At 44.2% G+C, this 61,905-nt stretch overlaps 1 protein-coding gene across 1 annotated transcript; it reads left to right on the plus strand.

The window, feature by feature from the left end:
* The first annotated feature begins 5,840 nt into the window (after positions 1-5,840).
* LOC123375788 (calcium-activated chloride channel regulator 1-like) lies at positions 5,841-35,489 on the plus strand. Its single transcript, XM_045027044.1, has 14 exons — positions 5,841-5,990; positions 7,205-7,345; positions 7,797-7,947; positions 9,588-9,705; positions 12,001-12,178; positions 17,716-17,943; positions 21,746-21,967; positions 22,999-23,176; positions 23,785-23,891; positions 27,741-27,971; positions 28,482-28,752; positions 30,460-30,624; positions 32,431-32,667; positions 35,059-35,489. The coding sequence occupies exons 1-14, from the start codon at positions 5,841-5,843 to the stop codon at positions 35,487-35,489; spliced, it is 2,808 nt and encodes a 935-aa protein (XP_044882979.1).
* The last annotated feature ends 26,416 nt before the right edge of the window (positions 35,490-61,905 follow it).

Below are 61,905 nucleotides of genomic sequence, written 5' to 3' on the forward strand. Positions count from 1 at the left end.
TATTCAGCGGCAATTCGGTGGAGGGTCCCTCACTCCCATTCGGAGCGAAGGACCTCCCGCTGAATTGCCGCAGATCGTGATCGCGGCTTTTTTTTTTTTCCTCTGCTTGGGGCGGCAAAACCCCTGGAGCCGGCCCTGCCAGCAGGGGTTCTCCTCTAGGCTCTAGCTTTTAGTAGGGACACTGGCTGAGATGCCTGCTGCTGCTGCCTGCATAAGAACAGTTTAAACTCAGCTGTTCCCTGCGCAGTTCAGCCCCCAGGGTTAGGAGCCGTTTCTGGCATCCTTGTTAATTTCAGTCCCAGTTGTTGTTGTTGTTGGGGGGGGGTGACCATGGCAGGGGCAGTTCTTTTCTGCCCCCATGATGAAGGGATCTCCTATACACAAAAAACACAATCAAAATCAGGAACCATTTCCAAGTTCAAATCTATCCAATTCCCTCCCCAGCAGAGGATCATGATTGTGATGTCCAAACTGCTTGCAGATCCTCTTTGAAATGTTACTGAACCGTGCAGGGAACAGCTGAGTTTAAACTGTTATGCAGGAGGCAGGCTTCTCCCTCCCTCGGCCAGTCTCCCTGCTGCAAGCTAGAGGGAAGCCCCTGCAGCTGCTGCTCAGTGCCAGGCAGGGAGAAGGCACGGAGCCTAGTGTCAGCAGCCTGGCTGGAGGAGGGAAGACACGCAAAAAAATGTGACAGTGAGTTTTCACTTTTTCAGGTTTATTCCAATAGTAAAGTTTTATTACAGACAGTACTGGTAGTAGTAATAGTAGCTTTATTTTCTCTATCTATGTCATGCAATGGTAGAGATCCTTGAAGTATTTAGGAGAGGTGGGTTGCTTGCGATTGGACCATATGGGTAAGAAATGTAAATTACTTTCACCCCTGCCCAAACCCCAGGGCTCCCAGCCGCCTCTGCAGCTGGTAGCTCTGGCGGGTGATTTAAAGGGCCCGGCTTCTAGCTTCAGCTGAATCCCTGAGCCCTTTAAATCCTGATTTAAAAGCCCCAGGGTTTAAAGGCCCCACCTCTTCCGATAGAGGCCATGCCTCTTCTCGTTGAGGCCCCTCCCCCGCCGCAGGACTCTGGAGTACTAGTAAGTCCTTTAAGTTACTTTCACCCCTGCCAGAAGATGGGATCCAGAGGAAAGAAGAGAAAGATACAAGATCACAGAACCGATATAAGGGAGGAGGTCGAAACACTTAAGGGGGAGGTGGGGTGAAAGAATGGAAGATGAAAAGTGGGGAATGGAAAGGAAAGCCACACCATTTTAAGCTTAGGAATCTTTTTTTTTACCGTATTTGCTAATGCTATTGTTGTCAGATGCTACCGATGTGGTGCTCTGCTCTGTTCAATGTTGATATCAATCGGCTGCGTGCATGTGTTCCCTCTGTGTGCTGCCCCAGCTCTGCGCAGATCGCTGACACAGCAGACCCGACGAGAACCCCCAATAACCACAGACTCTAGTAAGGTACGAAGGCACTTCGGACAGGTTTATTGTCAAACGAAGCACAATGATAGTTCCCTCTAGACTTTACTCTACAGGAAATACTACGAATATGTGCCCCGTGGCAATGGACTCAGCTCAGTCAGTGGCAGGAATTTCCACTGCCCCCTAGGCCAGACAAAGACACCGCCCCAAGGATGCATTCTTATCCACAGGTACAAACAAGTTACACATCACTCCTGATGTATTGAGGTGCAACCCCTCTACGTAGCAAGGTGCCGCCTCTCACCTTGTACATGTTGATTCGAACAAAACAGCTCTATCCATCATATTACCCTTTTGGCCCTGTCATTGGGATGGGTCAGCCTGTTCCTTGTTATCTGTGTGGAGTGTACAAGTATGTGAATGTTCTGATATCTGGTGCCCAGTACCTTTTAGGTATGTCTCTTTGTGCAGCATCAGCCCTTTCTTTGGCAGCTTCTGTGAGCAGGACCTGCCTCTGGCTCACAGCTTAACTTTGCTTTATGTTAGCAAAGTCTTGACCATTACCTTAGTTCAGGCCTTTAGGCCTCAAACCAGGCCTCTGATACCAAGGTTTATATCTCAGGGCCTCCTCTTACAACAGCCAGTTGCATGCTTATGGTTGGCCATTTATCTGTCTTGACTTTGTCTGTAAAATGGCTTTGTAAAAGTATTTTCATTCTTTCTAAAGTGCAGTTACATTAGCTATAAGATGTAGCTGAATCTGTTTTTATAAGAACAATATAAGCCTTTTTTGCAGGAGTCCACAACTGAATTCTCTGCAGCCTCATACTTCCTTCTACCACTGTAGTGGAAAATGGAACTCACCAGGTTTTGTACAGTTGGCTTTGTGTGCTGTGCTGCAATAAAATTACTTTCTACCTAGGACTAGATGAGGTTCTTAAGTTTAGGGTGGTGCTTCGGAGGGGGGTGGCACGCCCATTACTGGAATGCTACTTGGTGAACTGTATTACTGTAAAAAGGGCCAGATACTTCCCTCTGCAGTGGAGAGGGAAGTAGGACTGTGGAAATCGGTAGGTGAGGCTGTGCAGCAGGTCAAAGAGAGCTACATGGCAATCTCCCCATGACATTGCCGCTTCTTCAGATAGGTCCATGGCTCAGAAGCAGTGATGGTCTCTGTTACAAGACTGACCATCCCAGAACACCCCTTCAAGACCCAGCACTGCAGCACTCTTCCTCAGTTTCCCCACAGTGATCTTCAGCCTGCTCCAGCCATAGAGGTAACTTGGCCTTCAGGCCAAACTACTTCAAAGCATCCATCCTCTTCCCGGGTAACAGACTCCCTTAATCCAGTCCAATATAACATCAACACAACAGTGCCTTCAGTCCACTCGCCTCCACCTTCAACCCCCTTCCTTACAGGCAGGTTCCCAGCAGCAACAGCCCTCTCACCATCTAACCACCAGCTGCTGGGCTCTGGTCAACACATGTACCCAGGTCAGGTCTGCCCTCCTACCAACGGCCTCTGGCAGGCTCCAGCCCTCAGCCAATTTCTAGCTCAAGGCCAGTTTCTTGCCTCACATCAGAACAGCCTGTTCACTCTCCTCCCATCCAGCCCTTAGCTGCTGGGCTTTCATTCTCAACCACCGAGTTCTGATCCAGTCCATGAGGTGCTGGTTCCTGTTGGGCTCTGTCTTCACACACTACCCCAGCTTTGGCATTCAAACCTCCAGACCAGCTTTTTGACCTCCCCACTCTCCTCCCAAGCCAGCCCTCAACTGCTGAGTTTTCCTCCTTTTCAGCTCCACACTCTGCACAGATGTAGCCCGGTGGGGATAATTGAACAGGGCTGCCCAAGACCTGTTGTTCCTTAAAGAGGCAGGCTACCTTGCTATACAATCTCACTTTTGAACGACCTCCTTCCTGGCCATTGACTGTGACTGTTCAGCTCAAAGACTTGCAGGAGTGAGTGACAAAGTACTCAAAAGTTTCTGCTCCTTCCTTATATACCATTGCCTGAGGGTAGAGATAGGGAACATGTGCCTATTCTTTGCCCATCACACTAGGCCTCAGAGTTCATCATCAGAAAGGGCATTTCTCCAGGGCTTCCAAGGATTTGCTGATCACTGGAGAAGAATCATCAATCTTGATGTAGAGTGGTCTGGAAAGGTCCGTGATGCCAGACTCTTTAGAAACTCAGGCCTATTTTCTACAATAAAAAAAGGAAATTTTCCTTCCAGGCCCACTATGGGTATCAATGGCGTTCTGATTCCCACTGTCATTCTGGGAGACCCAACTTCCCCTTTGCTTCCCTGGCATATGAAGCCTTTTACTGGACACTCGGATGGGAGAAAGGAGCTGGTTACCTGTACCCTGAGCAATCACAGGACGTCAGAGGAGTATGTATGTGAAGGCTGAAAGGGAGATGGAGATGGCTCGATGATAAAGTTTGAGGCTGCTGAGCAATATCTGCCACGTGCGATAACTGCTCACTGTATTTTGCACCACATCTGTGAGCGCAAGGGATAAAGTCTTACTGATGGCGCTCAGGCAGAGGTGCAGAGACTTTCAGAATGTTATGAACAGCCAGAAAGGCTGCCTCAACAGACTGCAGCAAATCATCGGGGCCCCCAGGGATGCCTTATGCTCCTAGTTTGAACTTACGAGCTAAAATGCTGAAATGAAATTGTATTATGCATGGTGTAAGGATTTCATTAGTCTGTGTGGAAGAGTTTCATGAAATGAATTTTCTTTATGCTTTTATGCTTTATGCTTTGTGCAACAATTTTATGAAAGGGCATTTCTTATATTTTCTGGCATATGGCACTTTCATAAATCTGTCAATAATAACCTTAAGTGATTCACCCTCGTGGTTACTCAGAATGATTGTTTTACCCTTCAGGGATTTCGTGACAGTTAAAACAAGGGACACACAGACTTTACAGAAGCACTTTTAAACAATCACAAGAGAGATACAGATCTATGGAAAAATAATAAACAGCTGCACACAAGACTCTGCTCAGTTTCCTGGCGCAGCTGGCTCAGGGAGTGCCTGAGCTGCTCAGGGGCCCCTGGGTCAAATCACACTGGCCGCTGCAGAAATCACGGAGGTCCCTGAAACCCATGGAATCTGTTACTTCTGTGACAAACTCACAGCCTTAATTATAAGGCCAGTTAGTCTAACATCGTTCCCCGGCAAATTAATGGGAAATCTTATGTGAGATTCAATCAATAAAGAATTAAATGTTGGGAATATAATGAATGTAAATTGCTGTGATTTCATGGAAAATGGGCCTTGTCAAACAAACTAGATTTCATTTTTTGATGATTCCAAGTTTGGTAGATAAAGGCAACTGTGTAGATGTAATATACTTACATTTTGTATGGTGTTTGCATGACACTCTGATTAAATATGAGCACTATACATTATCAATAGAGCACACATTAAATAGATTAAGACATCTTACTGCTAGCTCTAGTGTGAGTGATAAATCATGGGAACAAACTGCCAAGGGAAGTGGTGGATTCTCCATCAGGCAAAGTCTTCAGATCGGGACTGGGCCTTTCTGGAACACATGTTTTAGTCATAAAATCCCATCGCCTGTACTATACAGAAGGTCAGACTAGATGATCTGATAGTCCCTTGTGGCTTTAAAATTGATGCCTCTGTGAATTGTGACTGCAGTTATATGCACTGTTGAAGTAAAACAGCTAAGCCGAGTGGAAGTGTTCTCTCTACAAAGCAATTTAAATTACACATATTAGAATGTAAAGTTACATACAGTACATACCAATTGTCCCTATTTTATTTATTTATATAGTATCATTTCTGACCTTCCATTAACCTTTATCTTTCTAATTAATTGAATTAATAGATTTCAAATATTGGGCAGGTATGACAAATTTCTACAGTACTTTTTAAAGCATCTAATGAAAACTAATAGGTCCTCTGATACATTCCATATAGAATTTCTCTCTCAAATCACATAGATTAGCACTAATCTGTGTTTGCCACTCAATCTGCATTTGTCCCATTCAGTAGTACATAGCTGTTGTACTGATCAGAGTTTTCTCATACAAGTCCCGAAGTGCCGTGTTTACCAGTTGACTATTTGCGATACTGTATTTTACATGCTTTACCAAATATTTATAATATATTCATGACAACATGAATGGGTCACTTCAAGATGCATCAATTGGATAAGGAAATACAGTTCAGATTATTACAGTTGTCAAGAATTTCCACATATTAATATGTTACCTGACACCATCAGATTGACCACAGTTATGCAATCTGAATTTACACAACGGATCTGTATATACTTGCCATAAAATGTACAGATACTTTTGTGTAAATAAGCAATTGTATAAATAGCTGTGCCACCATGTTTATAACAAAAATTGTGGAGAAAGGGACAATGAGGGTGTTCAAGAGCTTGGCTCTTTTATTTCTGCTACTTGTAGTGAGAGGTTCTATGGTACAGCTGAAAAATGGTGGCTATGAGGATATTGTTATTGCAATTAACCCTGAGCTACCAGAAGATGACAATATCATAAGAAACATACAGGTAAGAACTTTGGTATATGTAATGTCCTTCAGTGACATTCAGACTTCTTGGTTATTTCTACCTCTAGATTAGCAGTAATCTTAAAAGACCAGTTCCAGCCCCGATTAATGTCAATGCAAGGTTTTTCCTTTTGATTTTCATGGGAGTTAGATCAAATCCATTATTACCAAATTTGTTCTTAGCTTGAATTTTTCTTCTTAAGTGCTGGTGTTAATGAAATGACTGTACTAATCTCTTGAAGTTTAACAGGACTACTATGGCTCAGGGCCAGGCTGATTCTGTGTATCACCTTCTTTCCAAAACATGAGTATTTTAGACTAGAGAATCTCCGGAACATGGCTATTTAATTACCCTTTACTGTACCTCCATTACAATGTTTGCCATCTGCTTTTATCCCTCCTTTCCCCTGTCCTTGCAGATATTCACTGTGTTCTTAAAACCCTTGGTGTATATAGTGATAGTTTTGGTTTTAGTTATCCTTTCATTTCTCAGTGTCACCGTGTAAATCTTTGCTCCATGTTCACATGATTTGGTCATTGAGCATTCAGTTGCTGTAAAGAGAACAATAAACTGAAGCAGGCATAGCCATTAACTAGTGACCCCGAAACTACTCAGGAGAGGAGGGGAAGGAGCAAGGAGGAGGGGAACAGAAAAATAGTGACAAAGTAGTGCCAACTGTAGAGGCAGGGAAAAGGTACAATCCTATAGAAGTGGAGCAAAGAAAGGAGGAATCCCAGGGAGAAGAAAAAGGAAACCACAGGTTATTACTTACTATTTATCATTTTATTTGATTCATCAAGCACCACAGTGCACTTTAGCGATCGATGAAAAAGACTGATGCAGGCCCCAACCATCCTTCATCTCAGGCCCATGTAAATTTTTTGAGGAAATGCCATGTCTGGAAGGTTCTCTGTCAGGTTTTATTTTCAGGGATAGATTGTGGTTTTTATCATAAGCCCTGAGCAAGGGGTGGTTATATTTCTACTCCCCTAGGAGCAATCCAGAGTCTCTCAGAGTTACAATTTGGTCTCTCCTTGCTCCATGAGGGAAATAATCTGTCCCAGCCTTTCCCTTGGCCAAGGTTGGTTTCTTTCTATGTCTTCACATATTTAATGTTACTTTATGTACCCTTGTTTCCCGGCAAGGCTAAACTACTCATTGCCTCTACCGTTCAATTCTTAATTCATAAGGCATTTCTTTTCTTTCCCTACCAGGACACGGTCAAAGAGGCTTCTACTTACTTGTTCACTGCTACAAAACAGAGATTTTTTTTCAAGGCTGTAAAAATTATAATTCCTCTGCATTGGCTGCCAAAACCTGAGTATTTAAGTGTAAAAACAGAGTCATACGATAAGGTAAGATTTAGAGCACCTTTACAAACCAAAAGTATTTGTTGTGTTCATAAGTGTAAGATATAGAGTTTTGTCTACAGGGTGGAGTAATGCACCTATAGAGGTATAATTTCTAAAACACATTAACGTGTTGCTCATTAATTGGTCCTTGTAGACCCTGCTGGTGTGCACTAAGTGTTCCCTGGTGCACTTTAACATAATGCTGCACTTTAGAAATCACCCCCATATAGTGCATGTTACCGCACCGTGTAGACAAGCCCTAATTTTTTTCAGTAATATAGAAATATAAATTGCTCTTTTTAGAATTTGCATTGCCCTCTAGTGCCCAGTCCTGCAGTCCTTATCTGGAGGAACAATCACTGGGAGTGAAAGCTGCAGCTGAGCCCATTCATCAGAATCATCTGTCACCCTCCATTTCCTGATGCTCTTTAAACAAGGACCATTTTATTTCTAGGCAGATGTTATCGTGGCTAATCCTTACTTGAAGTACGGAGACGATCCCTACACGCTGCAATATGGAGGATGTGGGGAAAAGGGACGATACATTCATTTCACTCCCAACTTCCTGTTAAATGACAATTTGTATAACATCTATGGATCACGAGGTAGCACCACCTACTGGACCTTAATTTTCTGCTTTTGTTGTTATAAATATGCAATGGGCCAGATTTTCCAAAGTGACTAGTGATTTGAGATGCCTCAGTTTTTGGTTGCCCAACCTGCGACATTTTAAAAGAGCCTGTTTTTTCACACAGTGTTGAACATCAGGCTCCCTTGAGGAGTCTTAAGTTGGACACTCAGAAATGGGGGCACCTAAAATGACCACTCTCTTTTGAAAATTTTGGCTCATATTTTTACAGTAAATGAAGGTTGTTTTTCCTCTTAAATCATTGCCTGGACTTGGAAATACCATATATCCTAACATTACAGTGCAGCAAGCTAGTCTGAGAGTTGAGGTGGGTGTAACCTGGGGAACATGAAGGTAAAACCAGTCCCAGAGGATTCTAGAATAGACCAAACTCTCATGAGCGGATCCTGCTCTGAGGATACAAAGGTTTTTCTTGGAACGTCTGAAAGCCACATTTGCCCAACTACCCTTCTGTAAGTGCACATTCACAAGGAATTAACAATATTCCCATTTTGATTTCATCAGCATATTTTTTTGACTGCATGGGCATTGCCTATGTGAGGCCATTAATAAGCAAATAAAAAAGCCCCAGTAGAGACCCCTGAGTTTTGTGCAGTGTAACCTGCTGTTATTAACAACGACTTTCTTCTATGCCCATTAACCAATATATTGTACAATTTATTTATCTCTGTTCCATACCCAATTAGAATCAATTATTTATGTGAGCTAGATCAAAACCAGCCCCTCAAATCTGAACCCTGGTAAAGGTGCAAGGTTATTTGGATTCAAATCGAAGATGAACCTGCATTAGATTGGATCAAAAATGTATAGGTATTTGGCCTAAAATGGTGGAAATCTCACCAGAACAGTCTTTCTCATCAGATTTCTGGCATTTAGGGACAAAAATCTTAGAACAATTCGCTGGACTCCAGTAAAGTCAAATACAAACCCAAATTCTAGCCTGGGGAAGCACTGAACTCAAACCTTGAATTCTGGCTTAAACTTAATCTGACCTGAGCGCTGCTTCCTTGGCCTAGCTCTAATTGAAAGCTTTAGGTAGACAACATTATGTACATTCACCATGTCAATGGCTTTACCAACACCTGCAAGAAAGAGGTTAGATTGTTCTGGTGAGATAGTTTGGTTTTCTGGAAAAGTATTTTGGTTGTCTAACCTTTTACACTTTATCTGCCTGCAACAATCTAAGTAATCCTTAGTTTTATCCTGAGCTGAACTTAAACTAACTTCTCTATGGTTTTCTAATATACACCTTTTCCTTTGTGTTATATAAGAGCCAAGAATTATTATTTTAAAAGACATGGGTAACATGAGGCACCTTGCTTGATACCAGGAATAGACAGAAGCTACTGTCTGCAAACAGAGGTGTCAGATCTTTACCCAGGTCTGTTAATACTCTGGAAGGGTTAATCTGAACACAGTGATCTGTTTGGGTTTAAAGTCGGATCCCGCAGTGAGTGCTGTGTGGGTGCAGGGGTCCATCCAAGCAGAGCTCATTGCAGGATTGTGCCCTAAATTTGTTTAAATGACCTACAGGAATTTAAAGTAAACTTTAAAGTGTTGTATTTAGAATTTACACATGCTCCTGCTCTTCCACAGCCAAAGTTTTTGTCCATGAATGGGCCCATCTTCGTTGGGGGGTGTTTGATGAATACAATAATGATGCACCTTTCTATGTGTCTGTAGACTCTGGAAAAGCAAGTGTTGAAGCAACAAGGTACCAGTGCTTTTTATATTTTGTCTTCAGTTGATGACATTTTAAATAGTTCAATGACATTTGGCACATAATGGTCTTCTGTTTTCTTTCTGTACTTTGAGCCCATGCAAAGAGTCTTGGCGAGTTGTTCAGAGGATTAAAAAAGAAGTTTATACAATAATGTTTAACTAACAATATTGTTCCCCACAGATCAGTCTCATTGAATTGCAGTCACTATAATCCATCACACTTTCTATACAAATAGTATAAAAAGTATGAGCTTTTAATTTAAATGCAATTACAGATTTGAGTTCCTGTTCTCTACATTTTGATTTACTATGGCTTTATCCAATAGCAGTTAGCATGTAGTAAATGAGATTTTTTTCTCAAGTTCCTTGGGGGAGTGATCCTTGAAGTTCCAGAACATTCTTACTAGTTCATGTTTAGTTTTATTTTAAATATTTAAAAGGGACATGGTCAAGGCACACACCCCATTATTACCCCCACTTCAAAGCTGTTACTATCTTATGATAATGTTCTTCAGATTCTGCGTATCTAAGGTTTTTATTTTTTTAAATGTACAGCTCTGTCAATGAGAAACAAAAAGCAGAGTGAGACTGGATATCTCAGAGGGTTGGAAATGGGATACAAAACTTTTCACTTCTCAGGCACTGGTCTGAACTGGAACCAGTTTGGTCATGCCTAAAACTCATTACCATCTGCCAATCACTTGTTGGCCATTGTGAAAGGAATTGGTATTTTCTGTCCAATTCCTAATGGACAAGTATCAATATCACCAATCTCCTCTATTGCAATTGGTACTCTAAGTGGCAGTCACCACTGAAGGAGACTGTGACAGGGCTCCCTACTCCGCCCTTCAACCACCACAAACCAGCTGGACACTTTCCAGGTTTATAAGCATCAGTGTGTTATTTATGAGGTCCCCTCCACCAATTCCTCAGTACAGCCTTGGGCAGCAACATACCAGTGTACGTAAACTTCCCCATAACCCACTCTCTGGGGTGGCAGAGGGAAAGATCTCCTCATCATGTGCCCCTGTATCTCCTGGCATCCCCCCTCTTGCACTTCCTTCCTGCCTCTTAACTGCTCCCAGCTGCTGGGTTTATTTTCATAGATTCATTGACTCTAGGACTGGAAGGGACCTTGAGAGGTCATTGAGTCCAGTTCCCTGCCCTCATGGCAGGACCAAATACTGTCTAGATCATCCGTGATAGACATTTATCTAACCTGCTCTTAAATATCTCCAGAGATGGAGATTCCACAACCTCCCTAGGCAGTTTATTCCATTTTTATTCCAATTTATTCCAAGTTTATTGATTGCTGTCATTAGCACATCAGCCCCATGCCTACACCACAGGTCTACATTACAGCCTAAGTCAAGAAAGCTTCCCCCCCGAAGCGATGCAAGCTTCACGCTGTCCACTCTGGTGCTATGTTGACGGGAGATGCTCTCCTGCTCACATACCTTCCACTTCTTGCCGAGATGGAGTAATTATGCTGATGGGAAAGCGTTCTCCCTCTGCATAGCACGACTTCATCAGATGTGCTGCAGCCGCGCAGCTACTCCCATATAGTGCTGTAGTGTAGACTTGTCTTCAGTCAAGTACATTCCAGGAGGGGAATAACTAGTAACTTAGTGACCACCTCTAGGCTTCTAAATCTGTGTCACAAAGACAGTGAATGAATGGGCATGGAGAATGTAATACCAGTTCACCTCTGGAGAATATCTTTCATGTCTGGATTGAAGCATATTGATGGAATAGTAGAGGCACTTCCATAGTTATTGCTTACACAGATGGTGTTTGATGCACAACCTATACATAATTTCTTGAAGATGCCTCTGGAAAAAAAAGTCTACCAGTATTTTATTATTCTGACCACTTGTAAATTATATTGTAAACTTTTTGGGGCAGGGCCGGCGTAACCCATTAGGCGACCTAGGCAGTCGCCTAGGGCACTAACATTTGGGGGGCGGCGACCGTGGTGGCCAGACCTTCCACCGCCTCTGTCGGGGGTGGCATTTCAGGGGCAGGACCTTCCGCTGCCTCTGTCGGGGGCGGAATTTTGGGGGTGGGACCTTCCGCCACCTAGGGAGGCAAAAAAGCTGGCAAAGCTCCTGCTTTGGGGGCAGAGATAGTGTCTAAATTTGTGTTTGTGCAATGTCTAATACAATCCCAGTGCTGACTGGAGACTTTGGGCCTTTCATGATTCAAATAATAAATAACAGATCATTATTATTTGTTGATTATATGCAGCTTGTTAGCTAAGCCTCTTTCTATCTTACCTCCCCTTTAGGTGTTCAACTAGTGTCACTGGGAAATACATAGTTCAAAGCTGCACGGGAAACAGCTGCACGACAAGAGAATGCAAATATGATAAACAGACAAAGCTGTATGAAGCTGAATGTAAATTTGTACCAGATAAAACACAAAATGCCCCAGCATCTATAATGTATATGCAGAGCCTCCCTTCTGTAAGTACTGTTACCACTTTTTGACCCAAGTGGATAGCCAGTGTCTTGTAGGTTGTTTCCATTAGGAGAAATTGATGATAGAGTAAAGTATTTCTTTGATGCAATCCTGTTTGTTTACAAAGAATATACACAAAGTCCTGTTACTCTAAAGATACCAGGAATCAAACAACAGGGGGTATTTTCTTTATTCACAGTTCCAAGCCTCTTTCTACCCATCACTTGGCCCAAAAAACTTCCCCTCTGCTTTCAAGGCCAACATTTCCAGTCCTTCCCTCCCAATGGCTGATATTTGCTGAAGGTACCATGAGGTGGGGCCAACTGGATAGACAGGCTCTCATCAACCTTCTCATTACCAGCATGGGGCCTCGTTGCTTATCACCCCACCCAGGATCTTACTTAGGGCACTGCTCTTTCCTGCCAGCTCCCCTCTACTGAGAGAAAAAGTCTGTATTTCAGTGAGCAACCCAGTTCTATGCTGGACACAGAAGGAGAAGATCTGGAGAGACAGATATCACCATATGAGTTGGGGGTTGATGCCCTTCATGGCATGGAGTCATCGTAGAGGTGCATGATCCATGACCAGGGTGAATTAGTTGCCAAGAAGGTAATATTGGAGTGCCTCCATGGCCTATTTCACAGCTAAGTCCTCTTTTTCTATAATGGAGTAGGCCTCTCTTGGGAACAACTTGTAACTCAGGATGGGATATTCCTCACCATCAGCTATCTGAGACAAGACAGCCCCCAGTCCAGCTTCAGAAGCATCAGTGTGTAGGAGGAATTCCTCAGTGAAATCCAGTCTGTATAAAATGGGCTCCCTACAGATGTTACCCTTTAGTAGCTGAAAGACCTTCTCACAGGCTTCCATCCAATGAATCTTTCTTAGGTTGCTGTTCTTGAGAAGATTTCTGAGAAAGGCCTCTATAGATAAGAACCCTGGTACAAACTGGTAGTAGTATCCTGTCAGCCCCCAAAACTGGTGCATTTGCTTTTTTTGGCTGGAGTGGACAGTCCCTCAAGGTCTGGACCTTGTCTACCAGAGATTGTACCTGGCCCTTCCTCATGGTGTACCACAGGTAAGTAGTTTTGTCTTTGACTGTACAGCACTTTGCAGAGTTCACCATTAGTCTGTCCACTCTGAGGGACCAGATTACAGCAACCACGTGCTTCAGGAAGTCTTTCCAGCTATAGACCATGACATTATTGAGGGAGAACACAGCATAACCACTGTGGGACTAGGGGGACTGGTCCATTAGCTGTTGAAACATTGCTGGAGCCCCATGTAGGCTAAATAACAGAACCTGGAACTGATATAGGGCATAAGAGTTGACAAAGGCTGTTTTTTCTCAGCACTCCAGACTGAGTGGGATTTGCCAGTATACCTTTGTGAGATCCAAGGGGTAATATATTTGGCCACACCCAACCAATCTAGTAGCTTGTCAATGTGTGGCTTGGAATATGCATCAAACTTTGAGGTGCATAGACTTTTCTAAATATCAGTGCAAAATTTTGTGGTCCATAGGGTTTAAGAACCAACATGCTTGGACTTATCCAGTCTATGGGTCTCTTCTGTCACCCTCCTCCCCCAAGGTCCAGCATGTACTGGAGTTTCTGCTTCATGATCTCCCTCATCTTCTATGCAAGAGGCTGCGTGATGTCCTGAAACCTTGTGCAGCCTTAGTTTGGATGTGGTAGGAAGTGTAATAGTTTTTACTCAGTTGGTCAGAAAACACGGTATGGAGAGTACCAGTTGTTGGGCTTAGACCTTTTGTTCCAGCGTTTGACTGTCCATGGTACAGACCATCCCAAGGACCAACATGTTGGCTGTCTGTGGCCCTAACTCTGGTTTGGAAGTGTAGCTGGTGTAAGCTGGGATCTGAATGAACTCTACCCTGCCATTTGGTGATGAACTGGGGGAAAAGACTTCAGGAGCCATGTTTATTTGCATAGACACACCTACTCTGCCATGGCATTCAGCAGACAGAGCTGCTTTGCCAAAGTAATCAGTCTTGTCTGCTTTGGGTTAAAATTCACTTTGTTTTCCTTATTGTATGAATAAAGGGCAGCATGCCCTGTTTGAGGAGATCACTGTAAAATCAATCTCACTCTCTATGCAGGGGGTATGGATGCCAAATTTAAGTGAAGAAGGGACGAGTAGGGACAGGTATTGTTACTTGATGGTGTGGACTATGTTTAAAGCGTCTTTATGACCATTTAATCCTCCCCTCTCCTGTGTTTAAAGACTCAGTTGAAAGATCTTTTTTCTGTTCATACCTTAAGGCAACAGAGGCAAAAGACACTGCCCAGTGTACTGTGGGGTGGGTGTTTACTCATGGCTTACATGCTTTTACATGTTGCAGTCTTTTCCCGAGGTAATGCTGTGTTCCCTCTCCTTTTTAATAAGTTTTCTTTAGTTATACACAGACTCAGTGCTTGTGCATGGGGAAGTCGTGCTTCTTCGAGACACCAGGGATGGTGTTTGGTTTTCCCAGATTAGTTGATGGGGGCTTGAGATAGTTGTTTTGAAATGTGAAGATGAACCCCTAGATTTTCACCTGGCCATTGTTGCTGTCAGGCAGAAAGGTCACGTGGCTTTAAGAGATTGAGATTGTGGCAGGGCAACATCCTACTCCTGACTTCTGCTCTCTCTACACTACCTAAGAGGCTGTCAAATGTCAAACACCCCAGTGAGGTTTATTTACATTTGTTTTTCCCAGCAACTTACTCATCCAGACGCCATAATTATATATGGTTCCAGTTTCTCATTTCTGTCAGTAAAAGGAGAGGGAAGAGATCTCTCTACCCAGAGATCCTTCCCGATTCAGGCTCTGCTAGCCTGCTGCTTTCTTCCCTGTACCGCCTTCCTGTGCTGCCTTCTACCACCTGTGTTAATGGGTCAATTTGCTCATTAGTCCTTCCCTAGCCCATTCTCATTCACTAATTAGGCCCCATCAGGTCCACTCTGGGGGGAATTAATTAGTGTTTAAGCATCCAGAGCACTGGCTCAGCTGTTCATTCCCAGCATTGTCACTGACACCAAAATTTTGTTTTGTTTTTCTTTTGTCAGGCTGTCTCATTTCATAATTTACATGGGGAATATTTTTGTAAGGGCCCTGCTGATGGGCCCAAGGTTTTGACTCTCTGAACTCAGGAGCAATAAGAGCCCGCAACCCCCAAATTTGAATACTTGGAGATGGGCCCATTTGTTGTAGGCAGTCTCTTGGGCACTCGGCATTCCGGAGATTCTCCTTTACAAAGGTGCCTAAAGCTTCTAGGCTCTCGCGAAGAGCAAGGACGTACTGCACAATGTTTGCAGCTCAGGGACCCTGCTCCTCCCACATTTCTCATACTAAGTCCAGTAAATTGTTCAAGGGAAACCATTTCAACCACTTGAACCCTGTCCTTGTCTCAGGTTTTAGCCACCACCAACACAAGTCCTGTAGTTTCTGTGCCACCATGCAGGGCCAGGCCCTCAGATAGATCCAATGAGTCTAAAATGGCCACTTTGCCTCAGGCATAAACCTTGCTATCGGAGCATAATCTCATGCTATCGCTGGGTTTAGCCCACAATAGGCAGTCTGTGGTTCTGTCCTGGTCAAGTAGGTGACGGGTAAGACTGCTCAGTGCTCTGATGGCCACCATGCTCCACAGCCACCCACTGAAAAATTTCAAGAAAAGTCACTGGATCATCTTCAGTCCCCATCTTCATGAATCTGACCGGCACCAGGGCGACGGCCAGGTCCGTGTCCACCAGACCCATGGTGGAAGTCCGGCCAATGTGAGAGGCTGCAGTGAGGTCACGCCTTGTTGCATCAGCTGTTGTTGTTGTTGCTGCTGCTGAGCAGCTAAGTCTCAAGTCAGTTGCGGCTGCTATTGGTGGATGTGATGCTCCACCATTTATTTCAGTAGTTGCTCCAGGTCCATACTGCTGGGAAGTCTCTTCTTTAAGTCCTGACCTCTTCCCTTCCCCCAGTGCTAGACGTGTGCCTGCATTCTCCCCCAAGTTTGTTCTTCAACGGCTGCCTCCATAGTACCCCTTTGTCGCCCCTCAGGGCATGACTCACCTAGCTGCTGGTCTCCGCTGGTATGGTGCTGTGTTTATGAGGTCCAAGGTAGCATTGATTTTGTCCTCCTGCAAAGGCACAGCTCAGTCCTACCCCTTCCAAAGGAATCAGGAACAACAACAATAACAAAAATACAACTCAAAACAGGGTTGTCCAATGAACTTTGCGTGGGACCGAACGCTTCTATTCAAGGCTTGGCTCCAAACAGTCCATGCTTCTGCTGATCCCCCAGCATCTGGTTGTCCCTTCTAGCAGGAGCTTGTCAGGCCAGCAAGCTGGCTCAACCTCTGGTCTGCAACCAGGCTTCTCTCTGGAGAAGCGGAGTTCTGCTCTTCTTCCTGGGAAGCCCTGAGTTTAGCTAAGTTTCCGTTTAGCTCCTCTCTCTGTGCCTGACATTTGCTGCTGGTGTAGTGGGATGGGGCCAACTGTGTCCACAGGCTCTCACTAACCCTTTCATTGACAGTGTGGGGCCTATCTGTCCCATCACAGGTGTACGGAAATGTAGCCTGACATTGTGGCTAATTTTGCTCCCTTTTGGATCAGGTAAAAATAAAGTTACCTGACAGGAGGCATTTTTGGTTGCAACACTGAGTGGGCTTACCCTTTTGTGACAGGCCTAATCCTGCTAAGTTGTAAGCATCTTCAACTCCCACTAAAATGAATGAAAATTGAGCATGCTCAGCCACTTGCTAGAGGTGCTCCACACCTTACTTCTGGAGCTCCGAAAATATTCTGTGGGCTAAATTCTGCCCTGCTGGGAGTAGCAAGTGGGGACAGACACAGCGAGCTATTCATCCTCTTTAAAAGGATTCCTGCCAGCCAGGAGGATGAGAGAGGGCTTTTGTTTTGCAAACTTTTCTCTTCTTGCGTGATTTTGCACTGGCAGAGTGTGTTGTATCCCAGGTGAGTTGGGATCCTTATATATAAAAGTTCTGGGATTCCATAGTAACTACATGACTGAACTGTATTGATGATGTCTGCACTGCTTGGGCATCCTCACACTGTGTGTCTACAGTGCAATCCGAAATATGATTGAAGTTCAGGTAGGCATCTCCATGCTAGCTTTAATCTAGCTAGTGTGGCTAAAAATAGCAGCAACAACATGATGGCATGGACGCTGGTGCAGACTAGCAATGTGAATATATATCCAGGGTTCTGGGTGAGCTTGTACAGCCCATGCTGCCAAGTCTTCGGTGCTATCTGTAGCCACACTAGCTGGACTAAAGCTAATGTGGGTATGGCCACTTGAGCTGCAGTGCTATGCTCAGTGTAAACCCTGAGACAGATTTTTTGACTTTGTCCAGGGCACAGGACATAGACAGATTATATTCTCTGTAGCCTTTAGAGCAGGCGAAGAATTTCTGTATTTGTGGTTGCCATGAGCAATAGAACAATAGTAGACTGGGATTTGCTACTACATGTGTATGCTTGCTTTTTCAGTAATTTTTCTTCTCTTTCAATTGGCTTTTTTTTAAGGTGGTTGAGTTCTGTGATCAAAGTACTCATAATGAAAAGGCTACAAATCTGCAGAACAAAATGTGTAACTACCGCAGCACCTGGGAAATAATTATGAACTCTTCTGACTTCAGTAACACCTCTCCAATAAATAGCACAAGTCCTCCATTTGAGACCTCCTTCTCATTGCTGCAGGCCAAAGATCGAGTAGTCTGTCTAGTACTTGATGTTTCTAGTAGCATGGCTGGGGTAAGAATAAACATACATTCTTTTTTTTTAGCAGAAATGCTTAGAAATGGTTAGGCAGTTATAAAACAATGTGGTGTGCAGATATTACAATATTTTCTTCAGTCAATATTTCAGCAATCATGTTTATTATTTTAGAAAAATTGATGCCACTATTTCTCCCATTATACATATTTAGGGATTGATAAAAGGAAACTCATCAAATTGCTAAAAATGATATGACAGACTTGGTCTCTCTTTCCTTACAAAATATAACTACTGCTCTTTCTTTAGCTTCTGCTCCAGAATGTCAGAATCACTGTACTTCCCCAAAACAGAAAATATATCATACATGCACGTTTCTTGCTATGTGACTGCGAAGTTATTTTCAAAATAAATATGAGAGTCACTGTGTATAGCAAAATAAAAATGAAATACTTTCCCTCATAATCATTCATCCTAATGAGTCAAGAATTTGGGTTGTCATAAAGTGATGCTGGATTAACCAGAGGCATTTTTTAAAATTAAAACTTGTACTAAATTTAGCACAATTTTCATCTTGCAGAGGCCCCTGTAGGGAACATGAGCCCTTAGAGAGACTCTCAATCTGTTTTGGGCTTCAACTTTATCAATCTTACAGTAAATCCAATATAACTTCCCTGAATAAGCTGTGTGTTCATATGTATAAATATCATAACATGTAGAAGTGATAGCCATGTGATAAGTTGGTCACATTTTTGCGGTTTATTTATCCTGTACCTTTACAATCTTCAGCTGCATTCTTCCTATAAATCCATCTACCCAGGTTTTAGTCTTACATTCCAAACCACTACCCAGCTTCCAAGAGCTATTTTTATATCAATATATGTTGTATTCTTCCCCAATATACAGAATTTCTTCATCCTTTATTTTTGTTTCAAACATTCAATCCTGAGCCAGTGACAACGTCTGTTCTCAAAAAATGTTACAACATTTAAGTTTGATATTTCACAGATCTTCAAGGCTAGAAATAGGAACTTCCCACCAGTATTTCTCTGGGAGGACAAGATATTTTATGTCTGAAAAAAAATGTATGTAATTTTTAGAAATCTTTGTAAGCCCTGTATGGATTGAATAATGATAAAAAAGGCACCTGGCTTTAAAGATAGAAGGATAAAAAATAGTCCCAATATAAAAAGAATTGAAACATCTCTTAAAACTTTCAAGAATACTTTTTTTTCTGTCATACTGACTATATATTGGTGTGGTTTTATCACCCTTTCTTTTGAATGGCCTGCCTAATCACTCAAAATTTCACCATCAAGCAACAACATTAGTATCCCCAACTCATGCTAGTTAAAACTGTACCATACTATCATGTATTCCATATACACAGTAGAACCTCGGAGTTACAACAAGTTACTGCTCAGCCAACCACATGCATCATTTAAAACTGGAAGTACACAATCAGGCAGCAGCAGAGACAGAAAAAGCAAATACAGTACAGTACTATATTAAATGTAAACTACTAGAAAATAAAGGGAAAGAAGCATTTTTCTTCTGCATAGTAAAGTTTCAAAGTTGTATTAAGACATTGTTCAGTAGTAAACTTTTGAAAGAATAACCATAACGTTTTGTTCAGAGTTACGAACTTTTCAGAGTTATGAACCTCCATACCCAAAGTGTTAGTAACTCTGAGGTTCTACTATATTATTATATAGTATAAAGTGTATTAATGTAGCTTTCTTTAAAAAATAAACATTTTGGGTCTTCAGTTCAACCATCAACACAACTCCACTGAGGAGCCAAAGGATGATGTTTTGATAAAGGCTGTTGGAAAAATCCTTGGTATATGGTATGGAATTTTCCAAGGATGGTGCATGGGATTTATCTTCTCTTTCACAAAGACATCTATGAGGCTAAAGCAGGTTGAGCAGATGTCTTAAAATATTTGATAAAGATCCACAATAATGAATTTGATCAAAATGTACAGGAGGGTGCTTAAAATGGCATATGGCTATTTCTTTGGCCTACAGCAGTGGTCCCCAAACTGTGGAGTGTGTCCCCACTGCGGGGACACAGAGGAATGTCCGGGGTGGGGGCTGGGCCAGCTCCCCTGAGGGGACATGGAGGGAAAGCCACTCAGCCCTGCTTTGTCCCCGGGTCCTGGGCTCCTGTTTGGTGGCCGTGGCTCCGCTCGTGGCCCGAGGGGACATAGACATATTCTATTACTGGTAAGGGAAGAGTGCGAGAGAAAAGTTAGGGGACCACTGACCTATAGGGGTCTATATAATGTTTTATATGAGTTCAGTTTTGTAGTTCAGTATTTGTCAATATCAAATACTAACTTCATTGATTTTCTGACAAAGAAAGACTTACCTTGGGCGGCTCCCGATCAGCAGTGCAGTGGGGGGTGCTAAGGCAGTCTTCCTGGCTGTCCTGGCACCGCAGACTGTGCTGCGCCCTGGAATCAGCCAGTCGCAGGTCCAGCTCCTAGGTGGAGGTGCACAAGTGGCTCTGCGCAGCTCTCGCCCTCAGGCACACACCCACCCCAGCTCCCATTGGCCGGTTCCCAGCTAATGGGATTGCGGAGGCAGTGCTTGGGGCAGAGGCAGTGTGCAGAGCCCCATAGCCTCCCCGCCTAGGAGCCAGACTTGCTGCTGGCTGCTTCTGGGGCGCAGTGCAGTGTCAGAACAGGTAGGGACTAGCCTGCCTTAGGCAGGTAGCAACGCCCACGGGACTTTTAATGGCCCAGTCAGCAGTGCTGACCAGAGCTGCCATGACCCAGTGCCTTACATTCCTCTGCCTCATTTGCCCAAATTATCTAGTGAAGTTATGACAGGATCTATGTCTATCATATGTGACATATGCTATGAAATCACCCAACTGGGAACTGAGAGGCACAGGATGTAAATGCACCAATCTTTTCCCTCTAGAGATAATACTTCAGATTCTGGATCACAAGTGAAAGTGGTACTCTCTAATGATAATCTGTCCCCATCACACAACCAAATCTTTTGACACAGCTGGCATTCCTTCCTCTGGAGATGTTTCAGATTGGAATAGCAGATGTGGAGGTTCAGTGAAAGAGCAGTCTGGAAAAGCTTATGTAGATTATTACTTGAGTATTTTACTCTCTTTAGTATCAAATTCACCCCACAGCCATTAAAAGGCAAACAAGTAGTTAACTAAGGTCTGCACCTAGATTTCCAGAGATAAAAAGATAGAAATGGGCCCAACCCCTAATCTTAAAAAGATCAAGAATGACAACAGCTGGTTTGATAGAGAAGAGAAAATTTACCCTGGGAAGTTTTTCTATCTGGTTTTCAGCAATCTGTTCAAAGATTTACATTTAAAATACGTTCTCTCATGAAAATTAACAAATTTTCAAAGTGCCAGTAATATGTAAAATACAGGGGCTATCCTAATGCATAGGTAGGTTGATCAGGTAAAGTGGCTGAAGATTCAGAACTGTGAACAAATTATGTGACAATCTTATTTGTGAGCATGAGATCACATTATTAGAATGCTGTTTGGCTCATACTGTTATATATCTCCTGGCGGTTTCAGTATGCAGATACATTTTCATGATAGCCAAACATGGCACACATCTCCAGTAGTCTGGAAAGAATATGGCTGCGGGTAACGTGGGGTAGTTTGGAGTACTCGGGTATTGGAAAAGTTAAACTACCCATATACTTCCTCCAAATCTCTCATCTACTCTATGGCAGGTACATTTCCGTTTTTTGGTACAAAATGAACATTAGTAATTGCTGTATTCTTGCTTTTTGCTGTCTCTCCTGTAAAGCCTTGACTGTTCTAAGTACGTCCCTTTCTTCACCTGCAGAATAACCGCATTAAACGTCTTAAACAAGCTGCAGAGATATTCCTGCTACAGATTATAGAAATGGGTTCCTGGGTTGGAATTGTCACATTCCATTCTACAGCACAAATTGAAATGTATCTACAACAAATCGATGAGAATGTACGCCAGGATCTTACCCAATACCTGCCTACATCAGCTGGTGGAGGAACTAAAATCTGCGAAGGAGTACACAAAGGATTTGAGGTGAAGGAGAACATTGTGGGGAATGTGTCCTGGAATGCAGTGACACTGAAATGGAATTAGGGATCATGGTGGATATCCAGTTGAACATGAGCTCTGAGTACAGTGATATAGCTAAGAGAGCTAATGTGATCCTTGGATGTATAAGGAGGAGAATAATGAGTAGAAGTAGGGAGGTGATTTCACCTCCGTGTACAGCAGTACTGAGGACCATTACTGGAATCCGGGGACTGGTTCTGGTGTCTACACTTCAGGGAGGATGTTGGGGAAACTGGAAGGGGTTCAGAATAGAGCTACAAGAACGATTCAAGGTTTGGAAAATGTGCTTTATAGTGAGAGACTTAGGAAGCTCAATCTATTTGGTTCAATAGAAGCAGGTGCAGGGCCTAAGAAATGTACAAGGCCCTGTGATGTTTATACTAGAAAAAAAAATTAAGATTGCATTGAGACAATCTTACAAGAATGCTTTGCAGGAATCTCAAGGCATCTTGCAGAAGATCAAAATCATATAAAGTCTTATAAAAAAATGCAAATTTTGTTTATTTTAACATTGGTTTAACCATGGTTTCATTCTGAAACGTGGTTATGTAAAAATGGCACCATGGTAGGCTGTGATTTCTCAAGCCACTACCCAGAACAGAACTGTGTTCACGGTAGCTTTCCATAGCCTTAAGGGACATGTTCAGGCTTCCAGAAGATGCCCTGTGCATATGCTGTCATTGGCAGCAGGACCTGGAGTGAGGGCACACATTACAGCTTCTTGGAAGAAATGTAAGGAATATGCGACCCTTAGACACTTCTCCCCTGAACCATCCTGCTCTGTACAGGCAGGATAATTCAGACACCTTCAATTCAGCCATTGCCACATAATACAACTTCCACTGCCCGCACAATTCACACTTGTAAGGAAAGGATTTTGCCTTACACTTGCACACATATACATCAAGGAAAATTGTTGTGCTACCTGTGCTAGGGCAGCTAACATTTACAATAAAGTCCTATTGCTAATACCTGAAATTCTCTTATCAATTTAGGTCATTAAACAAAAATACTCTAATCTTTATGGTTCTGAACTTGTACTGCTGACAGATGGAGAGGATGGGAGTATGAGCAGTTGCCTTACGGAGGTGAAAAACAGTGGATCGATCATTCACACCATTGCCTTGGGGCCAAATGCTGCTCCAGAACTAGAACAATTTTCAAATATGACAGGTGAGTAACTTTCTAAACTAATCCGGCTTTTGGCTCACTGTCTGAAACAAATGCCAGATTTCCAAAGACACTGAGCAGCAGAAATTCCCATTGGAGTTATGAGTGCTCAGCACATATGAAAGTGGCCCAAACATTATACTGGTAAATGAAGCAGATTTGATCTGAGTCATTGAGAAGCAATAATCATGGAATGCTACAATGTTATTTTGACAGAGGTGTCTTTCAAAATGGAATTGCACTTTACAGGTAGTGCATGGCTGGAAGTCCAGATTTACCAAGAACAGCCTGTAAGTGAATCAGCACAGTGTGCTGGATGAAATGCTAGATGTGACCAAGCTAGTGGAGTTAAAATGTGAACAGATGGGATCATTTCCCAGGTCAGACTAGCTTTTTGCAGGAACTCCTTTAGGTGTTTGTATTAATTGATTTCCCCAGCACCAGTGGTTCCCTCCTCTCCCATGAACAAAGGATAGTTAAGGAACAAGATTTAATTTATCAAATTAACACTGTGCTTTATAGCAACAGCCAAACTAGAATAAGGCACATAAGAAAAACCTACTGTTCTACAGTAAATGACTATTCTGATTATTTTAACAATCACATTTCAGGAGGCTTAAGGTTTTATGCCACAGACACAGTTGACTCCAATGGCCTTATTGATGCATTCAGTGGAATTTCATCAGGAAGTGGAAATATTTCTGAACAGTCTATTCAGGTCTGAGTTTCATTTTTTTTCCACATTATTAATCAGTGACTGCTCTATAGTAGTAATTTTAGTAGTCAGTAATCATAACTATTGCACTGCCAGTGGCTAATCTTAAAATTGAAGTATAAAGTGATATTTGGAAATGGCCGTGGGAATTTTTGTGGTCTGTTATATTAGCAATGCAATGAAATAGCCAGTGAAACAAAGAATTAAAAATTTTCACAATTAGCTATTCAAAAGGGACTTATAGCCAGAGGTAGGCAGAAATACTACAGAATGTTCAGCCACTCCTGTATGGAATGTTGTAAACAAGTCATCTTGTCTTCCAGAGCATCTTAATGGTATTAAGTATCAATAAAGATGAAAATACCCTGACTGCTTCTCTTCTAAACAATTGATAACATTTTGATTCCCAGCTTTCCTAACACTTCTCATGATCTACCTCAACTGAGCAACGATTTCTTCAAAATAATTGACGCTAGTAGTAGAGTTTTCCCCTCCTCCTATTTCTATCACAGCTCTTGGGTTGTGCTCTCTATAACTTAACAACTCATCCCTCACTTTGTTAAATCTCTGCTGTGGACCCAGTTTTGCACTTTATCTGAATCATGCACAGCAACTAACATAGCGTTGTCCATGGACTACTTAGCTTCTCTACAAATGTATACAGGTCTTGTTAAAAACATAAGAATAGCCATTCTGGGTCAGACCAATGATCCATCTAGCCCAGTATCCTGTCTTCCAAGAGTGGCCAGCACCAGATGCTTCAGAGGGAATAAATAGTGTGACAGGTTGGATCACAGAAACCCCCTTGGGAACTGCCAGCTGATGTGGCAAGACTACTTCTGCCCCTGCTTTCCTGCCCTGGCAGCTTAGGACTCCAGCACCTCGTCTTGCTGAGCCAGACACGCCCGTCCACTCCAACACAGACCCAGGGTCTGACCCACTACGCCTAACAGCTGTAGGTTTAACCAAAAGCAGCTTACAGAAGTGTTCCTGTCTTTAACACTCAGATGCCCAACTCCCAATGGGGTCTAAAATCCAAATTAATCAGTTTTACCCTGTGTAAAGCTTGTACAGGATAAACTCATAAATGTTCACCCTCTATGACACTGATAGAGAGATATGCACAGCTGTTTGCCCCCTCCCCTCACGTATTAATAGATACTCTGGGTTAATTAATAAGTAAAAAGTGATTTTATTAAATACAGAAAGTAGGATTTCAGTGGTTTCAAGTAGTAACAGACGGAACAAAGTGAATTACCAAGTAAAATAAAATAGAACACACAAGTCTATGTGTAAGAAACTGAATACAAATAAAACCTCACCAGTTCCAGTAAGCTTCCTTTTACAGACTAGTCTCCTGCTAGTCTGGGTATAGCAATTACTCACACCCCTTGTAGTTACTGTCCTTTGTTCCAGTTTCTTTCAGGTATCCTTGGGGGTGGAGAGGCTATCTCTTTAGCCAGCTGAAGACAAAATAGAGGGGTCTCCCAGAGGTTTAAGTAGACTTTCTGTTGTGGGTGGAGACCCCCTCCTCTCTCCTATGCAAAGTCCAGGTCCAAGATGGAGTTTTGGAGTCACATGGGCAAGTCACATGTCCATGCATGACTCAGTTTTTACCAGCCAAGCCAAATTCCTAGGAAAGCTTAGATGTGGATTGGCATCTTCAAGTTCATTGTTGGCTTAAGTGGTTCTTTATTGGGCATTTAATTTGCACATTTCTTTCTCAATAGAAATCAAGCAAGTATACAGCCAATATTCCTAACTTCAAGTACCAAAATGATTCATGCATACAAATAGGAGGAATGTATTCAGTAGATCATAACCTTTACATCGATATGTTACATAGCATATGTAGCATAAAACACATTCTAGTTATGTCATATATACATTCATAAATGTAACCCTTCTGCCCGTCAGACTTGGCAGCAACAAGGGCCGGGTTCAGTATCTAGGGGTTCCGTTTCACTACTACAATGCAAAACCGGCTCGAGTCCCCAGCCAGTGATCTGGGACAATTATATACCACCCCCCTGGGCACCTCTAAGAGGCAATACTTCCCCTCTCGCAAGCACGGAGTCTTAGTGTAGCAAAAGCCTTTTAATAAAGGAGGAAACAATGCGACATTATGTTTGGGAAACACCACAAACAGGATTCATAACACAAACCATGAGCAAAAGACCAACCCCCAAGTAAGTTTGTCAGTGTCCTTTTCCCCTCAGGGTCTTAAGTCCAACAACCCAACAGTCACCCCACCCACAGTTTCTGACCTTGGTCAGTGCAGCCCCCAGAGTTCAGAAGATCCTCTGCAGAGCTTACCTCCCAGCCTGGGTGGAAGCGGGGGGAGATATGGGGGCATCTTACATACTCTGCTGCTTGGGTTGATGGCCGATTGCCACGCCTCTCCATGGGGTTCTGCTGCAGTCTTCACCGCCAGCTGTGTCTCTCCGCCAGCCGCCTTGCTATCCGCTCTGCTCACCACGCCTCTTCGCTAGCCGCTCCTCTCCACTAGCCATCCTGCTACTCGCTCACCAACTTGTCTTCAGGCCCCTCCCCTACTTAATGCAGCTCTCAGTGATCTCAGCTCTTTAGTGACTTCAGCTCTCAGTGATTTTAGCTGGTAGTAGGGGAGCCTTGGTGCTAGTGCACCACTAGCCCAAAGCAGATCTGACGCTTAGACCTTGGTATCAGTGATTTCAGCTCTGTAGCATGTAACAAGACTCCCAATGGAGTCAAAATTAGCTCTGTTATTGCACAATGGAGAGAGGAGATGACATGTTCACAGCCCATCTGGAGATAGTTGAAATCCTGAATTATTATTAGGTTTTCTGTTTTAGTAGCTCCACTGTCAAATCAGGAGAAAGAAAACAAAATGTTTCTTTATTTTCTGGGATAGTAACATCAGCTATTAAAAGAGAATTTATCACACTTCCTAAGCATTTATACCAATCTCATTACTATAGTACAATCTGAGCACCTGACTCTCAAATGTCTACCCAGGTGATCTTTGAAATTGCCGTCCAGTATCTAATCTCCAATTTTTATCCTAAACAGAAAGATATTTTATTAAAAGGTACTTTTCTATCTTTAGTTTTTGTAATCCGTAAAACAGGAATGAGCAAATCTACTTGCAGCCTGATAGTCCAGTGGGACACTATAAAACTCCTGTTGGTAGTTCATCTGTAAATTCTGGTGGCCCACATGTGCAATACCAAGGTTTCTCTCCTTTCTGTGTGTCTCCCTGTTGTTTATGTTATTTCTGTTTGTGTCTCTCATTACTCTCTGTTGTCCCTACCTGTGGTTGTATGGCTCTCTCATTGTGCTGTCCTTCTAGAAGGAGGCTGACAGCTGCAGAGGAAATGTAGCACTAATCTCCTGCACAGAAGTGATTTGATAGCTAGGTGGATAGACCACAAAGAACAATGGAAGGAGACCCTTGGTTACTATATTTTCACATACTTAAGCAATTGTACTCTGGAAATGGGCATTACCAAAAATGTGCTCTGGGATTCATTATTCCACTCCCTTCAATCGCTAGCCCAAGTGGCCCTCGCCCTCCGGCTAGTTCCCCATGTGTGGCGACACAGTGGCAGGAGGCTCCTGCCTCCTTTGCACAACCCTGAGCTCTGCACAGAACAGCAGAGACCTGCTCAGGGTGGTGGCAGCATTAATCCTCCTCTGTCCCCTCTTCCAGACGTGGGCCAGTTGTCCACCAGCCAGTCAAGATGCCCTCTGAATATGCAAAATATTGATTTGTTTGGCCCTTTAAGAGGAAAATGAACCGCTCTGAAATTACTGGTATTTTAAGTGTTTATCTCCTAACTAGCCATAAAACATATTTTATTTGTCTAATAGCTTGAAAGTACAGCTCAGAGTGTCGCCGTCAAGCAGTGGATGAATGGTACAGTGACTGTAGATAGCACTGTGGGAAATGACACCTTCTTTGTAGTTACATGGGATCGAAGCACATCTCCACCAGACATTTTACTGCGGGACCCAAAAGGAAAAGAATATAGAACGTCAAACTTCACAGTTAGTAATCTAAACCTCCGAACAGCTCGACTGAGTATAGCCGGCACTGCAGAGGTAAAGACTAAACTCTTATTATCCAAACATGTTAACATTTTCGTAATCTAAAATGCACCATCTCTTTTTAGAAGTTATAAATATATATTCCTAATGAACCAATTTTCTCCTTGGTGTAACTCCACTGACTTGCAATGGTTGTCTAACTGTCATTTGTGCTCCTCCTAATTTTTTATTATGCACTATACACATCCCAAGTATACAAGACTCCCAGACAAAACACTAAGTTAAGGTTGAGAGTGCAAAATGTGATAATTTTCAAACATCAACCACCAAAACTGAGCAAATTCAGACATAAGGTTAAATTTAAAAGAAACCAAACATTTGAGAGCAGGAAGATTCATGAATAAGGTACCCAAATTACCTTAGCTGTGGTCCCCTAATTGCCCTTTGTGCCCTGGAAAAACTCCCGTAAACTAAGATAATAATTAACTAAGGGAAACACAAAGCTGCTTTTAGACTAATGGAGTCTTAAATTATATTTTTATACTCCATATATTTGATTTGCAGGTGGGGGATTGGTATTATTGGATTCAAAATAACCACACAGATTCTCAAGTTATATCAATGATAGTAACCTCTCGAGCAGCATCTTTGGCTGTGCCTCCAGTGACTGTGAAAGCCCTCATGAATAAGGATACAAACAACTTCCCTAATCCAATGGTGATTTATGCAGAAGTTAGTCAAGGATTTTTGCCTGTTCTTGGTGCAACCGTGATGGCCACTGTTGAACCACAGACTGGATCTGCAGTGGAGCTCAAACTCCTTGATGATGGTTCAGGTAATCTTATTACAGGTGTCTGTACCAGGGATTTGGAGGTTGGAATACTTGACTTTCTGCCCCCTGCTTCTGTGGTTGACGTGCCTCAGTCTTTAAGGCAGGAGTTTAGGGAGACCCGGGCCCTCGCACTCCATTGGATCCCAGCCCAGGGTCCTGTGTAAATCAATCTCTGAGTAGGGGACCTCTCAGCACAGAGTCTATGTTCCACAGCCCTGGGCTACTTCCCACTGCTGTCCCTTCGGTTTGCGGTGTGACCCCTACAGTCCAAGTTCCTGTGGTGGCTTGTCTCTAGTAGCACCCTCTTGTGGACCCTGGGTGGCAACCTGCTGCAGTTGCAGATTCCTCCAGACAGGGCAGTAGTAAGTTTAGCAGGGTCAGAACCCCCCACAAGGTGTCTGAGATTTGTTCCCCTGGGCTTCTCTTAGGCCCCGTGCTCCTAGACCTCTTTCTCCAGCTCCTTTGGCCAGGAAGAGAATATTTGGTTTCTGGTGGCTGCCTCAGCTGGCAGCCTAGTGAGCCTTCCCTCAGGTAGGGAGGCAGCGAGCTCCTGTCTCTTCACTAGTCAGCCCCAAACTGAGCCAGGCTCCCTCCTTTTCTCTCCCTTCCAGGCCTGACATTGGCTGCAGGTATAACAGGGCGGGGCTAGCTGGGCCCAAAGGCTCTCTTTAACCCCTTCCATGCTGCTGAGTGGTTTCTCTTCACAACAGATTCCTTACATTTTGTCTAGAAATTTGTACAATCCCCATTTTGTGGTATGTGTTTTAGAATCAGCCTCTGCATGATACTTCCAAGCTTATCACTAAGGGTTCAGTCATGCCTATTCCATAAGCACAGACTTAGGGGCAGCAAGTGAGGGGAGACTGTGACTCTGGTCTCCCCACTGCTTCAGGATGGGAATAAACTGCACTGGGTCTAAAGTGGTGCAGCATGTGTGCCCTGACATGCTGGCACAGCTACACTGTGTGTTAGGAAGGAGGAGATTGAAACTGCACCAAGAAGAAGGGTGTGTAGTGGCTGTGCGAGCCTTCTTCCTCTCCTGTGCGGTTACCCGTGATGCAAACAGCCAGCACAGGGACCGAAGGGGGTCTTGTGGGCCGTATATTTTACAGAGGGGATGCAGGAGGCAGAACAAGAGAGTGAGAGTCTGTTTCTAAAGCTTGTCATATGCTATAGGCAGTATAGCTATGTTAAAAACATCTCCTTCATAAGGATGATTTACATAGGTTATTATTCTCCTTTTTTAAATCTACTGTGCCTACAGAGGTGATGTGATCATTCTCCAACTTCTCTGTTCTCTGAACCATGTAGTACAGACTGCAGGCTCTCTCCTCCCCCAACCCTACATTCCACCATTGCTTCAATCTCAAAGAGTTTTAGTCTGCATATCACCAAGAAGGGCTCCACAGACCACAGAGAATTACTAAGTAGTTTAGAAATAGCAAACTAGTGGTTATTATTTAAAATAACAGTAAATACACAGCTGCATTTTTCAATGCTACATTGTTATCTCCCATTAAATGTTATGAGCTTATGTCACCACAATGGGATCGATCCTGTTTTCACCTAGGTCCATATCAAAACTCTTATTGATTTCAGTAGAAGCAGGAGTAGGCCTGATGTATGTTTATGAACTGAACAGCAAGAAAAGATCTTTCTTAACAAAGGTATCTTGTTTGGATGATTAATTATTAACATTTGTATGTCTAGGTGCTGATATTACCAAGAATGATGGAATCTATTCAAAGTTCTTTACATCTTTCAAAGGAAATGGTAGATACAACTTAAAAGTGCGTGTCCAAGGGAACGATAAGACTGTCAGACGCCGCCGTAGGCAGAGTCGAGCCTTGTATGTTCCAGGCTACATAGAAAATGGTAAGGAACATTTATGAAGTAGAAAACACTTTGTGTGAGTGTGTGTGTTATATTTTTCCTCTTTCCCTTATTTTTGCATTTCTGTTTTGACTAAAAGCCCCAGGGAAATTAAGTGCAAAAAATACAACTAATTCACCATTCAAATATAGCTTTATTCTGAAGTGACTTTGTTAAAATAGGATTGTCGAATTCTACACTGTTATGTCTCAGTCGCTCCAGAACAAATTTGGCTAGTTAGAGGTTAGCAACACGGCTGTTCTAACTCCTAGCCCTGCAGATGCTGAGGTTTTGAATATCAAGTTGTGTTCTTTCTGGTTGTGAATGATCTTCATAATCTGCAGGCCAAACGCCATGCTCACCTACATCTATACAACACTATGGCCATCGATGGAATTGTACAGGTGTAACTGGGGACATACTTTGAAGAGAACAGTTGAACCAGTTGGCCCTGCAGATGGAACTTGGTTAACAACTCTGGGGAAAAATAGTAACTTACTTTTTGTCATTTAATCTGATTCTGGGTAGACCAGAGTTTCTCAAACAGGGGTCGCTGCTTCTGTAGGGAAAGCCTGTGGTGGGCCGGGCCGGTGTGTTTACCTGCCCCATCCGCAGGTCTGGCAGATTGCGGTTTCCGCTGATGGCGGATCGCTGCCCAGGGCCAATGGGAGCTGCTGGAAGCAGCACGGGCCAAGAGACTTACTGGCCAGAGCTTCCAGCAACTCCCATTGGCCCGGACCTGCGGACGGGGCAGGTAAACACACTGGCCCAGCCCGCCAGGAGATTTCCTTACAGAAGCAGTGACCCCTGTTTGAGAAACCCTGGGCTATACTGAATTTTAAAAGTCTACATAAAAACATGTTCAACTTAAACCTGCAAAGCAAGGAAATGCCGACAAGGTTGTAATTCTTCCGCTGCCTGCAATACCGAGGAAGAGTGTGGTGGAAGCTACCTTATCATAACCACTTCTCACTGATACCTGCTCAATACCTTAAATACCCTAATGGATAATAGGCACTTGTAGCAGGGTGGCCCCTGCTCCTGCCCTGAGGGGTTTAAAAGTGGCCTGGCAGGGCTTGAGAGCGGCTGCTCTCAAGGCTGGGCTGATGAGGGAAGTGGCTGCAGCTGGAGCCACGCCCCAAACTGAGCGACAGCTGGCCCCTATAAAAGCCCAGGGGTAGGCCAAGGCAGCAGGTCCAAACCCCTTTGCCTGTGATGAGTAGGCTGATACTGCAGTCTGCCCCAGAGTGTGGGGCTAGACAATGACTGGCAGTAGCCATATACTGAGGCAAGGGGGGGATAGAGGGTGAGGGTTCCCTGAGGAGGGGAAACCCTGAGAGAAAGGGGTTACTGCCAGGGGGCAGCACCCCAGGGAAAACCCAGAGAGAAAGGGGTTACTGCCAGGGGGCAGCACCCCATGTAAAAGGGCACCGGGTCCAGGGAGGGACACGGCGGCCTGAGGACAGGCAGATCACCAGCCTGCAGAGGGCGCTCCAGCGCTGGAACAGAGCTAATTCCTGGAGTCACCAGCAGGAGGCGCCGCAGGGGTGAGTCCCACCTGTCTACAGCACTGTTGCTACTTTCAACTACTTTTAGGGTCTGCCTTAGTTTTGTGCAAGGATGCAGGTCTTGAAATTCACTTTGTTTTCTGTCTGAGCCTCACTAATTTTTGCACTACGTTTGAATAAGCTAAAGAAAAAAATAGATTAAAGCGAGAAGGAATGCTAGATAAAAAAGAAAGTGTGCTATGATTTAGACTTTTGTAATGGTCAAATATTATGAGCAATTTTTTGATCTTTTTTGGGACAGGTGAAATTAAAATGAATGCACCGAGACCTGAAGTTACTGATGATGAAATTCAAGCAAAGCTAGGAAGTTTCAATAGAGTTACCTCAGGAGGTTCTTTTGTAATGGAAAATGTACCTTCAGGAGGAACTACTGATGTGTTCCCACCCTGTAAAATTATTGACCTTGAGGCTCAGTCTGAAGAAGATAAAATTCACTTGTCTTGGACAGCTCCTGGGAATGACTTTGATGTGGGACAAGGTAAGTTGGAAGTTTTGTTTTAGTCAGCTGGAAGTGATGCAGTATTGTCAGTTATCTGAAATTACATACGATGAGCCAGCCAAGCAGATGACAAAAGTCCCATCTGCAAAAATGTGACCATCACTATGGCCTGGCCTCTGCTAGATTTTCTCTCTAAAATTTCCTAGTGTAGATCAGGCCTTGGCATAACCAGTAAATTCCCTGTTCAATATGATATTAATGTTAGTCCCTCTTAATCTTTCAAAAAAATGTTTGAGAAACATGAAATATTCCCAAACCCTGACACTTTTATGGCAGAAATGCAAAACTTTTATACCAACCAGCCAATACTAGCTTAAAAAGACAAACAAATTAAATAAAAAACATACTCATCAGTACGTTTGGCGTCGCCAGTGCCTCTTCCAAGGCTTAGCCCCTGTCTACATTGCAACTATACGTAAGTCAGGGGACACAGTTACACCATGGACAGTCCAAGGCTTTAATCCATTTATGGGGACACACCTAGGTCTCCTCTATAATACACATTTTAAGTATGTTGTAGCCAGGTCCCATGACTCAATTGTGTTACAGTGTGTACATCAGCACAAGCCAGAGAGGGGTTAAGATAGAAGTCCTACAGTCACACAGAGAGCAGCCTCAGGTTAAAATCTTTACATACCCCTACAGCTCTTGTCAACCAGCTCACCAGAGAATAAACCAACTCCATTAAATCCCCAAAGCACTGGTCTAGGTTCTGATATGTGGCAACTTTGCGCTACTCCTCCTGGTCATAACAACCATATAGCTAGAGTAGCCAGAAATGGAAGAATAACCTCACTTGGGAGGATCCTCTGATGGTGTAGAGCTGGAATAGCACTCTTTTGTTACCCCCTCCCCCAGCTCTGCAGGGATAGAAAAGCAGATGCAGGGCAAGAGGTAGAGCTCAACTCAAACAAAGACCTGGAAAACCCACCAGCAGAACAGAACCAAACAGCCTTGAAATGACAACTGTGGAAGCCAGGCACATTTGCAGCAACATGCCTGATACTCTAACTATGCTGGCAAATGGAGCAGGCATTTTCCTATCTCTCAGTCTGTGCTTTTAGAGAGGGAATGCTGAGCAGGATGCAGGGACATATCCCTGGACTGCTGTGTTTTTTAAATGTACTGTTTGATCTTATACTTGACCTGCATACTCACTAGAGACAATTGAAGGGACTTGTGTAAATGGGTATGGGAGGGATAGGGGGAGCTAGTAGGGAGGGGAGGCGTGGATGTGGGCAGGGCCGGCTCCAGGCACCAGCAAAACAAGCAGGTGCTTGGGGCGGCACATTTCTAGGGGCGGCATTCTGGCGCCGGCCATCATAGGTGCCGACTCAGGGGAATGGGGAAAAAGTGCCCCCGCCACCCCAGCTCACCTACACTCCACCTCCGCCTGCTCCCCTGAGCGCACCACCACTGCTCTGCTTCTCCCCCCTCCCTCCCAGTCTTGCTGCACATGAAACAGCTGTTTCGCGCAGCAAGTCTGGGAGAGAGGAGAAGCCAAGTGGCGGGGAGCTCGGGGGAGGTGGTGGTGGTGGAGCAGAGGTGAGCTGGAGTGGGGAGTGGTTCCTCTACCCCCCGTTACTTCCTGTGCCCCCCCACTGTAGCTCACCTCCGCTCCACCTGCACCCCTGAACGCACTGCTGCTCCGCTTCTCCCCCCTCCCTCGCCTGAGAGGGAGGGGGGAGAAGTGGAGCGGCGGCGCACCCGAGGGAGCAGGCGGAGTGGATGTGAGCTAGGGCAGGAGGTCGTGGGGAGCCCCCAGGAAGCTATGGGGGGGAATGCGGCACGCCCGGGGGAGGAGGCAGGGCTGGGGATTTGGGGAAGGGGTTTGGAAGAGATGGAGTTGGGGCAGGGCCAGGGGCAGAGGGGCACGAAAAAAAGGGGGGGCGGCCAAAATTTTTCTTGCTTGGGGTGGCAAAAATCCTAGAGCTGGCCCTGGATGTGGGGCAGCTTAGTGGCAGTTTTCTGCACTGCCATGTGGAAGACTCATCTTGAATTCTTGGGTTTGGTCTCCTGCTGCTCAGCCCAGCAGGAGCTAAGAGTGCTGATAATATAATGCACTTAATGCTCATGAAGGGAGGGAATGCCCCACATCAGTTAACAGGAGACTATTGACCCAATTAAACTGTGAAACAGACAAGTTCTAACAGGATTCCTGTCCAGAGCTCTTCAGAGAAAGGATGGGAATCAATTAAGCAGGCCCATCAATAGTGAAAGTGAGGGAAAAGTTAGGAATGGTAATGGAGTATCATTGGAGTTCTGATAAAGATACAAAATAGTTCTACAAATCCTGTACTATGCTTGCAGTTACAGATAATATAATAAGTATACTAACACACTCTTCCTTGTATTCCTCTCTTTTTCCAGCTGACAGATACATAATAAAAATGAGTGAAAGTCTTCTGGACCTAAGAAACACCTTTGGTAATGCTACTTCCGTGAATACCTCTAGTCTGGTACCTAAACCTGCCGGCACCAAAGAATCATTTCAGTTTAAATCAGAAAATGTCACAATAGAAAATGGCACCATAATCTACTTTGCAATACGTGCCATTGATAATGCCTTCCTGACCTCAGAAGTGTCTAATATAGCACAAGCAGCTTTGTTTGTCCCTCCAAAGGAATCCTCGCCTGATGGTGCTCCTAATGATGACGTTATCAATGAAGGTATTAATGTTTTAACAATAGTGTTAATAGTAGCTGGGTCTGTAATAGCTGTATCAATAGCTGTAAGTATAACTGTTTGCATTTTACACAAGAAAAATAGAAGGGGAGGCCCTGAGCTCAGCATGTACTAAAACTAATTGTAAGATGAAAGTTCAGTAGGAATCTATCTTGATTTGTTCTGTTTGTGATTTTTAAAATACATAAGGGGAGACTTATATAATTTTGTAATACATTTGAAAATTAAGTCAATTGACTTTAAAATAGATGTACCGGTACATTTATATGTATTTCTGTTCTGCTTTCAATGACTTTGCTATGTTACAGTACATGTACATAGACTAAATACTGAATTTAAAAGCATGTACTCAGTAGAGTAAGACACGAATATAAATAACAATCTAGATGTGGAATTTAATTCTAATCTTTCAAGTATTTTGCAACATTATTGTGCTTTATTTTTTAAAAAGTAGCAAAAACTATGTCTTTCTATTTTTGTTTTCCAGTTGCTTAGCTGTCAGGAAAGGTGAGATTTAATAAGAAATTAGATAGATCTGTAATCTGTCATTTTCATATATACCTTCACATCCTCTCAGTTATGTTCAGTGAGTAGGAAACAAAGTTTATACCTCTGATGGCCCAGAGCTTGCAAATGCTTAAGTACATGCACAACTCTACTTATGGGAGGAGAGTTATGCAGGTGTTTAATTATTATCACGATCAGGGCCATACAGTATCCACAAATGAGCATATGGAAAACACTTTCTTCCTGATATAATCACCAATCACATGTGCAACATTTCAACTCTAAACTATTAACAAAAGAACAAAAGCAAAATAGTAGAAGAGAAGACAATACATGCCAAATTAGCAGGAATGCCACCTATCACAGAATATGATAGAAGCAACTGCATGTGGCATCAAGGAGGAAAAACTATTTAAAAACTGGCTTTTCACTCATCTTTCCCATATCCTGCAAGCCCAGCTTGCAACATCATCGTGTGTGGATGTGACACTGCAGAAATGGGAAAGGATCATCCATTCTATGGGTAATGAAAATATCCATAGTTACGTTAGATGGGGTGAAATTATTTTACAAGGGACATAAACCCTCATGCTTCAGGTCATCAGCTCATTACTAACAGGGGCTAAGGAGGAACTTTTCCATGGGTTAATTATTCCATAATTGTCCATGTTACACACCGTTTTCCTTTTTATTCACCACTTTTACAAAACTATGATAAATCTTGTACAAACTATGCCTTGTGAGGTATCATCTGAAAACTCAAAGTCGCTGATCATTATTGTTCTGGTAAAATATATGTGGCAACTTTGTATGTAAAGTCATAAGATTCTATGTATGATGTTACTAAGGGATATTCCAGGTCTGGGAAAGCAGCCCAGACCAGTTCATCTGAGACAAAAGGCAAACTGAAGCCTCAGCCAGGTGTCAACACAATCAAATGGACTAGCAACGGTAAGTGGCCATTCTTTGGCAGGAAGAAGGGTGTGAATAAGAACTTTACATCTTGGTAATGGCACAGCTGGGGGTTCCCATGTAAACAGACTGGCTTCACCTGAACCCCAGCTGAAGATGATTCTCAAAGAGGAGGAAAAGATATAAACATTAGCAACAGAGGCCCTAAATCACCTCTCTCCCCTCATGGCATCAACAAGAGTTGAAAGACAAAAGAAGCATCACTGAATTGAGGGAGTGGTCCTGGCTGCAGGAATCCAGCCAGACTGCTGAAAGCATATAGTGAGAGAAACATTTTGCGTTAAATTCATTTAGTTTAAGTTAGGTATTAGTTTGCATTTTACCTTTTATTTCTTTGTAATGAATTCTGACTTTTCTGCCTCATTATTTGTAATAACTTAAAATCTATCTTTCTGTAGTTAATAAACTTGTTTTATCTAAAACAGTGTATGTTTCTGGATTGCAGTGTTTGAGAGACTTAATTTGAGATAGCAGGGCTTGTGCACATCATTTTCTATTTATGAAATGATGAACTTTCTATAAGCTTGTATAGTACAGAAGGAAAGAGCTGGGCAGTACAAGATGTACATTTCTGGGGACAAGTCTGGGACTGGGAATTCACTGGTGTCACTCTGCAATACAATTTGGGAGTGGCTGGCTAGAAGCACTCATATAATTCAGATGGGAGTGATTTTGCAGGTTAGAGGCTGTGTATAAACAGGCCAGGGTAGTTGTTCATGCAGTGAAGCAGTGCAAAAGGCACCCCAATTGGAGAGTTTAGGGGACACAGCTACTCAACCATCCAGATTGTGCCCTGGGCAATGTCACCGTCCATTTGGGGGATTCTTACTGCTTCCACTGAAGTATATTTAGCAATATAGACGTATTGGCTAACATGGGTATGCTACACTCAAATTTTGTATATGTTAATTAACTGACAGCTCAAGGTAGTTACCACATTTGGACTATGCCTGCAACAAACATTTGGGGAATGTCCATGCTAGCTTTTACCAACATATTAACTACAAATCACTAGTGAAAACAATCCCTGTCTGAGAGAGGTATCTGGGATCAGATGGACCATGGATCTGATTGGTTAGTGCAATTTCTATGTTTCCCACATGATTTTTTTTATAACATGAAACGAAAGTCAGAAATTGAATGTAACAGTTGCTCTTCTACATGTAAAGGCAATGTTATTTCCCAGTTTTGTTTTGTCTGGTGTATTTTGTGGATAGTCTTCACTTTTTGTGGGTGTCGATGAGTAGGACACAAGGAGGTGATTAGTAGAGTATCTGCACCTCCAAGCCTTCTGTTTATTACACAATGTGTTATGCATAAAGACCAATGAAACAGAACAGACCATGGGACTGGAGGATTGTGTTTTACTTTTTATTTTTCAATTAACCTCTAGCCCTGGTGAGAAACGTTCCATGAACAGAGGATTTTTCATCTGATGACCTGCCTAATTATATATTTCTGAGCTGTTTCCTGATAGAAAAAGTGGCCTGAGAGTAGGGTGACCAGACAGCAAACGTGAAAAATTGGGATGGGGGTGGGGGGTAATAGGAGCCTATATAAGAAAAAGGCCCAAAAATTGGGACATCTGGTCACCCTACCTGAGAGCCTTGGTAATCAAACTGTCATCAGTATATGGCGATCTGTGTTTAGGGCTGGTCCTTCATTCCTGATGGCAAAAGCTAGGAGCACTGTAAAGAGACAATGCCCTCAACCTAGGGAGGGAGCACCTTGTAGCACTTTGCAACAATCTCACTGGCAGATTCAAGAGCAGGTCTGATGGTTCCTAGAGGGAGTGTGGGCCACTTCTCCCTGTCTGGAAGAATAGTCATCACATTCTGGTGAAAAGCTAAGAAGACTCCTTTTGGGGGAGAAATGAAGAGAAAAATTACAACCATAAAGCAACATTGACAGGTATTAACCCCCTCAAGTGCCCCTAGTTTTACCTGCATTCCACCTGTTCAGTAGCACTTCATTTTGCCCGCTCATCCTACCTCTAAACTGGAGGGTACTACCAGCTCATCATTCTCAGAAGTATTTACATTCTTACTCCACAGAAGCTGTCAGTAGGAACAGCATCACAGAGTTAGAGTAATCAGTTGTGATATTGTTCCTGGAAATATTTAAGAGTAATATAAAAATGTAGCAGTCCTCATATGTCCATGGAGTAAGGTAAACTATAAATATTGTTCTACAGACATCCCAGTCCTAGTTCTCCTGTTCGTAGAGTTGTTGTCTATTAGGCCTGGTCTACACTAAGGGCGGGGGTCGAACTAGGGTACGCAAGTTCAGCTACATGAATAGCGTAGCTGAACTTGAAGTACCCTAGCTCGAACTACTTACCCGTCCAGACGCCGCGGGATCGAAGTCCGCGGCTCCAAGGTCGACTCCGCCACCGCCGTTTGCAGTGGTGGAGTTCCGGAGTCGACCGGAGCGCGCGGGGAGTTCAAACTATCGCGTCTAGATTAGACGCGATAGTTCGAACTCCGAGAAGTCGAACTCACCGCGTCGACCCGCGCGGTAAGTGTAGACATACCCTAAGTCTGATGCTTTTGGTTATGCTGACACCTAGTGGATCTTCAAAATACACATACAAAATGCTTCCAATTAGGTTTCCAAAATCAAACATTTACCCAATAGACCAAACAGCTCCTTCAAGGATGCTCTGATCAACAGTCAAAGATAGATCCACATTTTTATCTACCAGTTCTGATTGCTTTTCTTTTTCTTCTTTATATTGCACAAGTGCCTCAAGGACCGAACTGCAATTGGGGCTTCTTCACTGTGGCCACTGTTCTCACACATTGTAAGTGTCAATCTTACCCCAAGGAGCTCACTGGCCATGTAGTGTGGTGAGTCACTTTAGGGTTGCCAGGATGTACTCCTGGAGGTTTCATCTAATGGCATGATCTTTAATTAATCTTTAATTCCTGGAGACTCCAGGATAATCCTGGAGGGTTGGCAACGCTCATTACCTCCAACACATCTATAAAGAAGGCATCCATAACTTGGCTGCTTATGTTTCCTGAGTGCAAGAGGAGAGGTTGTTAACAGTGGGCCTGATCCACTGACTTCAATGAGCTTTGATTCAGGCTCAGTGTTGGCAGTGCTGTACGTTCCAAAGGACATGTTGGGTGAGGCCATTGTCACAACCCAATGGCCCCCTCCCCTTAGGGAGTCCCCTGGGAGGGCAGATCAGCATGTATATTGCTAACCCTGTTGCAAGCATCGCAAAGCATTTTGGGGAGGGTTAAAGATGTGTAAGTGAAGAGTGGAAGGTTTTTTTGTGGGTCACAAAAGGCCAGAAAGGAGGGGGAGAAAAGAGCAGAGAACGGGTTAACTCAACACTGCAATTAACAAGATTAGTCTGAAGATAAGATAACTCCAAGAGACAGAAGGGGGGAATGTCCAACCCTCCCGACCAGCTGTGAAAAAAGAACTAAGTGAGACAGAGCTGCAAAAACAACAACAAGACCAGTGAAGGCCAAGACAAAAAACCAACCAACCAACCAACCAACCCACAGTCTTTGGAGCCGGGATGTTTTGAAAAAGGAAAAGAGACCATAGCAAGCCTGTTTGGACTGGTACAAAGAGCACCTGGAACAGACGGCCCTGGACAAAACCACCCCCAAAGAAGCCCAGGACTTAAAACCCTCTTGAGAGCTGGGGCAACTTGGAGAGCACAGCAGATTCTTGGACGCCCTGGGGCCCAGGACAGCACTCCCATCCACCTTTCCCCGTCTCTTCCTCTGACGTTACTCCCAGACTTGGCCAGTCGGGGTAGCGTGGGTGTGAGTATGAAAGCGGGTTAGTTCCTGGGGGCACTAACGCTTTCTTTCTTCCCCTGAGTGAAGTGGGAACAGTCCCAGCACACTCTGCTGTTATTTCATTATTTTATCAATAAAGCTTTAAAATCTAGACACTTGATACATTTTGTCATCTCCTCCCCAAACAATCCTGTGGCATCAGCCTGAACAACTGACGCTCCAGGCAGATTGGTAACGAAAATCTCTCACACGATGACTACCCACCAGTACTGCCACACACCAGTTAGCAGTGGTTAGCTACACGGGCAGCTCAGGGTGGAGTGAAAGATACACATTTTATATAGAAGTGGAAAGTGCTCCTAAGCATGGTCCCTGCACACCCTTGTAATAATAATAATTAATTAATTCTCAGGTCTCATATAATGTATTTCATCGGTAGATCTCAAAGCACTGTTTGAGGCCTCACAGTCCTACCACACCCTGCCCCAGGTAAGGGAACAGTAGAGGAAGGTCCTCCAGGCTATCTAGAGAGGCTGCAGGGAAGCAGCCAATAATAGTCCAGCAGGCTCCTATAAAAAGGAGGTGCTAGCCAGAGCAGACCAGTTACTGGTTACAGCTAGAAGAGCAAGGATGGTGCTCCTGGCTAGCTGCAGAGCTGGACAGGTCAATGCTGTCTGGAGCCTGAAAAGCAAGGAAGGTACCTGGGCTAGAAATAAGAGGCCTCTGGAAACATAGCAAGTAGTTAAAGGGAAGCAGTAGGCTGGTGCTACTTATAGGTTCCCCCACCAGCCACTATGGAAGTGGCTTAAGCCCTGAGTAAGGGAGTAGCCCAGAGAGGGAGCTGAAGAGCTGGAAGAGAGTCAGTAATTGCTGAACTTTGTTACCCACAGAAGCAGGGTCGTGAGTTGTATGGACCTGTGGTGCCCGGGCTCCAGCAAATTCAGGGCCCAGGGGGCCCGGCTCCACCAATATTCTGGGCTGGGTCTCTTCCCCTGGCCCTGCCTGCCACGCCCGCACACCTGCCCTGGGCAGCTGCCCCCTGCAGCTCTACGCTGCGCTCTGCTGCTGGCTACAAGGGAGCGGCACTGGGGACAGGCAGAGGCGGCTACTGCGCTTGCAGGGGGAAGAGGCACAGGGCAGCCCACCCTGCCTAGCAGGCGACTCAGAGTCAACTCCGAGGGCAGAGCTTATCCTGGCTGGACCTCCTGAGCAGCAGCCTGGGGCGGGTTGCGTGAGTGTTGTGCTGGGGAGGGGGTCCTCCTCCTCCCCTCCCCCAGAGCTCTCTGCTGCTGGTGGGGAGAGGGCTGGGGGGGGGGAGTCCTGCTCTCTAGAGCCCCAGAGCAGCCTGGCTGCTGCACCCCAAATTCCTCATCCCTGGCCCATCCCCCACTCCCCTCCTGCACCCAAACTCCCTCCCAGAGCCTGCACCACAAACCCCCTCCTGCACCCCAATTCCCTGCCCCAGCCCAGAGCCTGCACCCAGCACCCAAACTCCCTCCCAGAGCCTGCACCCCAAACTCCCTCCCAGAGCCTTAGGCACGTGGGGTGGGGGCGGGACAGGACTTGGGACCCTTTCTGGGCACCACCAAAAATTATACAAACCTGCCGCCCCTGTCCAGAAGGGGTGGAACTGAACTGTAAAGAGGGACTCAGCTGGAGAGCTGGGGCAACTGGTGGAGAATCTGCAGGGAAGGCAGCCTAGGGGCACTGCTCCATATCAGAGCAGAGACAATACTTGAGTGAGGCCAGTGGGATACTGTGACAGGCCCTGTTGGACAGACTGAGAACTGAACCCAGGACAGGGCTGCAGGCTAACATCAAAAAGGTACTGTGATAGGTCCTATGAGACTAGAATTGAGGCCAGAGACAGGGTTGCAACTAAAGAGATTAATGGAGGGTACTATGGTAGGCTCTGCTGGACAATTTACCCCAGAAGGGGTCTTTTTTGTGTGTTTGTTTCACATGTGAACTATGTGTGCCTTAGATGAAAACCTGCCTGAGAAAGTTAACTGCCAACAGGGGTCACCACAAGCAGCGTAACACAACGAGAGTGCCGGCACAGACACAGCCAACGGGCAAGGGCACTCGCAAGAGGCAAGTGAGCCTCACTGTAGGAGGTCATTATCAGTTTTTCCTTTTTTACAGGGGGAAGACTGAGGAACAGAGAGGTGAAGTGACTTCCCCAAGAGGCCAGGAGCAGAGCCAGGAATAGATCCCAGGTCTCCTGAGGCCCAGTCCAATGTTCTAACCACTGGAACACATGCCAAGCATTATGAACAAAGCCTTATGCCTCAGTGCAGGGGTTCTCACCCTTTTCTTTCTGAGGCCCCCTGTCAACATGCTATAAAAACTCCATGGACCGGGGGTGCCACCACAACTGTTCTTCTGCATATAAAAGCCAGGGCCCATGTTAGGGGGTAGCAAGGAGGGCAGTTGCCTGGCACCCCACACCATAGAGAGCAACACGAAGGTAAGTTGCTTAGGCTTCGGCTTCAGCCCCAGGTGGTGGGGCTCAGGACCCCCGGCAGCAGTCCTGCCTGGTGGAACTTCAGCTTTCTGCCCTGAGCCCTAGTGACTCTAATGCCAGCCATGCTTGATGGAGCCCCTGAAACCTGGTTGTGGCCCCCCAGGGGGCCCCAGGCCCCTGGTTGAGAACCACTGCCTCAATGCATATCCCTTGGTGCTCTACCAGCACTCAACCGTCCATCACGTTACTCCTGGGGGAATTCTGCGCATCTGCAGCCATGCGGAATTCCTCTGACTGCGTAATTCTGTATTTTCCCGCATAAAAAACACTTCGCCTAAGAAGTGCTGCAGTTCTCCCTTTTCCCCACCAGAGGCCGCTGTGACCGGCTAGTTCATGCCGGCTATTCTGGCACCACAGTGCCCTCTGGTGGGCACAAGGAAGAACTGAGGCACTTATTAGGCAAATGTATTTTATGCGGGAAAATACAAAATTCTATGCTCAGGGCTGCAGAATCCCCCCAGGAGTAGAAGTTAATCACAGCACCCTGCCCAGGAAGCCAGGTTAGGAGAGAGGGGGGCACACAGGGCTGCTGGGGGGGGTCACAGATGGGTTCAGAATTGCTGGGAGGGGGGCAGACTGGGGCATGGACTCAGGAACTAGTGGGGTGACAGTGTCAGGGCCGCCCGGGGGGGGGGCAAGAGGGGCAATTTGTCCCAGGCCCCAAGCCCCACAGGGGCCCCCACGAGAGTTTTTTGGGGCCCCTGGAGCGGGGTCCCTCACTGGCTCCGGGGGGCCCGGAAAACTCTTGCGGGGCTGGGCGCAGGAGCTTCTTCGCTCCCGGTCTTCGCCGGCGGGGGGTCCTTCCGCTCCGGGGCGGAAGGACCCCCCCGCTGGCGAATTACCGCTGAAGATGGAGCGGGACCCGCCGCCGAAGTGCAGCCCGGTCTTCGGCGGTAATTCGGCGGCGGGGGGCCCTTCCGTTCCGGGACCCGCCGCCGAAGTGCCCCGAAGATCCGCGGCGGCCCCCCCCCCCCGCCACCGAATTACCGCCGAAGACCGGGCTGCGCTTCGGCGGCGGGTCCCGCTTCGGCGGTAATTCGGCGGCGGGGGGGGGCCCGCCATGGGTCTTCGGGGCACTTCGGCGGCGGGTCCCGGAACGGAAGGGCCCCCCGCCGCCGAAGACCCTGGGCCCCCGGAATCCTCTGGGCGGCCCTGGACAGTGTTGGGACTGGGGAGGGGGGAAGAGGGCTGCAGAGATCCCTGGGGGTGGGGTGGGGGGTGCGGCAACAGGGGCAGATGATCCTGACCAAATGGGAGAGGCTTGGGGTCAGCCAGTGTCTGCATCGGGGAGGCTTCCCAACTCACTAGCAATCCCACTCCCCATTCCCTCCCACCCCCCAATAAAACCTTCTCCCACACACACCCAACACCCTTCAGGTTCACTCCTAGATCCTTCCTTCTCCCTCAGTCCTCCATTACCCCTGACTCCCCTATGCCTTTACACTGCTCCTGACAGGTGCAGGAAATACCATTATGTATTGTAATTTAAATGAATTAGACAAAGGTCTGTATTAATATGCCTAGTGAGGAATCTATTTGGCAAAAGAAAATTACCAGAATCGTTTGTTTGGTCTGTATTGTTACAGACATATTTGCTGACAGATATTTTGAAATAAATTACCAACATAATTTCAAACTGGCATGATTATCTTGTGTTATTTTGAAAAATAAAATATGCAGAATGTTGCAGAATTTTCAAATATGATGTGCAGAATTTTTAAATGTTTGGTTCAGAATTCCACCAGGAGTAGCATATACACTTCTCCGCTGGCTTTCAAACACCAAAATGTAGCCCTTAAAGTAGGTAACACTTTCAGTTTGCCAACCATGACACTTTAAATCCACTAAATCTGTTTCTAGAAGTGTCAGATTTTTAATCTAGTCCTTTGTGTTTTTCAGACAAACTTTAAACAAATGTCAACACTTTAAGATTATAAAAGTCTCAGAATGTTTCCCCTAATACTGTACAGTTATGCTGGGAATCATTTTACTTTATACTAATATGCATAATAATCTTATGTAATTTGTTCTTCTCTGAATCTTTGTATTGCTGATAAGCCTGCTCCTGCATTGAGCTCTGTGCAGGTGGACCCCATTCAGAGCACCGCTGATTTCAACAGGGCTTCATACATGCGCAGAGGTCCATTTATATGGAGCTCCTTGTAGAATCCAGGCCTATACTAACATACTATGTTAACATAGAGTTTGATTTTGTGTCAATCAATTGATCTCTTCTCTTTACTGTATCATGGATGAGTTTTCATTTGCATGCTGTATTATAATATAATAGAAATGTGAGATGGAAAAGACCTATTTGATCATTGCCATCATCACTGTTATTTTCAAGTATCCTGCACAGCGCTAGGTGCCCCAGACACAAAGGCATAGTCCTGGCCCAGAGTGCTTACAGCCTAAATTTGACATGCCAACAAGTGACTGTCATAGAAGGACATAAAAGGAAGATGGGGAGTGGAAGGACAGGAGTTCTAACAACAACAGTGCGTGTTCATCCAGTCCATCTGTCTGTGAAGTCAGGTTTGCTGCCTACGGTACATTTCTCAATCCCTCCACACAGCTCCCCTGTTCCTCCTCCTTCTACCAGTACACTCCTGATGGAGTACCGTAGGTGGCACACTTGCAACTATTGTAGGGTCCAGTAGAAGCTTATCCTGCAAGAAGTATCATTAGTTCCTACTCAGATATCCATGGTTTCAGGATGGAAGCACGCTGTGGGGAACTGCTGCTGCCTGGCTCTCTCCTCTCCCGTCCTCAAATATCCATGGAGCCCTAACTGCACAGAGCTCATACAATGGAGCATGGGAAGGGGAAATATGTAATGGAGCTGGCCCTACACCTTTTATGGCCTCTCACCCTGTTATCTCCAGGTCAGAGCCACATCTGTTCCTTTTGGCAGAGGGGAGAATATAGCCCTGTGCGTTTTTATATATCTACAGAAACAAATGGCCTGACCTGTGTGACTAATAACTTTTATCATTATAACACAAAGAATTTTAAATATCCATTTTTATTTTCCACTGTTTAGTTTTTGCATTTCTCTCAGTGGAGAAAAGCCCATAACAAGGAAACAAGAGAGGAAGCTATCTGGAACAGTCGGGTAGATAACATAGCCTGGCAACCCAGTATAACAGTTGTAACTAGAAGCCAAACTAAAGGCATCCTTACTGAGGCCCCTGAACCAACAGATGATGCCGTAAGTCCCCGAACTCCAGGAAAGGAGGAGAGGCAAGAACTGATTACTGTAGCCCATCAGTTCATGCATGAGGGAATAAAAGGAACCTTGAACAGGGTGAAAAGTTGCACAATGGAAAACCATGGAGGATGATGTTAGAACATGTGTAAGGAATTACATTCGGTGTACGTAGGATAAAGCATGGCCTCCTCACTGGCAACCCATGATGCACGAACGGAGGCTCGGGCCCTGGCATAGGGTCCAGATTGATTTTATTGACAAGTTGCCTAGAAGTAAAGAAGGATTTCAATACCTGTTGGTAATAATTGATTCTTTTTCAGGATGGCATTTCCTACCAAAACCAATAGCAGCAAGGTGGTGGCTAAAAAGTTTTTAAATGAGGTGGTGTGTAGATATGGCACCCCTGAGATAATAGATTCCGATAATGGGGGGCCCTTTGTGGGAGATATTTTTACATTAATGTTGCAAGCTTTAGGAATCAAACAGAAGTTTCATATCTCATACCGGCCCCGCTCTTCAGGTCAGGTAGAACGTATGAAACGTACCATTAAGGAAGCGCTGCGGAAGGTAGTAAACCACACCAGAAAAGATTTGCCAGACAAGCTGCCTCTAATTCTAGCAGCTATCTGCAGCAGAAACAGATTAAAAACCAAAATCCAGCCATTCCAAATTGTTTGGGCGCTCTATACACCTAATAATTGACCCTAGCCACTTGACACAAGACGGGGGGGACGGACCCCTAATGTGACACAGTCTGAACATTTGTAGTGGCTTAAGCAGCTGCAAGAAGACAAGACCACTCTTCAATGTAGGGTCAATCAAGCTATTGAACAAACGGATAAGAAAATTCATGTACTGAAGCAGCCCTGTGGGAAATAGAGGATCAAGTTATGTACATTAAATTGGGAAAAAGGGGCCAGTCCCTGAAATCGAAATGGATGGGACCCTATTTCATAGTGGACTGCCTCAGCCCATTGGTATACCAGATGGAAAGTTGAAATGGGTACATGCCTCACAAATTAAACCCCCCTGATAACAAATACCTCCACGTTAGCCAATCAATCGTTGATCCCCATCCAGGAACAAGGAATTCTCTTAGAATGGTATGATAAAAAAACTAATTGAATTCTGAGGCTGATAGGGAATACTGATATCTATGTCTGGGAAGGGGAAGTGGGACTCAGGGTTCACCTTACAAACATCACAGGAATACCAAACCACTGGGAAATAGGGATTAAAATAGAGGGTCCCTATGGGGACACCACCTGGAGTGCCAGTTATCCATGATTACCATATCAGTGGGATGAGCCTGTTAAGACAGGAACAATACTAACTGTCATAGTAGGATATTGTCTAATACTTAATGGAGATTCAAACCTTTGGTTCCCAGACACGTGTACTAAGATTTGGACCAAAGATATCACGTTTAAAAGAAGCACTCCGATCAGGATGAAGAAGCGAAAGTTGTTTATAACTCAAAGTGACCTTACAAGGGTCCTTCTGAATCCTTTGCTAGTAGAGATTAAATTTGGTATGGATTGGACCCAGTTAAATGTGTCAAGAGTGGGGTCAAAATGTTTGCCCTATGCCCTTCCTATTTTGAAAGCATGGATAAAGACATACCCAAGCCCCTATGGCTGAACCAGGCGAGATGTAGCAGATACTATATTAAGAGAGGTGGGGTTTGGAACCGGGATTATGAATACGGTAGATTTAGAAGTAATTAGAAATAAATTGAGTGCCTTATCACAATTACAGGAGAGTCTTATAAATGAACAGGCAGATGCTAATGTGGATTTGTTGCAAATTGGCCTAGGCAATCTGAAAGAGATATGGAATTTGTGGAAATGGTTAAACACCACTACTTGGCTGTTATACAAAGAACAGCTGGAATTGGGAAATAAAGCTACTTTGGCTATGGGATGTCCTGAAATGCAAATTCTTAGTTTAGCATCACTTGAACATGAAATGTTCTGGGTAATATCAGTGTAAGCGTGCGGGACTCACTGCTGCAGCGCCTCCTGCTGGTCATCTCAGGAATTAGCTTGTCCAGCCTCTGGAGCGCTCCCTGCAGGCCGGTATCCCAGTGCCGCTGGCCCCCTGCATTCCTCCCTGGACTCTGGTACCCTGTTATCTGGGGTGCTGTCCCCCGGCAGTAACCCCTCACTCTCAGGGTCTCCCCTCCCCAGGGAACCCCAACCCTCATCCCCACCTCACCTCAGTCATAAGGCTACTGCCAGTAATTGTCTAGCCCCCGCACCCTGGGCCAGACTGCAGTATCATCCTACTCTTCACCGGCAAGGTTGGGTTTGGACCTGCTGCCTTTGCCTACCCCTGGGCTGCCCTCTGCAACCCCCAGTACCCATTGGCCCTCTGCTAGGCCACAGCCTGGGGCTTTCCAGGCTGGACGCTCCCCAGCTTCTCTGCCTTTCCCCAGCCCTGCTCCACTCAGGTACCCTGTCTCTAGCTCCCTGCAGCCAGGTCCATCTCCCTCTATAGCTAGAGAGAGACTGTCTCTGGCTTCTGGCCCCAGCCCTCTTATAAGGGCCAGATGGGCCCTGATTAAGCCAGCCTTGGCCTGATTGAGGCATGCCCCCCCCCCAGCTGAAGCTGCTTTCTCCATTCAGCCCCGCTTTTCCTTCCCTGCCACAGCCCTCTCCCCAGGCTGTTTTAAGCCTTTTAAGGCAGGAGCGGGTGACCACCCCGCTACAATCAGGAAATGTTAAAGTACTGGAGCACCTGTTAAACCAATGAAAAAGATCTTTGTTTGATACATATACACATGAATGGATACAGTATGTCTCCAGTAAAGTTAAGGCTGAATTGTTACTAGGAGAAATTATTGTTAAAATTGCCCATCAACAATCTGTGGAGGCAGAGCTATGGAATGTCAGTCCACTACCAAAATTGGCCATGGGATCTTTCAGGTTACCTCGCATTACGGGTCAGTGAAAGGGCAAGAGAAAAGATTATTGGGCACACGACAATGTATGAGTGTAGATGTAAGGCAAGCATTTTATACACTTAGGGTACGTCTTCACTACCCGCCATATCGGCGGGTAGCAATCGATTTCTCGGAGTTCGATATATCGCGTCTCATCTAGACGCGATATATCGAACTCCGAACGCACTCCCGTCAACTCCAGAACTCCACCACCGCAAACGGCGGTGGCGGAGTCGATGGGGGAGCCGCGGACTTCGATCCCGCGCCGTGAGGACGGGTAAGTCCTTCGAACTAAGGTACTTCGACTTCAGCTGAAGTTGCATACCTTAGATCGAACCCCCCACCCCCACTGTAGACCAGGCCTTTGAATCACACTTATTATCTTCCTAAGTTGGAAAAAGCCCAAAGTACTATGATTGCCCCCTTAGTGAACTTCTCCATATCTCTTGGTTTGGATTGGCAAGAGTTAGCTTATTAACTGCTTTTAGAAGCCAAAGTAACGCAGTTTTTACGGGAAACTCAAAAGGGTACAGGAAAGCAAGTTCTCCAAATAACACATACAAATGGAGATATGATTAACATTGCTAATGCTGGAAGGGTGCTTACTGCATATCACTGGTATGGTGTTTTCACAGGCTGGTCTCCCACCTCTAAAGGCATACTGTCAATCATGCCTCATCCATTCCTAATTGTATTGGTCTTATCCTGCATTTGGCTAAATGGAATGTTATGTATGTGTTGCTGGATAAAAAGAACGTTTGTTAAATTGCAACCACAAGCTCAAATTGCCTCTCAATATGTGGCTATGAAACAATTATATAAGATATGACCCACTCAAGAATTGTTCTTGACGTGTCAAAAGGAGCAGGATTTTATAATTGTACTATGAGAATTAATGCATGATTTGATTTCACCCTGCCAGACACCCTTTTTGAATAGCAAAAGGAATGACAGACCAGAACAATCCTTATGACTGATTATAGTCACTCTTTTGTTTTAGGATAAGTTATAATGTCTACGATGGTTTCCTATATGTATTACAAATTAGGCACTGTAGTTAAATATACATTTCTTTGTTTTAAGGTTTAGAAAATAAGAGACAGGATCCTGTATTGTATCTATGTTAAGGAGATTAAAGGAACATTGAAGGCCTGGGCCCCAGTGTAACTTGTTTTGATTATAAGATTTAGGAAAACTTAATTCACAATGCCTTTTCTTGCTCAACATAAAAATTGCTGTATACCTTTAACTGTCAAAGACTAGATAAGGTGTTATAGCCATTGTTATAGCCAAAGAGAGTTAAATGCGCATCCATAATGAAGGAAGGGCAGACTGACGACCCTGAGGTGAAGGCTGGCATCCCTAAGGACAATTGATTAAACCAGGACAGGATGACCCTCTCGGAGGTGTATTGGAATGTTTACACCAATTAAGGAGTAACTGGTCAGAAACTAACACAGCAAAATCCATAGACTTCAACAGAGAAAAAAGACTATAAGAACCGCGTGCTTTGCCATGGGGTTTGGGTTCGTCTTGCCACACTCCAGGAGCATCGGATCACGACCGACAGAGCACGGCTCCCTTCGGCAGCCAATCTGGCTGGCCACTAGATTGATCCAGACTCTGGACTGGTAACAATAAATATCAACTGGCAGGACTCTGTGTGTGTGTGTATGTATGTGTGTGTGCACGTGTATGACTGAAAAGCATATGCTAACTGCTGAATTCTCAAGAAATGTGGTGTTTTTGCCTTCTCCTCTATAAAAGATCCCGGGTGCTTTGTATAGATAACACCTGTGAAGTCAGGATTGCTGCCTACAGTACATTTCTCAATCCCTCCACACAGCTCTCCTGTTCCTCCTCCCTCACCAGTACAACTCCTGTTGGAGTACCGTAGGTGGCACACTTGCAACTATTGTAGGGGACAGCGGAAGCTTATCCTGCGAGAAGTATCATTAGTTCCTACTCAGATATCCATGGTTTCGGGATGGAAGGACGCTGTGAGGAATTGCTGCTGCCTGGCTCTCTCCTCTCCCGTCCTCAAATATCCATGGAGCCCTAACTGCACAAAGCTCATACAATGGAGCATGGGAAGGTGGAGTATGTAATGGAGCTGGCCCTACACCTTTTATGGCCTCTCACCTTGTTATCTCCAGGTCAGAGCCACATCTGTTCCTTTTGGCAGAGGGGAGAATATAGCCCTGTGCATTTTTATATATCTACAGAAACAAATGGCCTGACCTGTGTGACTAATGTAACCCTTCCACCCGTCAGAGTTCTCAGTAACAAGGGCCGGGTTCATATCTAGGGGTTCCATGTCAATAACACAACACAAAACCGTCTCGAGCCCCCACTCAGTGACCTGTGACAATTGCATAACAGTCCCCTGGGCACCTCTAAGAGGCAATACTTCCCCTCTCTCAAGCACGGAGTCTGAGTGTAGCAAAAGCCTTTTGATAAAGGAGGGTAACAATGAGTCATTATGTTTGGGAAACACCGCAGACAGGATTCATAACACAAACCATGAGTAAAAGGCCCATCCCCAAGTAAGCTTGTCAGTGTCCTTCTCCCCTCAGAGTCTTAAGTTCAGCAACCCAACAGTCACCCCACCCACAGTTTCTGACCTTGTTCAGTGCAGCCCCCAGAGTTCAGAAGTTCCTGAGCAGAGTTTACCTCCCAGCCTGGGTGGAAGCTTACATGCTCTGCTGCTTGGGTTGGTGGAGGCAACGAGCAACCACAATTCCCACTTGATCAATGGCAACTATGGGGGCTCAACCCCTGAAAGTAGGACCACTTTTATCTAGGTGCTGAGAACTTTGGCCTCACTGACTTTCAGAAAGTCTCAGGGTGACAGCACTAGGTACAGAACCCTGCTCCTCTCACTCTCCGTACACTATAGTCTCTACAGGAGCATGTGCCTCCTCTGAGGTTTGAAAGAAAATCAATGACACATTATGTTACTAAAAATACTTTCAGCAAACTGGAGCTAAATCAACAGTAGAAAAAGGGTTTGAAAGCAGCATTCAATTAGCAAAGATGCTAACTTGCTAAAATTAAAGGTAAAGAATGGTAAATTGCATTCAAGCAGAGCAAGTATTTACATACACAGTAGCTTTCAGGTTCTGTTTGCTCAATAACTTTTATCCAATGGCAACATTGTAAAAAAAAACTGGGTTTTTTTGTTGGTTTTTTTCTCCCCTCCCCTTCCTAGAATCCCACTATAGAAAGGATATAAACAAGAATGAGTTGATTGTTTTGGTTACTGCCTCCTCCAGGAATTTGCTTCCTGTCACAGTGCTCTAGAATCTCTCTGCCCACGGGCAAAGGGCAGACAAAACAGTTTTACTGAGTTTAGCCAGTAATTACTGCTGCTGTAGGTGGGTAGGCACCATAAGTGCAACATGTTTACAAAATTATTTTCCAATTTAAAAAAAAATCAATGTGTTGTTTGTGCATAAAGTGCATAAGCCCTGCCAAGTAGTGTCAGGCTAAGTACTGTTAGGCCTCAAACTTCCGGAAGCTGTAAGAAGCAAGTACAGTAGAATCCTGCAAGCATAAGCATAATCTATCTAGGAAGCTTTATCGATTAAGAAGTCTGTAAAGGTTGATACAGACTTGTGGTTACTATGCTCTGCAACCAGACACTTCTTTAAGCTGATTTAGGGTTTTTTAAGTCTAGCAAATTGACCACAACTAGCCGCAAAAAGGAAAGATGAGCTGGTCACAGGTGCACAGTTCATTAGTTCAAAACAACCGCAAATGCCACCCTGTAAAATATGGCCACCTTGATTGGTTGACTTGTTCAAAAGCACGGCCAGCAAGTACTGTATAAATAAAATGCAGAAGCGCATATATGTGTGTGTGTGTTGTTGACCTAAAAGAGATCACTCTTTGTCAGGCTCACATACACCCCCTGAACCAAAGGGACTTGCGCTTCACTGACTATCTGTGCCTGTCCAGTGCAGGGAATGATCATCTGAAAGGTAATGTATCTTTGGATGAAAACAGGGTGAGGTATTAGGTAAAACCGTTTGGTAATGCTCGAGCTGGTTAATCTTAAGTCTGTATTAATATTATAGGTTAAGTTTATCAATAAATTGTTTAAGTTGTTTAAAAGTAGTAAGTAGTTAATAGTAAATCATTATATAGCAACAGTATATGTATTTGTGCCTTGCTGGAAACGGGTACGGTGTGGGCAAGATCAACAGATTATAAATCATAGTAACTTTGCAAGTCACTGTGCCTGTCTTCAGTATAAGTTACCATAAAGTTAGCATAAAAATTAGTTAAAGTGTATTGATTAGATAAAGAGAGATATATATGTTAAGATTGGTAAAATATAGTTAATCAATGTATTAGTATCACATATAGAATTATATACTATTGGAGGTGGATATAACCCCTGTAAGGTTGTTAGCTAATCAAAAATAGCAGCATTGCATGTTCTTGTAACTGTTTCCAATATTAATTGTCTTTTATATATGTACTTATAGGAATAAGTAGTTAATGTATAATATTACTTGTACTTGTGCCTGTCTCCAGTATAATTTGTCATTTATATTAATTCTGCCTCAGTGTTGGTCTTTAATTCTGTTCTTCTTATTCTGTCTGTGTTGCCTTTATAGTCGTAAGTCATTAAAAGCCTTTCTTGAGGAATAATTAGTTGTTAGTTTCTCTTTTGCGGACACTACTCAACCTCATTACATCTGTGTTGGGTGGTGGGAAGTAGCGAACACCCAGAGCCCCACTAGGGCCCTAATAGGAGCCCCCCTAGGGCGCTGATGTGTGCTTCCTCCTTCCATTAACCTCCACATTGTTCATACAGCATGTTACATCCTATAATGGCCAACACCAAACTAATCTGTATGAGCAAACTTCATTTTCCCCCAAGTATTTGAATATTGTCAGGAGGTGGTCAGAGGAAGGAGTTTTAACAGTGGAAAATTGTTGAAGTGGTAGAGTAATTTGAGCTTGTAATTGTCTTGATTTGTTGGTCGTGAGTTATATTTATATTATATTTATTACTGCACTTAAGTTACATGTGGATATTAATTTTAAAGTTACATTAAAGGCACCTTGAGTGTATGGATAGATACTTTCTTGTGTAAGCAGAGTCAGGATGAGATCTACCCTGACATCTGGTGGTACATTATGAGGAGTGGGCAAAGGAATTTTAGGAATGTGCATTTGCATTGGTAAACCCACTCCACTTAGCATAACACACAGCAGCATGGGATGGTTATTTTCACACTGTGGAATCCCCAATTTCTTTGTTATTGGGGCAGGAAGGAAAAAAAGTGCTGTTACCTTAATTATGTGAATGAGGAACTATGAGACTGCTTTATGACAGAAATGACTCAACCTACATTAAATAGTACTTGCTAGACAAGGGACATGGGTTCCAAAACCCAGTGAGGGGAGAGAGGTTGGGGACTGGTGTGTGTACCTGATGGTATGGGCCCCTTTTGAGGGCCTGGAACACCAATTGCACATCCTCCTCTCTCCACTGTTAAAGAGCAGAGCTAATTTTGAATCCTTTAGGAGTCCATCTGGAGGCTGCTGATCTGAATTCATGTTGGGCCAAGGTGGCACTGGGGCTCCTCTACTACAAGTTGAAACCACTAAGAGCTGAAATCACTAAAAGAGCTAAGCTTACTGAGCTGAGATCACTGAGTGGGGGAGCCTGAAGATTGATCGCTAAGCAGCTGGCAGAGCGGAGCAGTCTGCAGCACGTTGGCACAGCCCGTGGAACAGTGAGCAGTGTGGAGCGGTTCGCAGGGACAGCTGATGCGGTTCACGGGTTGGCTGGAGGAGCGGCACAGCTGATGGAGTGGAGCCAGTCGTGGTGAAGGCTGCAGCAGAACTCCACGGAGAAGCGGGGCAGTCGGCCCTGGCCCATGTAAGGTGTCCCTTAACACCCTGTGTGTGCCCCCCCCCCATTTCCACCCAGGCTGGGGGGGTAAAACTCGGCAGATAAACTTTTGAACTCTGGGGTGCCACTGACCAGAGACAGAGACTCTTGGGTTGTTGGACTTTGGGGTGATTGGACTTAAGACCCTAAGGGGGAAAGGACAGTGCCAAATGTACTTGGAGGTGGGTTTTTTGCTTATGGTTTGTGTATAGTCCTGTTTGTGGTGTCTCTCCAATGTGATGCCGCATTGTTTCCCTCCTTTATTAAAAGGATTTTGCTACACTCGGACTCTGTGCTTGCAAGTGGGGAAGTATTGCCTCCTAGAGGCGCCCGGGGGGTGGTGGTAGGTAATTGTCCCAGGTCACTGGGTGGGGGCTCGAGCCGGTTTTGCATTGTGTTATTGAAACAGAACCCCTGGATACTGAACCCGGCCCTTGTTGCTGCCAACTCAGAGGGGCAGAAGGGTTACATTTTGTATATAAATCTAAATACATTGCATTATATATTTATTGGACTGTTCTCTGTAGTCTTTTTCGGTGCTGGTGCTGACTCAACATGAACAGGTTGACTGCTTACATGGGCACCTTCCTGAGCCTAGGATGACCAGAGAGCAAGTGTGAAAATTTGGGGTGGGAGTGGGGGATAATAGGTATCTATATAAGACAAAGCTCCAAATAACAGGACTGTCCCTGTAAAATCATGACATCTGGTCTCCCTACCTGAGCCGCACAGTGCAGGTGCCAGCAGTGGGGGCAAGCTGAGACTAACCACCACTGCACAGGCTGTGGGTCAGGCCTGGGCAGTGCCTGTGGTGGCGGCGGTGGAGGCCATGGCCTGGCGCAGGGCAGCCGCTGTAGGGCCTAGTGGCTGGGCATTGGTCCACGCTCGGTGGCCACTCACAGCCCGGCTCCTGCTCCTGCTCCTGAACCGGGCCCTAAGCTGGTCCCTGAATCCCAGGGCAGCTGTTGGCAGAGGTGGGGTTGTCTGGAGGAAGGGCAGTGCTTATGTTGTGCATTTCGCTTCAGTTGTTGAACATGTAGGATAAAATGGCTGAATGTTACACATCATCAAGAGCAAAAAATTACCAAGCCTGATATAGTCTTGTTGAAGTAGAGGTAAATTTACACCTGTAAAACAGAACCCTGTTTTCTACAGTACATACCAGATCTACTATAAAACTTCTCAGTCATGTACTTAAAATATGATTTTACAGCTGCTTTGATAGCTGTGATGTTATGGTTGTATAGATAAATCCAATATAGTGGAAAACATTTTTGTATTTAATGAACAGGATTCAGAAGTGGTCTCTTTTGTAAAGTGAATGTTCCCAGTCTCTTTAATCTTTCCTAATATGGAAGCTATTCCATACCCTTATTAATTTTTGTTGCCCTTCATTGTTCTTTGTCCAATTCTATTATCTTTGTTTGAGGTGGGGCAAAGCGAACTACATGCAGTGTTCAAGGTGTTGGTGTACCATGGATTTATATAGTGGCTTTATGATATTTTCTGCCTTATTATCAATCCTTTCCATAATGGTTCCTAACATTCTGTTTGCTTTTTTGATTGCCGCTGCCCATTGAACAGATGTTTCCAGAGAACTATCCACAATAAGGCCAAGATCTCTGTCTTGAGTGGTAACAACTAATTTAGACCCCATCGCTTTGTATGTCTAGCTGGGATTATGTTTTCTAATCAGGGCTGTCCAGAGGATTCAGGGGGCTGTGGGTCTTCGGGGCACTTCGGCGGTGAGTCCTGGAGTGGAAGGACTCCCTGCTGCCGAATTGCCGCCGAAGACCCCGAGTGGAAGAAGCTCTGGGGGCCTGGGCCCCGCGAGAGTTTTCCAGAGCCCCCAGAGCGAGTGAAGGACCCTGCTTCAGGGGCCCAGAAAAACTTTCATGGGGGCCCCTGCAGGGCCCGGGGCCTGGAGCAAATTGCCCCACTTGCCCCCCCTCTGGGCGGCCCTGTTTCTAATGTGCATTATCAACACTGAATTTAATCTGCCATTTTGTAGCCCTGTCACCCAATTTTGTGAGATCCCTTTGTAACTTTTTGCAGTCAGCTTTATATCTTTTGCAGTCAACTATTTTGTGTTGTCTGCAAACTTTGCCACCTCGCTTTTAACCCTTTTTCCAGATCACTTATGAACATGTTGAGCAGCACTAGTCCAGTACAGATCCGCACTATTTACTTCTGTCCGCTGTGAAAACTGACCATTTATTCCTACACTTTGGTTCCTATCTTGTAACAGTTACTGATCCATGAGAGGACCTTCTTTCTTATCCCATGACTGCCTACTTTGCTTAAGAGCCTTGGGTGAGGAACTTTTTCAAAGGCTTTCTGAAAGTCCAAGTTCACTATATCCACTGGATCACCCCAACATACACTTGATATTGTCAGAAATTCCATCTAGTAGAGTGAACTGGGTGCACCATTATGGGAAGAAAGCCATTAGGCCTGAATATCTTTTTTGTTCACACCAGTATAACTGCTCTGATTTTGGTGGAATTACTGCTGAAATATACTCAGAGTGAGAGGAAAATCAGGGCTATAAATCATTAAGACAAATATCTTAATATGTATTTTGTGCTTTTTAAGTATCAGATTTTATTTTAAGGGAAAAATGGAAGGTCTCATCTGAGGAAAAATGTGCTTTTAGAACTGACAGATATCTAGTAATGCTATTTTTTTCTGATAGACTGAAAGGACTGACTGAGAGCTATAACCAGTTCTGTAGGACGGTGACTGTTGATAGTACAGTGTGAAACTACATGACAGATTAGTGAACCACCAAAGATCACTCTCCTTCATCCCAGTGGAAAAAACTACACCAATAAGGATGTTGGGGTTGATACAGTGTTGCAGGTAGCTCGTCTCCAGATACCAGGAATTGCCGAAGTAGAAATGAACTTCTCTCCTTTGTCATGTGATGATAACCAACGTGTGAAACAGGTAAACAGATGGGTCAATCCAGGTATGAAGCAATGCAGTGTGGGATAGCAGATGGAGGGTGCCAGAGGCGGAAAAGTTAATCCAAAATACAGATGCATCCCAACCAAAAATATATACACTTGGTGCTTTAAAAGGTCTAGTTTCCCCCAGCTGAGGAAAATTCTGAGTGAAATTGCTTGGGAGTAAAAATTAGGACAGAAGTGAATGAAAATTGGGAGCTATTTAAGAAGAGTTTACTAGATGGCCAAAAAGCCCCAATTCTACATTCACAACAGAGGACAACTTTGATTAAAAGGCCGAGCTGCTTGTGAGGGGAAGTGAAGGCGGCAGTTAGAAATTAAAGAACAATATATAACAAAGGGCAGGGGAGGAAGTAGAGAGCAATCAGTATAAATTAGAACTCATGAAGTGTAGAAAATTGATAAGAGTTGGCTGAGGAATTGCAGGAGACTGGAAGTGTGCTAATGTCAGATTAATATTCCAAAATGGCAAGTACAACAACCTGGATGTTATAGCCCCGGATGAGCTCACCCTTGTGAGGGACCAGGGAAATAACCCACTTCCTTCCCTGACGGACCAAGGGATGCACCCCACCCATGTACTTATCCACTCCACCGATACTGACTTGGACTCCTTATTCATTCCATGGGTGGCGTACCCGAGCCCACTTATCCACTGACACTTTTAAAACCCTTGCACCCCAAATCTGGGTCTATGCAGGTTATGCAATATGTATGTATCTTTTCATCCTTGTAAACGATATCAGTAATCCCCCATAACCCAAGCCTGACCCCAGATGTACAGTACCTTCCCTCCCAACCTGTGTATATTTCATTTCAAACATTCACTTTAATAAAATTTAAACTAAAGCATCTAATGAAAACGAATAGGTCCTCTGATACATTCCATATGGAATTTCTCTCTCAAATCACATAGATTAGCACTGATCTCCCCTTGCCACTTAATCCGCATTTGTCCCATTCAGTAGTACATACAGGGCCAATCGGGGAAGGCGGGGGGAGGAGGGCCATTTGGCCTGGGCCTCAAGCTCAAAGGGGTCTCAAATGTAGACACTTGTTAATTTTTTAGTATTTGATAAGTTTCACAATTTGTTTTTATGCGCATCCCTATCGGACCAAAATGTGACACACTCTCTCAGCTTAGAGCTGCAAAAATAAGCAAATAAGAGATGTGATTTGGTAAAAGAAATTTTTTTTGTTAACTGATAGAGATTTTATCATATTAAAGAGTTTAAAATGTTCATAAATATTAATAAAACTATATTGGTTCTGATGGCACAAGATTAGACCGTGATGAACGTGTCCTCTCAGATCAGCTGATTATATAAACAAACCACTACTAGTGGCAGTGCCGGATCAAGTGCACGTTGAAAGGTAGAGCATTGTTACATTTTAGTGTCTTTATAGTTTTATGTCTAGCTGACTAAGGAATTATTTATGTGTGAGAATTCCTCATTATTATCTTCATATGGTGGCTAAAAGAGGTGACTGGTTGGTTGGTCCAGCCCTAGCTTGGTAGCTTGGTCATCTTCATAGGCTTTCGTAGTCTATAGGCCCAGATTCAAGGTGAAAATTTATGAAGATAATCTTGTACAGAGAGTTTTGTGAGGACACACATTTGAAACTTTTGGACATTATCCCTCTGTCTGCATCCGTGTCTGTGTTTACCATAGATATGTCATCCCTTTGTCTTCAGCTCAGCCTGTTATATTACACCTTCCATGCTTGAGTTTTGATTCAGTGATAAGGATAATAACCTGACTGTTTCAATTTGTGTTCTTAATTAGTATTCCTTCATTTCAAGTCTTATCAGCATTTCTATACCATTCAGCATTTGTGTACTTTTACAGTAGAAGATTTCAAGTGTTGATAGGCTACATAGGATCAATGTCTTCCTTGCCATCCCTGACTCTATTCTGTCAGGTCTTACATGTCGATTTGAGTCACTATGACTAATTTGTCCTCTTTTTGGGTGTCTTTGGCAGTACAACAGACTGAGTAATGAAGATCTACTTTCTGCAGTTGAACAATTTCAGCAACAGTACAACAAAGAAATCTCAAAAGATCTCAGTGATGAGGTCATCTTCCTCAAATGAATATATTCCCCGAACTTTAAATTGGATTGCAAGCCAAAGGAATTGCTTCAAGAAATATTTCAACTTGGACATGTTTTTGTCAGTTTGCCTGCATCAGTGGCTTTAGATGAATGCAGCCTCCATATGTTGAAGCAGGTAAAGAGCTATCACCATTCAACTATAAAAATAACGAGGAGTCCTGTGGCACCGTAAAGACTAACAGATGCAAGAAGTGGGTTTTTTACCCACAAAAGCTTATGCCCGATGCCCGACTTATTCTTAGCAACACAACCATAAGCTTACAGTACTGGAAAACCTGCCACATGCACTTTATTAAAAACAGTTTAACTTAATTAAGCACACTGTAATGCTGATGGACTATACTTGCACTGAAGAAGTAGCGCTATGGACAAATTCTGATGTATTGACAGAATGATGCAAAGAATATAATTTTTTTAATTTGTCAACATTTTATTGGAGAACGGAGATAGTTTTTAATGAGCTTCAGTTTTGAGAAATTCTGTTCTCCTGATGCTACTGTTACAGGAATTGTCAGTAGAATACGAGTGGCAATGTACACATTAGGATATATGTCAACAAGTTTGCTGGTATGAATAAACTATAAAATGTCCATCACCGATTTTGCATGTGGCAACATTGATGACAATGTAGTCAATTCTTCATACAGTTCAAGTCCATTTAAATCAAAACTATCACAGTGCTTCAGAAGGCTCTCTAGGTTCTTGCACTTTGTAATTTGCTGCTCTTGTTTTCCTATTTCATTGAATTTAGTTATGTCAAACAAAAATCCAAACTGTTCATGGTGTACTCGTAAGGTATTAAACCTTTCATCAACAGCACATATTGCTTTATCCATCACAACATTATAAAATTCAACCTCAAATGTCTTTTCTGGATCCTCTATGGGCTCATATGCTCCTTCATAGTCTGCTTGCTGTTTTTTCCTTGAAACTCGTGTCACATTCAGAAATTTTGGTTCTACACCAAGTGCCTGTGCAAGCTCTCTCGCTGTAACCTGTGCGTCTTTGAATCCATTTTCTCTGTATTTCACTAAAAAGTCTTGTGTGTTGTTTAGTAAGGTAAGTGTTGAATCAAGCTGTATCATTGGATTCTGCATTATTTTGCTTACACTTGAGATTTTAACAAGAAAGTCATATCAGATTATGACAGATGTTAGAAACTTGAAGCTGGATATTTCAGAGGCCAATGACTGTGCTTCACTTTTAGCTTTTAGGTATCTGGCTTCTTCCGAAATAGCAACCAGTGCTTCTTAAACTTTCTCAGATTGATATTTCAATGTTTTTTCATTTTCTACTCTGCTTTCCCAGTGTGTCTCAGATAGAGGCTTAATGGTGGTATCATTGACATGTGCTTTGAATATTTGCCATCATTGAGTGGAAGCTGAAAAGAGCATGTAAATGAGTTTCAGCAAACCAAAAAAAGAAATAGCTTCTACAGAAGACTTGGCCATATTGCACAAAATCAAATTAAGGCTGTGGCATGCATACAGAACAAAAAAGGCTCGTGGATTTTCTGCCAGCAATCTAGCTTGCATACCAGAAATGCATCCTCTTGTATTGGCACCATTATCATAGCCTTGTTCTCTAATATTCATTACGGACAATCCCAT

This window comes from Mauremys mutica, chromosome 8, assembly GCF_020497125.1.
Source record: "Mauremys mutica isolate MM-2020 ecotype Southern chromosome 8, ASM2049712v1, whole genome shotgun sequence".
Lineage (NCBI taxonomy): Eukaryota > Metazoa > Chordata > Testudines > Geoemydidae > Mauremys > Mauremys mutica.

Bases quoted from the DNA above. Each gene is read 5' to 3' on its own strand.
- LOC123375788 (XM_045027044.1), top strand. From the start codon at position 5,841: ATGAGGGTGTTCAAGAGCTTGGCTCTTTTATTTCTGCTACTTGTAGTG. The intron at 21,968-22,998 runs GTGAAGGAGAAC...TTATCAATTTAG, and splicing joins GAGTACACAAAGGATTTGAG to GTCATTAAACAAAAATACTC. The intron at 23,177-23,784 runs GTGAGTAACTTT...ATCACATTTCAG, and splicing joins ACAATTTTCAAATATGACAG to GAGGCTTAAGGTTTTATGCC.